Source organism: Triticum urartu, chromosome 5A, assembly GCF_056163025.1.
Source record: "Triticum urartu cultivar PI428250 chromosome 5A, HENAU_Tu73, whole genome shotgun sequence".
Taxonomy (NCBI): Eukaryota; Viridiplantae; Streptophyta; class Magnoliopsida; order Poales; family Poaceae; genus Triticum; species Triticum urartu.
This window is the reverse complement of record NC_141877.1, coordinates 456,127,501-456,199,589: the sequence shown is the minus strand read 5'-3', so window position 1 is coordinate 456,199,589 and position 72,089 is coordinate 456,127,501.

The following is a 72,089-nucleotide window of genomic DNA, read 5'->3' as shown; positions in this document are numbered from 1 at the left end:
GCCGGAGCCCCGCCGGAGCCCCGAGCCGAGGTAGCCGCCGCTCCGGTTTTCTGAGAAAAGTCGGTTCGGTTTTTTTAGAAAACCCGAGTTTTCGTTTTTTAAATAGAATGGTTTTTCTCCGGTTTATTTATTTAGCGAGCGTTCGCTCGTCCGTTCGTTTTAACGAACACATTCATCGTTTAGTTCCAGAAAACAAACATTCGTTCGTTATTCTGTTCGTCGTTTTTCTATTTCTCGGATTAAATCCGCGATTTTCTGATCGCGATTTTTGATCCGATGTTCGTTTTATTTTAACTTTTCGCTTGTTTGTTGGAATCAGGCGATTCAAGCGCCTGGATTTTCGTCTCGAAACACTCTTTCCGTTTAACCAACTCAAACAAGTTTTTGCCTCAGTAAAAATTGCCCTAGATTCAGATTAGTAAACGAAGCTTTTTTCTTTTGCCGTTTGTCTTTCGTTGCTTCGTTCGATTTGGTTCTTTTTGCCAACCGGAGTTCTTAAGTTGAACCATCTGGTTAGATCTTTTATTCGAGTTTTACCTATTCATTAGTCGAGTACTTATTGTATGCTTGTTTATTTGCAATAGAGTACCCGGAGTGCGCCGCTTGCTACTTCGAATCGCTAGGTTTCACGCATCATCAGCAAGGCAAGTAACACTTTGATCATACCATGCTATTACCCAGTTTTATTGCATTAGATCAATCCTCACACATTGAATTGATTTAGGATCTAATTAAATTGTGGGTTCGGGAAGTAAATGAGGTAGTACCTTTTACCTGTTATTATCAAACCTTTGGGAGTTACTTCTACGTTTGTTTGTTATGCCATGCTATGCCAGTAGACGTGGATTGGGTGAGTGAAATCCATGACAGATGTGAGATTGATAATTTAATGGTTTATCTAAGGTGGCAACTTAAATACACATCTAGGTGGATTGAGGCACCTGGGTATTCCAGCGATTGCCTGTTTTTCTTTGGACCGCCACCCAGGCTCAAAGGGATCATGAGATTATTCATGCTAGAAACTTCTGTGTGCAGCCACAAGCTACTATGGGCTCTAGCATAGTTGACTAAGTCGTGCGAACTCTTACAGTGGTAGACTAGCAGATGTAGGGGATGTAGGTGGTACGGTCTACCCGATCGTAAGGTGCTAGCGCTTCTGAAAGACTATGTCTCGGTCATCCGTTTCTCAAACACCCTGTAGTGCGAGAAATCCAACGGAGGAGATCGAGTCTTGTGGGGAAAAGTGCGCAAACCTCTGCAGAGTGTATAAACTAATCATGATTAGTCGTGTCCCTGGTTATGGACGTCTTGAGTATCTAGTACCTGGATTATCATGTGAATCTCATCATGTTACTCTAATTAATTTTGTTGGATTTTTAATGATGATGCTTAATTGGGATTGAGAATGTTGTCAACCATTCTCAATGTTTAACAACTACCATGATAGTTAAATAAAATTTATTCCTTTGTAGTAGGGAAAAATTGGCTTTACGCAAAACTGTAACCATAGAGCTTTCCACCAGCCAAATATGCATGTAGTATAGTTTTATTCTTCTATCATTCTCTATGTGTTACATTGCCAGCATATTCCATGTGCTGACCCGTTTCGGGCTGCAACGTTCATGTTGCAGACTTTCCAGACGATGAGTAAGGTGCCTTTTAGGTCGTGGTTCTATACTCAGTGATGCCGTTGGAGTTGATGGACTCACTTATCTTCCAAGCCTTCCGCTGTTATCGTTATTAGATGGCCTTAAGCCATTGTTATTGTAATAAGTTCTCTTTTGAGACACTCGATGTAATAAGTGTGTGATTGCTAGTCTGTTATAAATCCTTCAAGTACTGTGTGGTGTCTGCATTACTGATCCAGGGATGACACCTGAGCACAGAGATTGGACCGTTTGAGGTCTGGTCGATACAAGATGGTATCAGAGCACACGCTGACTGTAGGACACGACAACTAAGCTAAAGCCCTAGATCACTACTCACTCTTCTCATTCTGACCTCTCGTATTTCTACTCTTTTAGGATGGCGGATGCAAGGAACAAGTTCACACAACCGGATGAAGATACACCCTTTGGACGTCACTTGAAGGAAGTCACTAGATATCTGAACATAGGAGTACCAAGCTTCACCGGAACCTACAACGCCACTCTACCGGAAGAGGAGCGATGGATGATTCAAGTTCAAGTTCCAGGAAGGACGTTCATGCCAGTCACTGAGCCCATAGAGTTTTCATTTTATGCACCAACATGGAGTCTAGGAAAGAGCATGGCAGCTCACATCGCCATGGGACGCATTGGAGAAGTTTACCGCAATGATCTCAAGGATACTATCTACCAGATTTGTGGGCGCCGAGATGAGCACTGGGAGATGATCAGCACCAAGAAGGATAGATCACTTGCATCTTTTGTCTAGGAGTTAAACCAGCACATCCGACGTCAGGAGAACCAGATGTGCGCCGACATGATAGATCTGAAAAAGGCGAGGACAAGAATAAAGGAACTGGAGGAAGAACTCAAGGCCACACGTGAAGATTATTAAGAGGAAATCGAAGTACTGGTGGAGAAGAATGACGACTTGATCAAGAAGATCGGAATATTTATGGGAGGCCCTACACCAGTAGAAGAAGACGAAGAACCCAAAGAGATTCGCCCGAAAGACTACATCATCATCGACAACACCGACTCGGATCCAGATGATAGCGATGATGACTATGTTGATGAAGCTTGAGCAGATATCATGGAGTCGGCAACCGAAGAATATTTCTAGAAGACCATCCCAACAGTAGTAGTAGTCCACCATGTAAATATAGTAGTCCGAGCACTTTTGCGATAGTTAAATCAATTGTATGCCCTTGTTTGATTGAATGAAGTGAATTGTTTGCTTTTGCCTCATGTGCATATGGGTAGTGTTTTCTCTCTAGACCCCTCTCTATTATTAAATCTCATCTTTTCTAAACCCTCAGATGCCTCCGAGACGTGACCCCGGATTTACCTTCCCACCGAAGCTCACTTAGTTGATCCAGCAGCAGAACAAATTGATGCAGTTGCTAGTCCAGAATCAGAATCAGGGGAACAACAACAACAACCCACCACCACCACCACCTGTTGATCACTTAGCCCGTTTTCTTAGGCTGAATCGACCGGTGTTTCTAGTAGCATCGAGCCGATATTAGCAGATGATTGGCTCCGCAAGACAACAAGGGAGTTGACCACGGCAGGATGCACAGATGCGGAAAAGGTGAAGTTTGCCGCACATTAGCTTGAAGGACCCGCAACATCATGGTGGGAGAATTTCACAACCACTTTCCCTGTCGACACTGTCACATGGGACCAATTCCAGCAGGCTTTCCGTACTGCCCATGTTTCAGCAGGAGCTATGGCCATGAAGAAGCGTGAGTTTCGCAACTTGCACCAAGGAGGACAGACAGTTGGCCGGTATGTGGAGGACTTTAGTAAGCTAGCATGTTATGCCCCAGATGATGTTGCTACAGATGCAGCTAAGCAGGAGAAGTGTCTGGAAGGACTGAAGGATGACTTGAGCATGCAGTTGATGGTAGCAACCTTCAACAACTACCAGGAGTTGGTAGATCGTGCTCTCATGATTGAAGGGAAGCAGTAGCAAATTGAGAACCGTAAGAGGAAGTATGGACAAGGGAAGTACAATTCAGGAGCTCAGCAGAAGCCATGTTTTACCCCTAGACCAGGAGGACATTTTCAGCATACCCATGGAGGAGGTAGCTCACACAATCATAATGCACCAAGAATGGTAATGGGAATGGAGGAAGCAACGGCCAGAACCGTACAAACCCATCAACCCCATCCAAGAGAGACCTGAGCCAAGTCACTTGCTTTAAGTGCCAGAAGACCGGACATTATGCCAATGAATGTCCTGAAGCCCAGAATGGAAATGGCAATGGAAGCTCTGGGAAGAAGCCGAACCCTTTCAATAGGGGACAGGTGAACCACGTAAATGTGGAGGAGGTTGAAGCCCAGCCCGGTGCAGTAATAGGTAAGTTTTTGGTTAAGTCATTTACTACACTCATTCTTTTTGATACTGGTGCATCGCATTCATACATATCAAGGGGATTTGTGGATAATTATAAACTGCCAACCCAAGACCTTAGATCACCCATGTTAGTAACCTCGCCTGGAGCAGAGTATATGGCTAGTCTATGGTGTGATCGGTTACCATTAAGGATTGGTAACTACGTATTTCCCTCAGACCTAATAGTATTGGAATCTCAAGGCTTGGATGTGATATTAGGCATGGATTGGTTATCGAACTATGAAGGGAACATTGAATGTGCCAGTAAGTCAATTTTTCTTACAACCACAGAAGGGAGAAGGATCAAGTATGTATCCCGGCATGTGCCGAGAAGGACTCAAGTAAATTGCCTAACAGGAGTTGTGCAGGAGGAAGTACCAGTAGTGAAGGATTTCCCTGATGTATTTCCAAAAGAGTTGCCAGGCATGCCACCGGATAGAGACATTGAGTTTTTGATTGAGCTTTTGCCAGGCACAGGGCCAATATCTAAGAGACCATATAGAATGCCCGCAAAGGATTTGGAAGAAATTAAGAAGCAGATAAAAGAGTTATTGGATAAGGGTTATATTCGCCCAGGTTCTTCACCTTGGGGATCGCCAGTACTTCTAGTGGAGAAGAAGGATGGATCATTAAGAATGGTTGTTGATTATCAAGGATTAAATGAAGTAACCATCAAGAACAAGTACCCACTACCGATGATCAATGATCTGTTTGATCGATTGCAAGGAGCTAAGGTATTTTCCAAGATCGATCTGTGATCGGGATACCATCAGTTGAAGATTCGAGAACAGGATATACCTAAAACAACTTTTACCACCAGGTATGGGATATACGAGTATACCGTTATGTCATTTGGCCTGACTAACGCACCTGCATATTTTATGAACATGATGAACAAAGTGTTTATGGAGTTTTTGGATAAGTTCGTCGTAGTGTTCATTGATGATATCCTGGTTTACACGAAGAATGAAGAGGAGCATAAGGAGCATTTGCGTTTGGTACTTGGTAAGCTCAGAGAACATCAGTTATATGCCAAGTTTAGCAAATGTGAGTTTTGGTTGAAGGAAGTTGGATTCCTCGGACACGTTATATCTGGAGAAGATATAGTAGTAGATCCCACCAAGGTTGACACTGTGACAAATTGGGAAGCGCCAACAACGGTTGGAGAGATCCGGAGTTTTCTTGGACTCTCAGGATACTACCGGAGATTCATTGAAAATTTCTTGAAGATTGCGAAACCTAGGACGGAGTTGTTGAAGAAGGATACCAAGTTCATATGGACCGAGGAATGTGAGGCTAGTTTCCAGGAGTTGAAGAAACGCTTGGTTACATCACCAGTGTTGATTTTGCCAGATCAGACCAGGATTATGAGGTGTATTGTGACGCTTCACGTCAAGGACTTGGAGCAGTGCTTATGCAGGAAGGAAGAGTTGTTTCATATGCCTCACGATAGCTTAAGCCTCATGAGTTGAATTATGCTACGCATGATTTGGAGTTAGCAGCCATAGTGCATGCAATGAAAACTTGGAGACATTTTCTCATTTGAAACCATTGTGAGGTGTACATGGATCACAAGAGCTTGAAGTATATTTTCACACAGAAGGAGTTGAATCTCGGGCAAAGGAGATGGTTGGAACTCATCAAGGATTATGATATGAGATTGCATTATCACCCTGGTAAGGCTAACGTAGTAGCTGACGCGTTGAGCCGTAAAAGTCATGTCAACACCTTAATGACGGGAGATTTACCAAGGGAGTTAGCCGAAAATCTTCGTGAACTATGTTTGGAGATAGTTTCGAGAGGCTATGTAGCAACATTGGAGATTCAGTCTACGTTGATGGATAAGATCAGAGAAGCCCAGAAGAATGACAAGGAGATTGCTTCTATTAAGGATAAAATGAGCAAAAGAAATGCTAAAGGATTTCGTGAGGATGAGCACGATACCTTATGGTTTGAAGACCGTGTTTATGTGCCTAATGATTCGGATATCAGGAAATTGATTCTGCAAGAGGCCCATGATTCACCATATTCGATTCACCCAGGAAATACCAAGATGTATTTGGATTTGAAGGATATTTTCTGGTGGACCGGAATGAAGAAGGATATTGCGGAGTATGTAGCCGTTTGTGATGTATGTCAGAGAGTAAAGGCAGAGCATTAGAAGCCAGCAGGATTGCTACAACCATTGCCGATACCTGAATGGAAGTGGGATACGCTAGGCATGGATTTTATCACAGGATTGCCCAAAACTCATTCAGGCTATGACTCGATATGGGTTATAGTCGATCATTTGACAAAGGTAGCTCATTTCATTCCACTGAAGACTACCTATACTAGTGCCAAGTTGGCAAAGATATACATGACCAGAATTATATGTCTGCATGGAGTTCCAAGGAGCATTGTATTAGATAGAGGAACCCAATTTACCTCAAAGTTCTAGAATCAGTTGCACGAAACTTTGGGTACCAGGCTAGAGTTCAGTACAGCTTTCCATCCGCAGACAGATGGACAGACCGAGAGAGTCAATCAGATTTTGGAGGATATGCTCAGAGCTTGTGCGCTAGATTACGGATCTAGTTGGGATGAGAATTTGCCATACGCAGAATTCTCTTATAACAATAGTTATCAATCCAGTTTGAAAATGGCCCCTTTCGAAGCCTTGCACGGAAGGAGGTGCAGGACCCCGTTATCATGGGATGAAGTTGGAGACCGTCAGTTGTTTGGACCAGATCTAATTAAGGAGTCTGCACAGAAAGTAAAATTGATTCGCGATAGGCTCAAGGTAGCCCAGTCCAGACAGAAGAGCTACGCAGATTCAAAACGCAAGGAGACAGTTTACGAAGTCGGAGACCGAGTTTATCTTCGAGTATCTCCACTTCGAGGAGTTAAGCGCTTTGGAGTTAAGGGAAAGTTAGCGCCAGTTTTGTAGGACCATACAAAGTTGTGGAGCGTATGGGAGAAGTAGCCTACAAGTTGGAATTGCCCGAAGGATTGTCAGGAGTTCACGACGTGTTCCATGTTTCCCAGTTGAAGAAGTGCCACGCAGAGATGGCTGATATACCGCTAAGAGATACAGTGTCGCTGGAAGCGATTCAGTTGGACAGTGATTTGACCTATGAAGAGAAACCAGTCAAGATTCTTGAGTATGCCAGCCGAGTCACCCGCAGCAAGGTTATCATGTTTTGCAAAGTTCAGTGGAGCCACCACACGGAGGATGAAGCCACCTGGGAACGAGAGGAAGATATGTTGAAGGACCACCCTCACCTATTTTCTAGCCAACCCGAATCTCGAGGGCGAGATTCATCTTAAGGGGGGTAGGTTTGTAACATCCCAAATTTTCAAATTTGGAATGTTATACAATAGATCATTATTGCATATCATATTTATTGCATTTTGGTTGATCCTAGAAATTTCACGCAACTCAAGGACCCTCGGAGAGAGTTGGGGATTTCGTTATTTTCATATTTGAGTTGTCTCAAATTTTGAAAATTGGATCATTTGATTTTATTTATTTTATCTTCAATTATTTCTATTATAAAAATTATGAGAGAGGGAATAAAATGACTTTCCCAAAATAAAGAAATATTGGGGATTTAACAAAAAATCAATTAAGATTTTATTTTGGTCTTATTGCTATTTTATTTGAATTTAGGAAAAAATGCACGTTTTCAAAAATTGCATTTAGGGCCAAAAAATGTTCATCCTGTTCTAAATATTTTATTTAGACGGGGAAAATTTGTTTTGGCATTTTTAGAATTTTATTTATTTTTCTAGAATTTTTTTTAGTCGCAGTGAAATTGTTTAAAAAAAAGAGACCCCGCGCCCGACTGGGCCAAGGGCCTAGCCAGCCGCCGCCGCCTCCCGCCCGGGTCGGGACAGGAGTCCCGACCGCCGCCGTTGCCGAGTCCGGGGAGGACCCGCCTCCCGAGGCCGCCCCCTTCCCCAAGTCGCCGCCTTCCCCCCCTTTATAAACCCCGCCGGACCCCCCTGGAGCTGCCCCACACCGCCGCCGCCTCCCCACGCCATCCGCGCCGCCGCAGCCACCTGCCGCCGCCGCCGCACGCCGCAGCCGCCGCCCCGCGCCGCTTGCCGCCCCTGCCGCCGCCCGCAGCCACCGCCCCGCCGCCCCGCACCACCCTCCGCCGCCGGAGCCCCGCCGGAGCCTTGCCGGAGCCCCGAGCCGAGGTAGGCGCCGCCCCGGTTTTTTGAGAGAAGCCGTTTCGGTTTTTTTAGAAAACCTGAGTTTTCATTTTTTTAATAGATCGGTTTTTCTCCGGTTTATTTATTTAGCGAGCGTTCGCTCGTCCGTTCGTTTTAACAAACGCGTTCATCATTTAGTACCAGAAAACGAACGTTCGTTCGTTATTCTGTTTGTCGTTTTTCTTTTTCTCAGATTAAATCCGCAATTTTCTGATCGCGATTTCTGATCCGATGTTCGTTTTATTTTAACTTTTCGCTCGTTTGTCGGAATCAGGCGATTCAAGCGCCTGGAGTTTCGTCTCGAAACCCTCTTTCCGTTTAACCAACTCAAACAAGTTTTTGCCTCAGTAAAAATTGCCCTAGATTCATATTAGTAAATGAAGCTTTTTTCTTTTGCCGTTTGTCTTTCGTTGCTTCGTTCGATTTGGTTCTTTTTGCCAACCAGAGTTCTTAAGTTGAACCATCTAGTTAGATCTTTTATTCGAGTTTTACCTGTGCATTAGTCGAGTAATTATTGTATGCTTGTTTGTTTGCGATAGAGTACCCGGAGTGCGCCGCTTGCTACTTCGAATCGCTAGGTTTCACGGATCATCAGCAAGGCAAGTAACACTTTGATCATACCATCCTATTACCCAGTTGTATTGCATTAGATCAATCCTCACACATTGAATTGATTTAGGATCTAATTAAATTGTGGGTTTGGGAAGTAGATGAGGTAGTACCTATTACCTGTTATTATCAAACCTTTGGGAGTTACTTCTACGTTTGCTTGTTATGCCATGCTATCCCAATAGACGTGGATTGGGTGAGTGAAATCCATGACAGATGTGAGATTGATAATTTAATGGTGTATCTAAGGTGGCAACTTAAATACACATCTAGGTGGATTGAGGCACCTGGGTATTCCAGCGATTGCCTGTTTTTCTTTGGACCGCCACCCAGGCTCAAAGGGATCATGAGATTATTCATGCTAGAAACTTCTGTGTGCAGCCACAAGCTACTATGGGCTCTAGCATAGTTGACTAAGTCGTGCGAACTCTTACAGTGGTAGACTAGCAGATGTAGGGGATGTAGGTGGTACGGTCTACCCGATCGTAAGGTGCTAGCGCTTCTGAAAGACTATGTCTCGGTCATCCGTTTCTCAAACACCCTGTAGTGCGAGAAATCCAATGGAGGATATCGAGTCTTGTGGGGAAAAGTGCGCAAACCTCTGCAGAGTGTATAAACTAATCATGATTAGCCGTGTCCCCAGTTATGGACGTCTTGAGTATCTAGTACCTGGATTATCATGTGAATCTCATCATGTTACTCTAATTAATTTTGTTGGGTTTTTAATGATGATGCTTAATTGGGATTGAGAATGATGTCAACCATTCTCAATGTTTAACAACTACCATGATAGTTAAATAAAATTTATTCCTTTGCAGTAGGGAAAAATTGGCTTTACGCAAAACTGTAACCATAGAGCTTTCCACCAGCCAAATATGCATGTAGTATAGTTTTATTCTTCTATCATTCTCTATGTGTTACATTGCCAGCATATTCCATGTGCTGACCCGTTTCGGGCTGCAACGTTCATGTTGCAGACTTTTCAGACGACGAGTAAGGTGCCTTTTAGGTCGTGGTTCTATACTCAGTAATGTCGTTGGAGTTGATGGACTCACTTATCTTCCAAGCCTTCCGTTGTTATCATTATTAGATGGCCTTAAGCCATATTTATTGTACTAAGTTCTCTTTTGAGACACTTGATGTAATAAGTGTGTGATTGCTAGTCTGTTATAAATCCTTCAAGTACTGTGTGGTGTCAGCATTACTGATCCAGGGATGACACCTAAGCACAGAGATTGGACCGTTTGAGGTCTGGTCACTACAGTTCAACTTGACCACTGTACTGAGGATGATTAGGTGATGCAATTCTATGGTTAACATCATACTCAGCAAGCATTTTACGGAAAGCACCATGAATAAAGTGTGAACCACCGTCAGTCATTAAATATCTAGGGACTCCAAACCTTGGGAAAATAACTTCCTTAAGCATTTTAATGGAGGTATTGTGATCAACACTACTAGTTGGAATAGCTTCTACCCACTTAGGCCTCCTTTGGTTTAGAGGAATTTCGTAGGAATTCTAGAGGATAGGATTCTTATAGGATTTTTCCTTTAGAGCCACTTGGTTCATAGGAATGGATTCCTATTCCTACATAGGATTGGTTCCTATCCTCCACATTTCATAGGAAAATAAAAAAGAGCCTAGACTCAATGGAAAAATTCCTTTGGTGTCAACCAAATGAAATCTTGTTTCCTATTCCTACTCATAGGATTTGAGATACATGTCATCTCATTTCCTATAAGATTCCTATTCCTATGATAATCCTATCCTATGAACCAAAAGAGGCCTTAGTAACATAATCAACAACAACCAAAATATGTGTACACCCATTAGAGGAAGGAAAAGATCCCATGTAATCAAATCCCCAAACATCAAATGGTTCAACAACAACTGAATAATTCATAGGCATTTCTTGAGGCTTGCCGATATTGCCTATTCTTTGGCATTCATCACAAGATAAGACGAACTTACGGGCGTCCTTGAAGAGAGTAGGCCAATAAAATCCAGATTGCAATACCTTTTGAGCAGTTCTATCTTCAGCATGATGTCCTCCATATGCTTCGGAGTGACATTTCTGTAGGATTTGTCTCTGTTCATGCTCAGGTACACAACGTCTAATAATACCATCTACTCCTTCTTTATAGATATGTGGGTCATCCCAAAAGTAATGTCTTAAATCATAGAAGAATTTTTCTTTTGTTGGTATGTAAAGCTAGGTGGTAAATATTTAGCAACAATGTAATTAGCATAGTCAGCATACCAAGGGGTGTTATGAGAAACATTTATTGCAGCTAACTGCTCATCGGGAAAACTATCATCAATAGGTAGTGGGACATCAAGCACATTTTCAAGCCTAGACAAATTATCAGCTACGGGGTTGAGGGAGTCCTGGATTAGGGGGTGTCCGGATGGCCGGACTATACCTTCAGCCGGACTCCTGGACTATGAAGATACAAGATTGAAGACTTCGTCCCGTGTCCGGAAGGGACTTTCCTTGGCGTGGAAGGCAAGCTTGGCGATACGGATATGCAGATCTCCTACCATTGTAACCGACTTTGTGTATCCCTAACCCTCTCCGGTGTCTATATAAACCGGAGGGTTTTAGTCCGTAGGACAACATACACAACAACAATCATACCATAGGCTAGCTCCTAGGGTTTAGCCTATCCGATCTCGTGCTAGATCTACTCTTGTACTACCCATATCATCAATATTAATCAAGCAGGACGTAGGGTTTTACCTCCATCGAGAGGGCCCAAACCTGGGTAAAACTTCGTGTCCCTTGCCTCCTGTTACCATCCGGCCTAGACGCACAGTTCGGGACCCCCTACCCGAGATCCGCCGGTTTTGACACCGACAATGGTGCTTTCATTGAGAGTTCCTCTGTGTCGTCGCCATCAGGCTTGATGGCTCCTACGATCATCAATGGCGATGCAGTCCAGGGTGAGACCTTCCTCCCCGGACAGATCTTCGTCTTCGGCGGCTTCGCACTACGGGCCAATTCACTTGGCCATCTGGAGCAGATCGAAAGCTACGCCCCTGGCCGTCAGGTCAGATTTGGAAGTTTAAACTACACGGCTGACATCCACGGGGACTTGATCTTCGACGGATTCGAGCCACTGCCGAGTGCGTCGCACTGTCCCGACGAGCATGATCTAGCTCTGCCGCCAAACAATGCCCTGGAGGCCGCACCTGCATCGGCTTCGACCCTTAATTCAGAGCCAACTGTGTCGATCGAGGATGGGTGGTTGGACACTGCCTCGGGGGCTGCGATCCCAACGGCGATCGAGCCGAACACCAGCCCCACACTCTACGAGACTCGTGACTCCAAGGAGCCGGACTCCTCTCCGGACTCCGAACCCTCCGCGCCCCTGCCAATCGAATCCGATTGGGCGCCAATCATGGAGTTTACTGTCGTGGACATCTTTCAGCACTCGCCTTTTGGCGATATTCTGAAGACACTGAAGTCTCTCTCTTTATCAGGAGAGCCCTGGCCAGACTACGGTCAGCAAGGTTGGGGTACGGATGATGAAGAAATTCAAAGCCCACCCACCACCCACTTTGTAGCCATTGTCGATGATTTAACCGACATGCTTGACTTCGACTCCGAAGACATCGACGGTATGGACGCCGATGCAGGAGACGATGAAGAACCAGTGCCTATCAGGCCCTGGAAAGCCACCTCGTCATATGACATATACATGGTGGACACCCCAAAAGAAGGAGATGGCGATGGAACAGCGGAGGATGACCCCTCCAAGAAACAGCCTAAGCGCCGGCGTCAGCGGCGCCGCTCAAAATCCTGCCAAAACAAATACGGTGATTCCAGCACGGGAGATAATAAACTCCAGAAAGTGCCGAAGAAAACCCCCTCCAGCAAGATTTAGCACAGGACGATGGAGAAACCAGCCCTCATGAGAGAGCGGCAGACAGAGAGGTCGAGGACGATAACTACATGCCTCCCTCCGAAGACGAGGCAAGCCTCAACGACGACGAATTCGTCGTGCCAGAGGATCCCATCGAGCAAGAGCGTTTTCAACGCAGGCTTATGGCCACGGCAAGAAGCCTCAAGAAAAAACAGCAACAGCTTAGAGCTGATCAAGATTTGCTAGTCGACAGATGGATTGAAGTCCTTGCGGCCGAAGAGCATAAACTCGAACGCCCCTCCAAGAGCTACCCAAAGCGCAGGTTGCTACCCCGATTAGAGGAGGAAGCACTTGATGCGGCCGACCGGCCACCTTGTGGCCGCGACATAGAGGCCTCTCGGCCCTCCACTCAAGCCGCACCCCGTACCAAGGCACGGGAATATGCGCCGGACTTACGAGATATGTTGGAGGACAAGGCAAGGCAAACAAGATCGATCTATGGATCGCGTGGGTGCCCCACGGCTCAAGACAGTATCCATCACCCCGGCCACAAATTCGGCAGGGCCGAACATAGTAGACAAAGCTCATTGGAGCTACGTCGTGATATAGCCCAGTACAGAGGCGCCGCACACCCACTATGCTTCACAGATGAAATAATGGATCATCAAATCCCCGAGGGTTTCAAACCCGTAAATATCGAATCATATGATGGCACAACAGATCCTGCGGTATGGATCGAGGATTATCTCTTTCATATCCACATGGCCCGCGGCGATGATTTCCATGCCATAAAATACCTCCCACTCAAGCTTAAAGGACCAGCTCGGCATTGGCTTAACAGCTTGCCAACAGGATCAATTAGTTGTTGGGAGGACCTGGAAGCCGCATTCCTCGACAATTTCCAGGGCACTTATGTGTGACCCCCAGACGCCGATGACCTAAGTCACGTAATTCAGCAGCCAGAGAAATCGGCCAGGCAATTCTGGACACGGTTCCTAACAAAGAAAAATCAAATAGTCGACTGTCCGGACGCTGAGGCCCTAGCAGCCTTCAAGCACAATATCCGTGACGAGTGGCTTGCCCGGCACCTTGGACAGGAAAAGCCGAAGTCTATGGCAGCACTCACGACACTAATGACCCACTTTTGCACGGGAGAAGACAGCTGGCTTGCTCGTAGCAACAATATGACCAAGAACCCTGGTAATTCGGATACCAGGGACGGTAGTGGCAGGTCACGTCGCATTAAGCAGAAGCGCCGCATTAACGGCGACAATGCTGAGGATACGGCAGATAATGCCAGATTCAGAGGCTCTAAATCCGGTCAACGGAAAAAGGCATTCAAAGGGAATCCTAGGGGGTCGTCTAGTTTGGACCGAATACTCAACCGCTTGTGCCAGATACATGGCACCCCCCAAAAGCTGGCCAATCACACCAACGGGGATTGTTGGGTGTTCAAGCAGGCAGGCAAGTTAAACACCAAAATTGAAGACAAGGGGCTGCATAGCGATGACGACGAGGAGCCCCGGCCGCCGAACAACAGTGGACAGAAGGGTTTTCCCCCACAAGTGCGGACGGTGAACATGATATACGCAACCCACGTCCCCAAAAGGGAGCGGAAGCGCGCGCTAAGGGATGTATGCGCGGTAGAGCCAGTCGCCCCAAAGTTCAACCCATGGTCCTCCTGCCCGATCACCTTTTATCGAAGGGACCATCCCACTAGCATCTGTCATGGCGGATTCGCCGCATTGGTTCTAGACCCAATTATTGACGGATTTCATCTGACTAGAGTCCTTATGGACGGCGGCAGTAGCCTGAACCTGCTTTACCAGGATAAAGTGCGGAAAATGGGCATAGATCCCTCATGGATTAAGCCCACCAAAATGACCTTTAAAGGCGTAATACCAGGTGTAGAGGCCAACTATACAGGCTCAGTCACACTTGAAGTGGTCTTCGGATCTCCGGATAATTTCCGAAGCGAGGAGTTAATCTTCGACGTAGTCCCATTCCGCAGTGGCTATCACGCACTGCTCGGGCGAACCGCATTCGCCAAGTTCAATGCGGTACCGCACTACGCATACCTTAAACTCAAGATGCCAGGCCCTTGAGGAGTAATTACGGTCAGTGAAAACACCGAACGCTCCCTCCGAACGGAGGAGCACACGGCGGCCCTTGCAGCGGAAGTACAAAGCAGCCTCTCCAGGCAGTTCTCCAGTTCGGCCACTAAACGACTGGACACCGTCAAGCGCGCCCGGAGTAACCTACAACAAGACCTCCTGGCACAATCCGACCAGGCGTAGCAATGCGGCCCCAACCCTAGCCCTCGCAAAAATACGACACCAGTACTTCGCGTACATAACTACGCTCTAGAAATACCATGGGAAGGGGCACCATCACGGCACGCCCGAAACACGGCTTAAACCGCACCAGGGGCTGCCGATTTTTTAATTTTCTCTTACTTTCAGGACTCCACACTTCGGAAGGCCTGTTCAGAAGTTCAATTGCCGCACAAACGATGTAAGAACCAGGTAAGCAGACAAGCTGCGCCGCATTACGGAACTCCCAGGTGGTCTCTATCACGAGAAGTATACCTGTTTCGCATACTATTCCGCAGCTTGCCCCTGGAATGGACATGTTACATAGTCCAACCTTTTGCTTATCGCATTATTTGTATCGTTCTACTTTGATCGCAGCCCTCTTTAATAAACAGTGCATAGCTTTTGTCTATTTTTGCATTACTCTTTATATATATATATATATATATATATATGTGTGTGTGTGTGTTCCTTAACGACATATTGCACCCGTACACTTTGGTACGGCCTAAATACGCCAGGGGCTTTAGTACCCCTCAATATGGTGTGAGAAGTTCGAACACTTTAACAAGTGCGGCACCCCGAACTTATAGCATTATATGCATCGGCTCCGAATCATGTCTTGGGTCAATAGTTGGGTTTACCCAGCTCCTATGTTTTGGTGCCTTACGTTCCGCTATATTGGCTAAGGTAGCACTAGGAGAACCACTGCGATTGTGCCCCAGTTGAGCTGGGTCGAGCACCTCAGTGGAGAAAGCTAAAACTGACTGTCATGATGAAGCGAGAGCTGGTCACTGTTCGAGAGGTTTTTTCGAGTCCCTAACGACTTATGTCGCTTAGAGTGAGGAGCCGGCTCTGTCCGGCCAAGGCGTGGATAGCGCCCCGAACTCGATCTTCCGAATATCAGGGGCTTCGCCAAAATTTAAAATTATAGAATTCTATGGCTAAGTGAGAGTGTTCACGCATTATAGTCTGATTGCCTTGTTCGTTGGGCTGAGCGCCTCCCTCGAAGGACCCAAACATGGGAAAAAGAGCGCTCAGGTTTATCCCCGAACACCCCAGCACTAGCGGCACGGGGGCAGAAGCCGACGACTTGCCATCTCTCAGAATTGATAAACAGCCGCATAGAAGGTAATATTTTAAATTCCAACAGTATTGCTTAGCGCATATGAACAAGTTTTTAGCGCACAGGACAAAACGAGCAAGTTTCACTCAAAAATTACATCCCTAGAACATTCATCCGCCACAAGGCAGGCACCCTTCAGAACATCCTTATAATAATTCTCGGGCTTGCGATGCTCTTTCCCCGGTGGTGGCCCGTCCTTCACAAGCTTCTCAGCATCCAGCTTGCCCCGGTGCACTCTAGCAGGGGCAAGGGCCCTACGGGCACCTTCAATGCAGACTGAGCGCTTGATGACTTCAAGCCTTGGACAGGCCTCCACCAGCTGCCGCACCAGCCCGAAATAGCCCCCAGGCAGAGCCTCTCCAGGCCACAGCCGAACTATGAGGCCCTTCATGGCCTGTTCGGCCGCCTTGTGGAGCTCGACCAGTTGCTTCAGCTGGTCGCTCAGGGGCACGGGGTGTCCGGCCTCAGCATACTGAGACCAGAACACCTTCTCTGTCGAGCTTCCCTCCTCGGCTCGATAGAATGCGGCGGCATCGGACACACTCCGGGGAAGATCTGCGAACACTCCTGGAGAGCTCCGGATTCGGGTAAGTAACAAGTAACTCACGTTTATGTGTTTGCTTTGCATAAAGAATGCCTTACCCGCCGCTATGTTCTTCACCTCATCCAACTCCTGGAGGGTCTTCTGGGATTCGACCTTGGCAGACTTGGCATTTTCAATAGCCGCCGCGAGCTCGGACGCTCGCGTCTTTGAGTCAAGCTCCAAACTCTCATGTTTTTTCATGAGAACCCGGAGCTCTTGCTGCACCTTGCCAACCTGGGCCTTGTACCTCTCCCGCTCGGTGCGCTCCGTGGCCGCCCTCTTCTCGGCCTCGACCAGCGCTTGCTTAAGGGTCGCCACCTCAGACGTGGCCCCTACAATAGCCATGATAATCCTGTCATTTTTTGCAATTGCACCTTTTTATATATATTTAAACAAGGTATTTCTTACCTTCATTGTCCTCGAGCTGCTTCTTGGCACACCCGAGCTCTTGCTCGGACCGCTCAAGGTTCTGCTTTAGCGTGTCCACTTCCGCAGTCAGTGCGGCGGATGCAAGCAGAGAAGCCTGCATACGCATATTGACTCATTTTTGTTAGACTCCTGCGAATTTATTTGATCCTCTATTCGGCTTTTCTTCCCGAACACCAAACAGAGCATCAGGGGCTACTGTCTATGCGGTAATATTATTTACACATTCTTTACTTACCTCAAAGCCTGTTAAAAGGCTAGTACAAGCTTCAGTCAGTCCGCTCTTGGCGGACCGAACCTTCTGGACCACCGCACTCATAATGGTGCGGTGCTCTCGTCGATGGAGGCGCCTTGGAGCGCCTCCAACAGATTGTCCGGTGCCTCCGGTTGGACAGGGGTCACCGGCACGGTGGGCTTGCTCCTCTTGGAAGGAGGTCCCCTGCCGGACTCTGGAACCTTTGAAGGTTCCGGAGTGGTGTCCGGCCTATAGCTGGACTTGGAGCCCTGGGGGGTTTCATCCCCTTTACTCCTGGAGTCCGGGAGGTCGCCTTGCGGCGCCTCCAGGACCACCTCCTCCCGGCTTGGAACCTGTTGGGACAACACTTCGGTGTCGTCCGTAGGGTGGGGGGAGGAAGCCGTCGGAAGCGAGTTCACATCCAACGAGTCCAGTGAGCCACTCGACGACGCGTCGAGCCGGTCTTTGGGTGGGCTGCATAAACATATTCGACATAAGGGAAAGCTGTGCAATAAACGAATACTATGAATTACTCTGGTATCCGGATACTTACGATTTTGCCAGGGGCTTGGCCCTGGGCGGCCACTCCTCTCCTCCGTCGTCGGCATCGGTGGAGTAGTCCAGAGGAGGGGTTTTCCCCTTCTTGGACCCTCCGGCCTCCCCAGAGAGGGCGGTCTTCCTTTTCTTCTCTCCTCCCATTGGAGGGGGAGAGGTCTCTTCTTCTTCCTCCACGTCTTCACGGGAGGAATGCGCCTTGGAACCGTCAGATGATGGATCCGACACCTCCTGGCGCCGGGCACTCTTTTGAGTCCCCGTGGCCTTTTTCGCGGCCTTCTTCTCCGGCACCACATAGGGTGCCGGAACCAGCAGCTTCGCCAAGCGAGCGTCTGTTGGGCCTTCGGGCAAAGGAGCCGGACAGTTGATCTGTCCGGGCATCACCTGCCAATCCTGTCAAAGGTAAGGGAGCTTAGATCCCGCATGGAGTCAAACTATGAAAAACTGATACCCTGTAAAAGGAAAAAACAGCTTACCGCATGAGCGTGACACTGCATACTGAATCCACGATCCTCGGTAGCGGATGCGGGGGTCTCGTCGCCCTTGAAAAGCACCTTCCAGGCATCTTCGTATGTCGTGTCGAAGAGCCTGCTCAGAGTTTGGTGCCGCGCCGGGTCAAACTCCCACAGGTTGAAAGCCCGTTGTTGACACGGGAGGATCAGGCGGATGAGCATAACCTAGACTACGTTGACAAGTTTGAGCTTCTTGTCCACCAGGGTTTGGACGCATGTTTGGAGTCCGGTCAGCTCTCCTTTTTTACCCCACGACAGGCCCGTCTCCTTCCAGGAGGTGAGCCGCGTAGGGGGTCCGGATCGAAACTCGGGGGGTGCGACCCATTCGGGGTCGCGCGGCTCGGTGATGTAAAACCACCCCGATTGCCCCCCCTTCAGGGTCTCCATAAAGGAGCCCTCGAGCCATAAGACGTTGGCCATCTTGCCCACCATGGCGCCTCCGCACTCCGCCTGGTTGCCACGCACCACCTTCGTCTTGACATTGAAAGTCTTGAGCCATAGGCCGAAATGGGGGCGGATGCGGAGGAAAGCCTCGCACACGACGATAAACGCCGAGATGTTGAGGACAAAGTTCGGGGCCAGATCGTGGAAATTCAGGCCATAGTAGAACATGAGCCCCCGGACAAATGGGTGAAGAGGGAAGCCCAGTCCGCGGAGGAAATGGGGGAGGAACACCACCCTCTCATGGGGCCTGGGGGTGGGGATGAGCTGCCCCTTTTCGGGAAGCCGGTACGCAATGTCGTTAGACAAGTATCCGGCCTTCCTCAGTTTTTTGATGTGTCCCTCCGTGACGGAGGAGACCATCCACTTGCCTCCCGCTCCGGACATGGCTGGAGAAGGTTGAGGTGGGGAGTGCGGACTTGGGCGCTGGAGCTCGAGTGCGCGAGAATGGATAAGCAAGGGAGGAAGAAGGCGTAGGTGAAAAGGTGGATCCTTATCCCCTTATATGGGTAGACGCAACTACGTGTCCCCACCATCCTGGTAAAACTCGCTTATCACCAAGCGCCGTAATCAATGGCGCGGTTGGGTTACCCACGCCCGTATTGATGAGAATCCCGGAATAAGGGGACATGATCTCTGATTTAACAAGACGTGCCAAGGAAACTGCCTCGCATGACGCGCTGGGGTGGGATAATGAAATGACTCGGATAAAGGCTTGGTCATGGTGTGTCACGCTATGGAATACGTCAGCAGATTAGATTGGTGTAAATATTATTCTCTCTATGGAAATATGTGGAAACTTATTTTGCAGAGCCGGACACTATCTTTGTGTTCAAAATCTTCTATGAAGTACTTGGAGGAGGAACCCGCCTTGCAATGCCGAAGACAATCTGCGCGCCGGACTCGTCGTCATTGAAGCCTAGTTCAGGGGCTACTGAGGGAGTCCTGGATTAGGGGGTGTCCGGATGGCCGGACTATACCTTCAGTCGGACTCCTGGACTATGAAGATACAAGATTGAAGACTTCGTCCCGTGTCTGGAAGGGACTTTCCTTGGCGTGGAAGGCAAGCTTGGCAATACAGATATGCAGATCTCCTAGCATTGTAACCGACTTTGTGTAACCCTAACCCTCTCCGGTGTCTATATAAACCGGAGGGTTTTAGTCCGTAGGACAACATACACAACAACAATCATACCATAGGCTAGCTTCTAGGGTTTAGCCTCTCCGATCTCGTGCTAGATCTACTCTTGTACTACCCATATCATCAATATTAATCAAGCAGGACGTAGGGTTTTACCTCCATCGAGAGGGCCCGAACCTGGGTAAAACTTCGTGTCCCTTGCCTCATGTTACCATCCGGCCTAGACGCACAGTTCGGGACCCCCTACCCGAGATCCGCCGGTTTTGACACCGACAGGGGTTCTCAGCTCCTTTTCTATCAAAAATATTTAAATCAAATTCTTGTAGCAAGAGAACCCATCGAATAAGTCTAGGTTTAGCATCTTTCTTTTCCATAAGATATTTAATAGCAGCATGGTCGGTGTGAACAATTACTTTTGAATCAACAATGTAAGATCTAAATTTATCACAAGCAAACACCATTGCAAGAAATTCTTTTTCAGTAGTAGCATAATTTCGTTGAGCATTGTCTACAGTTTTACTAGCATAATGAATAACATTTAGTTTCTTATCAACTCATTGTCCTAGAACATCACCAACAACATAATCACTAGCATCACACATAATTTCAAAAGGCAAGTTCCAATCAGGTGGTTGAACAATAGGTGCAGAAATTAAGGCTTTCTTGAGTGTTTCGAAGGCTTCTAAACAGTCATCATAAAAAACAAAAGGAACATCCTTTTGCAAAAGGTTTGTAAGAGGCCTAGAAATTTTAGAAAAGACTTTGATAAATCTCCTATAGAAACCAGCATGACCTAGGAAACTACGAATACCTTTGATGTCTTTAGGACATGGCATTTTATCAATTGCATCAACCTTAGCTTTGTCCACTTCAATATCTCTTTCAGAAATTTTATGACCCAAGACAATACATTCATTAACCATAAAGTGGCACTTCTCCCAATTCAAGACAAGATTTGTTTGTTCACATCTCTGCAAAACTCGATCAAGATTGCTTAAACAACCATCAAAAGACTTCCCAAAAACAGAGTAGTCATCCATGAAAACCTCAACAATCTTTTCATAAAAGTCAGAGAATATAGCGGTCATACATCTTTGAAAGGTAGCAGGTGCATTGCATAAACCAAAAGGCATATGTCTATAAGCATGATTTCCAAAGGGACAAGTGAAGGTGGTCTTTTCTTGATCAGGTTGAGAAACACGTATTTGTGAAAAGCCAGAATATCCATCAAGAAAGCAAAATTGTGTGTGCTTAGATAATCTCTCTAGCATTTGATCAATAAAAGGCAGAGGTTAATGATCTTTTCTAGTTGCTTTGTTTAATTTTCTAAAATCAGTTACCATTCTATAACCTGTAACAATTCTTTGTGGAATAAGTTCATTCTTATCATTAGGAACAACAGTAATACCTCCTTTCTTAGGGTCACAATGAACATGACTTAGCCATCTACTATCAGCTATAGGATAGATTATACCTGCTTCCGGAATTTTTAATATTTCCGTTCTTACCACTTCTTTCATCTTCGGATTTAACCGACGTTGGTGATCAACAACGGGTTTAGCATCAAGTTCCAGATTAATTTTTTGCTAACTTAGAGTGGGACTAATGCCCTTTAAATCATCAAGATTATATCCAATATCAGCTCGGTGCTTCCTTAGAACTTTCAATAATCTTTCTTCTTCATGTTCTGAAAGGTTAGCACTAATAATAACAGGATATATCTTCTTTTCATCCAGATAAGAATATTTCAAAGTGTCTGGTAATTGTTTTAGTTCAAACACAGGATCACTTTTAGGTGGAGGAGGAGCTCATAGAGTTTCAATAGGCAAATTGTGTTTAAGCAGAGGACGTTGTTCAAAGAAAATCTTATCTATTTCATTTCTTTCATGCATATGTAGATCATTTTCATGGTCTGGCAAATATTGTTCTAGTGGATCAGTAGGAGGCACAACAAAAGAAGCAAGACCAATTATTTCATCCTTACTAGGAAATTCTTTTTCATGAAGCTTTCTATGAAACTTGGAAAAATTAAACTTATGAGACTCATCACCAAAACTAACACCGACAGTTTGTTTCTCATAATCTATCTTAGCATTAATGGTGTTGAAGAAAGGTCTACCAAAGATAATGGGACACAAGTCATCTAGTGGGGAACCAAGAACAAGAAAGTCGGTAGGGTATTTTATTTTCCCACACAATACTTCAACATCTCTAACAATCCCAATTGGTGATATAGTGTCTCTATTAGCATGTTTAATAGTAGCATCTATGTCTTCTATCTCTGTGGGTGCTATGTCATTCATAATTTCTTGATATAAGGAATAAGGAATAGCACTCATGCTAGCGCCCATGTCACATAAACCATGATAACAATGATCTCCTATTTTAACTGAGACAACAGGCATGCCAACAACAAGTCCATGTTTATCCTTTTTATCAGGTTTGACAATTCTAGCAGCTTCTTCATAGAAGTAAATAACATGCCCGTCTATATTTTCTTCGAAGAGATCCTTAACCATAGCAACACTAGGTTCTACTTTGATTTTTTCATCAGGTTTGGGTGTTCTAATATAACTTTTGTTGACCACAGTTGAAACTTTAGCATGTTTCTTTATCCTAACAGGGAAAGGTGGTTTCTCAATATAAGAAGTAGGAACAACTTGATCAACATTATAAAGTATAGTTTCTTCCTTAGCTAGTTCTGGTTCATTAATTTATTTTTTAATAGGTGGGTGATATTTAAACCACTTCTCTTTAGGGAGATCGACATGAGTAGCAAATGATTCACAAAAGGAGGCTACTATCCCATAGTCAAATCCATATTTAGTGCTAAACTTTTGAAAAGCATCGGTATTCATAAAAGATTTAACACAATCATACTTAAGCTTAATACCCGACTCTTTACCTAGGTCAAGTTCCCAATCTTCAGAGTTGTGTTTAATTCTTTCCAAAATATCCCACCGGAATTCAATAGTCTTCTTCATAAAAGAACCAGTACAAGAAGTGTCTAGCATGGATTGATCATCACGAGAAAGCCGAGCATAAAAATTCTGAATAATAATTTCTCTTGAGAGCTCATGATTGGGGCATGAATATAACATTGAATTAAGCCTCCCCCAAGCTAGAGCGATACTTTCTCCTAAACGAGTCCAAAAATTATATATGTAATTCCGATCACGATGAACTAGATACATATGATAAATTTTTTGGTGGAACTCCAATTTCAATCGATTCCAATTTCAAGATCCAATATCATCGCATAGCCTATACCATGCCAATGCTTTTCCCTTCAAAGATAAAGGGAAAACCTTCTTCTTAACTTCATCTCCAGGTAAACCTGCAAGCTTAAACAATCCACAAATTTGTTCCACATATATCAAGTGCATATCAGGATGTTCGGTTCCATCTCCTGCATAAGGATTAGCTAGCAGTTGTTCTATCATACCCAAAGGAATTTCATATTAAATATTTTTAGTAGGTGCAGTAGGTTGAGGGGTAGCTAATTGTGATTCTGTTCTAGGTCAAGATACCCCGAACAAACCCCTCAAAGGATTGTTTCCATAGTAACAAGTGACAATAAATTTCGGCACACTATATAAATGTTTCCTTCCCAATTTCCACTTACTAAAGGCGCTTCACTCCCCAGAAACTGCGCCAGAAAATAGCCTTGATGACCCACAAGTGTAGGGGATCAATTGTAGCTCTTTGCGATAAGTAAGAGTGTCAAACCCAACGAGGAGCAGAAGGAAATGACAAGCGGTTTTCAGCAAGGTAATGTCTGCAGGTGCTGAAACTGTAAGTAATAGAGTAGTTTGATAGGAAGATATTTTGTAATGAGCAAGTAATGATAATAGTACCAAAAAGTGCAGCAAGGTAGCCCAATCCTTTTGAGGCAAAGGACAGGCCAAAACGGTCTCTTATATTAAGCAAAGCATTCTTGAGGGTACACGGGAATTTCATCTAATCACTTTCATCATTTGATTCGATTCGTGCTCGCTACTTTGATAATTTGGTATGTGGGTGGACCGGAGCTTAGGTGTTGTCTTACTTGAAAAAACCTCCTACTTATGATTAACCTCCTCGCAAGCATCCGCAACTATGAGAAAAGTATTAAGGATAAATCCTAACCATAGCATTAAACTTTTGGATCCAATCGGTCCCTTATGGAATAGCGCATAAATTAGGGTTTAAGATTCTGTCACTCTCGCAACCCATCATCTAATAACTACTCCACAATGCATTCTCTTAGGCCCAAATATGGTGAAGTGTCATGTAGTCGGCGTTCACATGACACCACTAAGGGAATCACAACATACATACTATCAAAATATCGAACACATATCAAGTTCACATGATTACTTGCAACATGATTTCTCCCATGACCTCAAGAACAAAAGTAACTACTCACAAGTGATAAACATTCTCAAGATCATAGGGGTATTAAATAGCTGATGTCTACTACACAACCTTCTTCTTGTAGACGTTGTTGGGCCTCCAAGTGCAGAGGTTTGTAGGACAGTAGCAAATTTCCCTCAAGTGGATGACCTAAGGTTTATCAATCAGTGGGAGGCGTAGGATGAAGATGGTCTCTCTCAAACAACCCTGCAACCAAATAACAAAGAGTCTGTTGTGTCCCCAACACACCCAATACAATGGTAAATTGTATAGGTGCAGTAGTTCGGCGAAGAGATGGTGATACAAGTGCAATATGGATGGTAGATATAAGTTTTTGTAATCTGAAAATATAAAAACAGCAAGGTAACAAGTGGTAAAAGTGAGCGTAAACGGTATTGCAATGCTAGGAAACAAGGCCTAGGGTTCATACTTTCACTAGTGCAAGTTCTCTCGACAATAATAACATAATTGGATCATATACCTATCCCTCAACATGCAACAAAGAGTCACTCCAAAGTCACTAATAGCGGAGAACAAACGAAGAGATTATTGTAGGGTACGAAACCACCTCAAAGTTATTCTTTTTGATCGGTCTATTCAAGAGTTCATACTAGAATAACACCTTAAGACACAAATCAACCAAAACCCTAATGTCACCTAGATACTCCAATGTCACCTCAAGTATCCATGGGTATGATTATACGATATGCATCACACAATCTCAGATTCATCTATTCAACCAACACAAAGAACTTCAAAGAGTGCCCCAAAGTTTCTACCGGAGAGTCAAGACAAAAACGTGTGCAAACCCCTATGCATAAGTTCACGAGGTTACAGAACTCGCAAGTTGATCACCAAACATACATCAAGTGGATCACGTGATATCCCATTGTCACCACAGATAAGCACACGCAAGAAATACATCAAGTGTTCTCAAATCCTTAAAGACTCAATCCGATAAGATAACTTCAAAGGGAAAACTCAATCCATCACAAGAGAGTAGAGGGGGAGAAACATCACAAGATCCAACTATAATAGCAAAGCTCGCGATACATCAAGATCGTGTCAAATAAAGAACACGAGAGAGAGAGATATCAAACACATAGCTACTGGTACATACCCTCAGCCCCGAGGGAGAACTACTCCCTCCTCGTCATGGTGAGCACCGGGATGATGAAGATGGCCACCGGAGAGGGATTCCCCCCTCCGGCAGGGTGCCGGAACGGGTCTAGATTGGTTTTCGGTGGCTACGGAGGCTTTTGGTGGTGGAACTCCCGATCTAGGTTATTTTCTTGAGGTTTCTATATTTATAGGATTTTTTGGCGTAGGTCTCACGTCAAGAAGGTGCCCGAGTCGTCCATGAGGCAGGCCCACGCGCCCGGGGGGTGGGCGTGCCCCCACCCTCGTGGATGGCCCAGGACTCTTCTGGCCCAACTCTTTTACTCCGGGGTCTTCTTTTGTTCCATAAAAAATCATCAAAAATTGGCATGTCAATTGGACTCCCATTGGTATTCCTTTTGTGCAAAACTCAAAAACAAGGAAAAAACAGAAACTGGCACTGGGCTCTAGGTTAATAGGTTAGTCCCAAAAATCATATAAAATGTCATATAAAACATCCAAAGTTGATAATATAATAGCATGGAACAATCAAAAATTATAGATACGTTGGAGACGTATCAAGCATCCCCAAGGTTAATTCCTGCTCGTCCTTGAGTAGGTAAATGATAAAAAATAGAATGTTTGATGCGGAGTGCTACCTAACATATTTATCAATGTAATCTTCTTTATTGTGGCAAGAATATTCAAATCCATAAGATTCAAGACAAAAGTTTAATGTTGACATAAAAATAATAATACTTCAAGCATACTAACCTAGCAATTATGTCTTATCAAAATAACATAGCCAAAGAAAGCTTATCCCTTCAAAATCATATAGTTAGGACATGCTTCATTTTCGTCACACAAAATGCTCCCATCATGCACAACCCCGATGACAAGTCGAGCAATTGGTTCATACTTTTTAACGCGCTTCAGGCTTTTCAACCCTTACGCAAATACATGAGGGTGAGCCATGGACATAGCGCTATGGATGGAATAGAATATAATGATTGGGTTTGTGTGGAGAAGACAAAAAGGAGAAAGTCTCACATCGACACGGCTAATCAATGGGCTATGGAGATTCCCATCAATTGATGTCAATGCGAGGATTAGGGATTGCCATGCAACGGATGCACTAGAGCTATAAATGTATGAAAGCTCAACAAAAGAAACTAAGTGGGTGTGCATCCAACTTGCTTGCTCACGAAGACCTAGGGCATTTTGAGGAAGCCATCATTGGAATATACAAGCCAAGTTCTATAATGAAAAATTCCCACTAGTATATGAAAGTGACAACATAAGAGACTCTCTATCATAAAAATCATAGTGCTACTTTGAAGCACAAGTGTGGAAAAAAGAGAATAGTAGCATTGTCCCTTTTTATTTCTTTTTTGGGAATTTTTTATTTGCCCTTTCTTTTTCTTGTTTGGGGACAATGCTCTATTAATGATGATCATCACACTTCTATTTATTTACAACTCGATACTAGAACAAAGTATGACTCTATATGAATGCCTCCGGCGGTGTACCAGGATGGGCAATGAATCAAGAGTGACATGTATGATAAATTATGCATGGTGGCTTTGCCACATATACGATGTCAACTACATGATCATGCAAGGCAATATGACAATGATGAAGCGTGTCATAATAAATGAAACGGTGGAAAGTTGCATGGCAATATATCTCGGAATGGCTATGGAAATGCCATAATAGGTAGGTATGGTGGCTATTTTGAGGAAGATATCAGGAGGCTTATGTGTGATAGAGCATATCATATCATGGGGTTTGGATGCACCGGCGAAGTTTGCACCAAACCTACCTATTAAGGGACTTATGTGTTTATGAGTGTACACAGGTCTATAAGTCTATGAGGTGTTTGATATTTACAGAGAAAGTCGACCCCTAAAAATGAAGTTCTTCGACTAAAGACTTTGGATTTCTGAAGACTTTTCGAAGACTTTGAAAGTGAAGAAATTTGTGTGACCTTGAAGACTTGGTACTCATTCGAGGAACATGAAGCGTGAAGACTCTTGTTTTCGTAGTTTCATTTTCTCTTTCTTGAGTCATAGGAAACACCATACTGTTAAAGGGGGTCGAGGAAATACTAAGGAAAAATTTCCATGTGATGCTCAACTCAAAATCCTACACCTACCAATCCCTTCGAGTGAAGCCATTGGAAATCTCATACAGTTCAGTCATATTCTTGAGTGACAGAGACAAAGTTCTTCTGGTCTCTGAGAAATTTGTTCTGACTGAGGAGTTAGGAATTCACCAGTGCAAATTGCCTACATAGTGAGGAACATGATAGCCCTGAGAAATTTGATACTCAAATTTCCGACCGTTGCTGTGCCTTGTGCCAGCTGTCCCAAAATATCTACCCACCTAACGGTCAGATCATTGAAGGGCATTTATGTCTTATCATGTCGGGCTGCTCCCTAGGCTATAAATAGCCGCCCCGTACAACCACTATCTAGTTGGCTGCTCCGAAAGAAACTAACACTTGTCATTTGAGAGCATCCCATCCTCCGAGGACTTTGAGTGAAAATCATCAAGTGAGGAAAACCCAAACACCTACAAACCCAAAGTGTTTAAGCATCACTGAAGAGATTGATCCTGCGTGGATCCGATGCTTGTTACCTTTGAAGACTGTGCACTTCCAGACGGTTAGGCGTCATGGTCTAGAGCATCCAAGAGGAAATTGTGGATTGTCAAGTGACCGAGTCTGTGAAGGTTTGGAAAGTCACTTGAAGACTTACCACGAGTGATTGGGCGAGGTCTGTGTGACCTTAGCTCAAGGGGAATACAGTGAGGACTGAGTGTTCTGAACTGTGTTCAGAACTGGGTGTCAGGGACTGTGTGTCCTCAGGTTTAAATATCTAGCCGCCCTAACCAGACGTACAACTGTCACAGCAGTTGGAACTGGTCTACCGAATCATTGTCTTCACCAAGCTACCAAGTTCCATTTCCTCAACCCTTCCATTTCCTCATTTCTATGTTGTGTGCTTGTTCATATCTGTTGGAAGACTTTGAATGAAGACTTTCTTAATTTCCTCAGTTCAATTTCTTCAGTTTGTTTGTCTTCATCCTGTGTTATCCTGTGTTTACGCTTTCTGTACTCTGTGCTTGTCTTCATTTCATCATGATGACCATGCTTGCGTTCTGTTATGTTTACTTCTGAGTACTTATTCCGCTGCAAGTAGATTTTCTCTAAGGAATTTCCTCACCCTGAAATTCCTCAGTGAAGAATTCATAAAAATCGCCTATTCACCCCCCTCTAGTCGATATAACGCACTTTCAATTGGTATCAGAGCAAGGTACTCCCTTGTTCTGTGTGATTTTGGTTTAACCGCCTGGAGTTTTAGTTATGTCGACCGCAGGTATGATCAAGGTTTCTGCTGGGTGTCCTACCTTCGATGGGATGGACTACCCCTACTAGAAGATTAAGATGCGCATGCATCTAGAGGCAATTGATAACGATCTCTGCTACGTTGTGGAGAATGGTGTTCCCTCTGTCACTCCCACCATCAACGCTGCTGATGTGAAGAGATTCAAGCAACTCAACTCTCTAGCGAAGAATATCATATGTGGCCATCTGAGCAAAGGGTAGTATGGCAGAGTGAGTGCTTTGGAGACAACCAAGCTTATCTGGGACAGGCTGTCCAAGGTCAATGAGGGAGTCTCAACATAGCGTGACTCTTGAGTTGACGTTCTTTGAAATCTCTTCAACCGCTTCAAAATACTCGACAATGAAAATATTCAGCAAACTTTCGACTGCCTCACTAACATCTCAAATGAGCTTCAAGCACTTGGTGCCGCCAATATCACCGACCATGAGGTGGTGAAGAAATTACTGAGATCACTTGATTCCTCATTTGATACCTTGGCATTGATGATACAAGAACGTGGAGACTATAAGTCACTTGATCCCGCTGATATCCTCGAGAGACTAAACACTCATGAGTTTCAGCTTGTTGAGAAGAGAGATATCTATGGATCAAGTTATGGTAGATCACGGGCTCTGAAGGCCAAGGCAGTATCCGAATCTGATGGTGAAGATTCTGACAGCAGCCTTGGTGACCCTGAAGAACTGAGCCAGGAGCTACCAATGCTCGTGAGGAAGTTCCAAAAGTTCTCAAGACGTGGTCGTTTTCGTAAATCCTCAAGAGGTAGCGACTTGAGATCACATTCCTCATCCCATGATTACAAGAAGAGACTCTGCCATAAATGCAAAAAACCTAGACACAACATTCAAGATTGTCCTCAGTGGGAAAAGGAATCGAAGAAGAAGAAGAAGAAGTACAAGGATTACAGTTCTGATGATTCAAAGAAGAAGAAGAAATCTTCAAAGTCCTCATCATCAAGACCCTCAAAGTCCTCATCTCACAAGAAGAGCAGATCCAAGAATGCTCGAGCATTCATTGACAAGGAAATGGACTCTCAGGAAAATGAGGAAGAGGAGGAATCTGAGGAGTCAGACTCTGGTGTGGCAAGCCTAGCCCTCGCAACTGCGTTTGTCAGCAAGTCTATCTTCAACCCTGAAGAAATGGACCTCCCCAACACTACTGATGATGATAATGCGGACTATGCTCCCACCTATTGCTTCGTGGCAAAAGGATCAAAGGTACTCAAATATCCCTCCTATGAATCTAGTGAGGATGAATCTGATGAAAACCTCAAACCCAACTACTCTAAACTTGCTAAGATTGCTGTGAAACTGCAAAAGGCTCTTGAAAAGGTTCAAAATATGCTAGATAAAAGTGATGATATGTTGGCAGAGGAAATGGATCGCACTAAAATCTTGACTGTTTAGAGACTTCAGTCCAAGTTTGACAATCTTCAAGATCATCATAACACTCTCCTATCTAATCATGAGAAGCTTTCTTATGAATTTCTTCAAAGAAAGCAAGATCTTGAGCAGTTAAGAGTGAGTTATGAAGATCTTCAGAAGGAGCGTGATTCATTACTTGCTCAACAGATCAGCGCTACTCAGGATGAATTTGTTCCTCCATGTTTGAAGTGCATTGAACGTGAAACTGCTAGTTCTTCACCTGAATGCTCATATACTTCCATTGCTGCAAATTCTTCAACTGCCTCTGCTGTCACTAATTCCTCATCTGAGGACATTGCTAGTATTACTGATGATGCAGGGCTGAAGGAATTGTATATGACAGGCATGTGCGAAAGCCTCAAAGGGCATCAAGCTCTTTGTGACGTGCTTAAAAAGCAGATCCTCAACGGGAACCCTAGGAAAGAGGGTATAGCCTTTGAGAGGAAAATCAATGCTGATGGGACCTCATGGGTTGCTGCAAAGGGACCTTCAGTGGATCCATCTACTTTATCTGGCTTTACGTGTGAATCTTCATATTCTTCTAATGAGTCTTTTGACTCCAATTATAAATTGTTCAAAAATCAGAATGGTGAAGTATTTGCTAGATATGTTGGCACTAATTGCAGGAACGGTCCTCCTATGAAGAAAGTCTGGGTTCCCAAAAGATGCCTTGAAAATCTTCATGTGAATGTCATCATGATTCCAACTGGGAAGAATAGGAATCCCATATCAAATTCTTCATATGGACCAAATTCTTCATATGGATCCAAGTCCTCATACGGACAAAACTCCTCACGTGGATCAAATTCCTCAAAAGGATCAAAGTCCTCATATGAGCATCATCGTCCTAACCCGTCTGTTTCATAGGGAAGATCTAAGGATTATGGATATGTGCATTATTCTTCAAATCATTATGTTCATAAGTACTCAAAGAATTTCTCTGCTTACTCTTATGCTTACCCTAACCACTATTATGTGAAACGAAGTGGATTGGCATATATGCCACCTTTCTCTTATGGAGCTCGCAGAATGATGAACTCTTTGCCACCCGTTCAGATATGGGTGATGAAGAAAAAGAACTAACCTCTTATACAGGGTCAGGTCTGCAGACGAACTTAATCGTCTGAAGAATTTGCTGGAGACCTGAATATGCTTGAAAGGATGCAAGCTATTCATGAAGAAATGAATTTTCATTTCTCACGTCCTCATACTGTTTTATCTGTTCTATTGTCTGATGAAATTGATACCATATTCTTAACTGATGAAGTATATGAGTTCGTAAGTTGCACTAATTCATTTGCAGGATGATCAACCCAAAGCCACTGAGTGGGTCCTCGATAGTGGATTTACAAATCACATGACTGGTGACAGGAGCTTATTGATGGACACTACTTTATCTCCATCACATCTAAAGCACATCACCTATGCTGACAAATGCAAAAGCAAGGTATTGGGTCTAGGTAAGGTTGCAATCTCAAAGGATCGACACATGGACAAAGTCATGCTTGTTGAGTCCTTAGGGTTCAACCTCATGTCTGTCTCAATGCTTTGTGATCTTGATATGGTGGTTGTCTTTGGCAAGTATCGTTGTGTTGTGATCATGGAAGCTGACAATTCCAAAGTCTTTGAAGGCTTTAGGAGAGGATAATTGTATGATGTCTACTTGCAAAAGCTTCAGAATGCTGGCTATGGCATCGACGACTTGGTCATGCTGGCATGAGGAATCTGCACACGCTCGCAAAGAAGAAGCATGTCATTGGCATTGAAAATGTCAAATTCCTCAAGGATCACTTATGCAGAGCCTGTGAAGCTGGAAAGATGACCAAGGCCAAGCATCCAGCGAAGTCTATCATGACTACTACTCGACCATTTGAATTGCTTCACATGGATCTCTTTGGCCCTACTCAATATGCCACATTTACCAATGTTACATCTTTATATGGCTTTGTCATTGTTGATGATTACTCTCGATATATATGGCTTTGTCATCTGTAGCGACCCGACCTCAAACGGCCAAGCCTCTGTGTATCCGTGCCATCTCTGGATCGGTATGCTGGCACACACAGTACATCAATGTATACATCAAAGTGCAATCACATGTATAAATAACGTAAAACTAATATATACCTCATAAGTCTTAGCGGAAACAAACATAAGGGTGTGGAGTCCATCAACGCCAACGGCAAGTTGAGTGTAGACCGTAACCCTACAACATAACACTTACTCGTCGTAGAAAATTCCTGCAACATAAGACGTTGCAGCCCTGTAGGTCAGTACATTGAATGTACTGGCAAGTCACATCATAAGAATAATGAACCTATTGTACATGCAATTTGGCTGGTGGAAAGCTCTAAGTTTAGTTTTGTTGCATAAAGCTAGTTTTTCCCTAAAGTAAAAGATATTATTCTACCACTACTGTATAGCATAGAATGAGTTGGTAAACCCAACTCAATCCATTCCCAAAGTTTCAATTACAACCCAACTGTTTAATTAAGAGTGATGAGATCTCCCAGCATTTCCACTACTAGATGCTCAAGTTGTCCGTAACCGGGGACATGGCTAATCGATTAGGTTTTAACACTCTGCAGAGGTTTGCGCACTTTTCCCCACAAGACTCGATCGCCTCCCTTGAAGTTCTCGCACTGCCCGGCGTTTGAGAATAGGATGACCGAGACATAGTCTTTCGAAAGTGTTCCCCCTTAACCCACGGATAGGCCGGTACACCTACTCATTCTACATCTGCTAGCCCATCCCGGAAGGGGTCACACTAACTACTCAACTAAGCCAGAGCCCATATTGGCTTGTGGCTGCACATGTAAGCTTCTAGACATGAGAATACGAGTGATCTCTTTGAGCCTGGGCGGACGGACCACTAGTGGTGCACCACCATGGATTTTCCATGCATGCTCCCACTGTACTTCACCACCATTCAAACAAAACCTCCGCCCAGGTAGTTCATTAAGTTATCTTGGTTCTACTTAGTACTTTGTCACTCATCTCTCACAATGAACACTTCCCAATCCACGTCTACATTGGCAAGGCAAAATTAAACTTACGCGGTGGTGACAAAGGTATATGGTTCAAACCTACCTCAATGAATTACTAGGTAATGGCATAGCCATCTGGCATCAATAAATCCTACCATGCAATCCTACCACAAAAGGACTAAGTGCATAATATAAAACATAGGTAATTGGAAGAATGGTCAAATGTGAACTTGCCTTGGTAATAGTTGATGAAGATTATATCACTCTCAGAAATTTACTTAATAGAACTATTCATCACTCTCCGATGAAAATCTATAAATTCGAACATTGCATTCACATAAGCAATCATTTCAGAGAACCAAATAACATGCAACATGAAAAGACTCGGAAAATCCAAAAGAACACACAACACACTTAACTATCAAAAGTAAATACTAAGTGCAAAACAACATAGGGCATGGGTGCCAAAAATTGTGACGTGGACCACAGTGCCTAATAGGCATACAAGTAAAACTACTATGGACAGATCCTAATGTGTGAAAATATTGTGAGATAGGTCCAAGTGATAAGGTTTGGCAACGGTGACACGGTGCAAAAAGAATAACGTCAATCGGAGCTACGGTTTAGGAGATATGGCCAATTGAAGTTTGAATTAAAATCTGAGTAAAGTTCAAATTTGAATTTGGCCAAAAGTTTTCAAAGTTGGTTTTCTGGATAAAGCTATTCGAGATGAACATTTTGCCGCTGGTTTCATCGAATTTGGACTTACGGTTAAAAAGTTGTGGCTATTCTAAGTTTAGGGGCTAAACTGCTAATTCCGGGGACTGAACGGTGAAGAAAGTTATCACAAACAAGTCCTGGCCACGTGGCAGATTCCTACTGGCCAAAAGGTGTCCGCTGCAGAAGCTTATACGGCGAACGATCGTAACGTGGGCAAAACAGCGGCGACGGCTAGAAAAATAAATAAACCGGAGATCGGTTTGACTAAACCGAACGGTTTACTAAAGCCCGCGGTTAACCGATATAATTCAAATATAAAAAAACCTAAACTAAGCGAACGGGGCAGTGGCTCACGATGGCGACGATGACGAACAGGGACGGCGGCGCTGGCGTCGGCCGGTGATGGGGCGGCGACTCCGGCGGTCCTCAGCGGCGGGGAAGAGGACGGACGAGACGGGCGCGAGGTGGGCGGTCCGGTGGTGGTGACGACGCGCGTCGGGGTGGCCAGGATGGGTGGAGCGAAGGGCGGCGGCTCCGTGCTCCGGCGAGGACGCAGGTCATCGGGGCGGCGTCTCTGGTGACCTAGGGACAAGAGGAGGATGTCAACAAGATGCGCTTTGACTCGGGCAGCAAAAAGAAGTAGTCGGTGGAGGCCGGGGTGGCTCACGGGCGATGAAATCCTCCGGTGAACTAGCATGGCTCCGGCGAGATCCAAGTGGCTACGGCGAGCGATGCGAGGGGCGAGGGGCGACGTGGAGTGGCAGAATGGACAGAGGAGGACGAGGGGCTTTTATAGGCGCTGGGAGGGGCTGCGGAGTTGCGAGGATAAGCTCATCCGCGAGGGCTTCGCCCGGCGGTTTCGGCGTGCGGGCGCGGCTTCCTGATCCCGTGCAGGGCGAGCGGCAGGTTAGGGACGATGGGGCTGGGCCCCATGCGTCAGCGGTAGCAGCGGGTAGCGAGCGCAGGAGGAGCAGCGGCTCGTGCGTGCGGCGCTGGCCCTCCTGGCGCTGGCGTGGCAGGCCACTGGCCCCTAGCGCTGCGGCTGGCCCATGGCCTCGCTGGCCTGTGGCTGGGCCGGCTGGCCAGCTCGTGCGTGCGTTTTTTTTAAAATAAAAGTTTTTCTTTTTTTACAATCTGAAAAGCAAACAAACCGAGTAATAATAAAAAAACTATATAGGCATATTATATACCAAAATGCTCAGAAAAATACCAAGAATAAGATGAACTATTTTCCAAGTTCAAATAAATTCCAAAAAAATTCATAAAAGTTAAACCGTGCTACTGTTGCATTTGAAATCAATAAAATCATTTTTTAAAATATCAAAATGATTTCAAATTTATTTTCTCCTAATTTTCCATTGAAGGGAATCATTTTACCCTTATTTCCATTTACTTATTTTTAGGAGAAAAATATTTTGAAAAGCAACTCAACTAACTCCCAATTGGATTTGAATTTGGAATTTCAAACAACTTCAAATGGAAAATGAGTTTCAAATAACTTCAAAGTGACTTCCAATTTATTTCTTTGAAACTTCCAACTCTCTTTCTTCAAATATGAACAAGTCATTTAATCTTCCCTCATGAACTCATTGAGTTGCTTAAAGTTTCTAAATTTAAAATATTTCAAATGGAAATTCAAATCATTTTCGAACCTCTTTTCATTTATTTAAATGGAAGAAGTCATCACTCTAGGGTTTTGTAATGAATTTGAACTCAGGGAGATCAAAATGCAAGATGAAAGTTTTGGGGAAGTCATTTTATTCCCTCTCATTCAACTTTCAAAAGTTTCAATTTCCACTAAGTTTCACACAATCAATCACAAAAATCAAACAAACAATCACAATTATTTATTTAATATAACATTCCAAAATTTAGAATTTTGGGATGTTACAAACTACCACCCTTAAAATGAATCTCGTCCTCGAGATTCGGAGAGGCTAGAAAGAAGGTTAGGTTGGGGGTCTTCTTGAAAATCCATTGATCATCACAAGGTCTGGGGTGCTACCAGCCTTAGAATCATGGTTACGGTTCCGACAAAACTCATGTACTCCGTCCTTTGCGTTGACGGTGCCGGTCTTCTCATATTCTCCGAGATAACTCCTTCACTTTTGCTCTTCCGGTAAGGGCATGGCCTTTTCCTCAAAATCTTGAGTCCTTGCATCAAATAAGGTCCTTCCGAGTCTGGGTCTTCTTAGCTGTCAGGCTGTCGCCAATGCTAAACAACTATCGAAAATCTCATGGTGGTCAACAATTACTGGTTCCTCCTGCAGGAAACGGGTCTGGGTTGAATCTCACCGCATATCATACGATTGGCAATGGGTGCCTGTACAAGGTTTCCATCGTCCTGCCATTCTAAGGCTTTTGGCTTGTCGTGTCGACACTCTTCTAGGGTTTTAAGGCTCTCTGATTTTCTATCAACATATGATAGCTCATGATAGAAGTCTCCGGTATGGGGGCCAATCCATCCCGTACTTGAATCATTACCACATACGTAGATAGTGAATCACGTATTCTAACACTTGGGCATCCTCACAAGCATTGCAGAACTTCTCTTCTCCACGAACTGGGTTCGGGTAAATCCATTTGTTCTGCAAGCCAAACAAAATCTCTATCGCTTCTTCAGAACTCTCGGATTTACGTAACCTCCTATTGAACGTCTGCTGATGACATCATAGCTTCCTTCAGAATTCTTTTCTTCAACAAGATTGTGCTTGTTTCCTTATCAAATCCTGGGTCCTGTGGGTTATGAGCCCACTTAAAACTTGTATATCCTTAACTCATCCTTGGAGTTACTATTGCTCCATATTCCAACATTACATCTCCTTTAAATCCAATAGTACTTCATTACTTCATACTCTTGGGGTAACCATCATAACTAAAACCAAACTCCAACTCATTCTTCCAAACTCCACTCTATAGAATACATTTTCTTTTCCATTGTTCAAGTGTTCACACAGACAAGTATCGCAAAAAAATGCACTGGTTCATCCATAATTCTCTTCATATCAAATCCTTTATTACATCCTTAACCACTACTCCAAACTAAAATTTCAAAAGTACTTTATTACAAAAGCTGCCATCCACATAGTTTGGTATGGTCAAGCATTACTTCCATCTTTATTCATTTGCCCTTCTTGAAGATACTTCAGTCCCACTAGAATTGTGCGATGTGATCCTTCAAATCATCGATGTTTTGCTTCATTATGGTGGCCATGAGCTTCATCTCCATCATCTCTGCATGGACCTCCCTCAAGTATTCCTGAGTGTGACGGAGTCTTGCTTCTAGTATTTCTCAATCTGACGTATGGCTTCCATAGCAGCTTCACGAACAGAGTCAAAGAATGTTGCTCGTGGTACTCGAGAAATGAAAAAGTATTTACCCATAGTCTTTGGGCAAACTCCCTTCACACGGTGGAGGTGTACCTCCACATACCAAAGTTCAACTCCCTTCTCCATGAAAGGATAACCCTTGTAAATTGCATCTCCTTCAAGATGAATATGCTTCATCATGTCCTTCAGGATTTTTGGGTAATCCTCACTGGTCAGGGTCATGATCGTTTTCGGGCCCTTGAGAAAAGTCTCGTAAAGGGTTGTCATATTCAACAAACAACTTATGACACCTCATATGAGATTCCAACCACATCAACTTTTATTGCTTCACGAACCATTACAATTCCCATTTCACAACTCAACTCAACATCCCCAACAAAAAGAAAAGTTCATCCCATATTTATTACATGCTTTATTCCAATATCAAGATCTCAACTACTCTGCTCAAGCTCTCCTCGGGTCTGAACATTCTCTGGCAAAATGTCCTACTCCTTTGCAGCATAAACAAATGACTTCAGACAAATCCAGGGGCTTCCTGGTGGTTATCTTGGCTCCTTGGGTTCTTGGCTTCCTTGCTGGGCATTTGCTAGCGTAATGACCTAAATCCTTGCAACTGTAACAAGTGATTTGACTCAGGTCCTTTTCTGCAGAAATTGGGTTGTTCTGGGGATACATGCTCTTTCTCTTCCTGGACTTCTTCATTCCGATCAATTCTTCTATCTCATGTGGATCAAACTCCACTTCTTCTGTCGGGAAGTCCCCTAGATACTCTTGGCTTTGCTTCGTGTAATACAGTGAAAAATGTCCTTCTTCTCCACATGAATAGCAAGCGTTGGAGTACAATCTGTTTAGGCTTGCTCCATCAGGGTCTTCAACCTCTTCCTTGATCACATGTTCTTTCAAACTTTCCCTGAGGGCTTCTTTCATTGCTCCCTTCTGCTGCTTGGTAATTTCTTGTACCTTGGGGTAAATATGACACTGGGCAGGGTAGTGCGTAGTTCCTTCACACAAGAAACAAATAACCTGCCTAGTTGGACATTCTTCACCTTGGTGATTTCCTTCATAATGAGGGCATCCAACCTTGTGTTCTTCATGGGTATGTCCTATCTCACCACAAATCTTGCATGCACAAGGTTTCTTCATTTTATTGCCATAGGGCTTCTGAATAAGACGAGACCTCAGTAGAGTCATCTTGAATTCCTCCCAAGTTTTTTCTCAGTTACATCCTTGTATGGCTTGATGCATTTTCCACCAGGTTGCAGCACTTTTTGTAAAGTACTGAAGAGCGTATTGAACCTCATACTTCCTCGTAACCAAATTGCTCCTGAAATGATTCTCCATGCTTTGAATCCATAGCTCTGCCTCCAATTGAGTGATCGCTTCAGAGAATGCAAGTCCATCTTCATTCATCATCTATTGGGTCCAAGGGTTTCGGGATGAGATAAGAGGGATACACACAATACACACAATATAGTTTTGAAAATAAGTTTTATTTGTGCCTGTCAGGAAAAACATCAAACAATGACAGCTCACAAACATCGCATCTAACGTAAGTATACAATAGGGGTTTGGTCCTCTAAAGTTCAAATAAATCTTGGAATTCTTCCATGTCTTCAAATTCTTCAATTCTTCGGAGGCTTCGACTATTGTAGCTTCAACTCTCCTAGTGTATGGTGAAGTCTGATATCTTGTCGTTCTCGGAGTGGCTTCAGTTCATCCTCCGTGTGGTCCAAAGGGAACGGGGGTTGTCTAACTATTTGAGGTAAAAGGAAAGATTTGATAAGGCTCAGAAAAGAAGAGAGGTAAAGGATTTTTTTTGAAAATAAAGTTCAAGAGAAATCCTTTCCTAAGGGCTTTCCAGTTTCTAGGGTCACGGCCTACAGTCAACATGTGCTCTGATACCATCTCTGTAGCGACCTGACCTCAAATGGCCAAGCCTATGTGTATCCGTGCCATCCCTGGATCGGTATGCTGGCACACACAGTACATCAATGTATACATCAAAGTGCAATCACATGTATAAATAACGTAAAACTGATATATACCTCATAAGTCTCAGCGGAAACAAACATAAGGGTGTGGAGTCCATCAACGCCAACGGCAAGTTGAGTGTAGACCGTAACCCTACAATGTAACTCTTACTCATCGTAGAAAATTCGTGCAACATAAGACGTTGCAGCCCTGTAGGTCAGTACATTGAATGTACTGGCAAGTCACATCATAAGAATAATGAACCTATTGTACATGCAATTTGGCTGGTGGAAAGCTCTAAGTTTAGTTTTGTTGCATAAAGCTAGTTTTTCCCTAGAATAAAAGATATTATTCTACCACTACTGTATAGCATAGAATGAGTTGGTAAACCCAACTCAATCCATTCCTAAAGTTTCATTTACAACCCAACTGTTTAATTAAGAGTGATGAGATCTCCCAGCATTTCCACTACTAGATGCTCAAGTTGTCCGTAACCGGGGACACGGCTAATCGATTAGGTTTTAACACTCTGTAGAGGTTTGCGCACTTTTCCCCAAAAGACTCGATCGCCTCCCTTGAAGTTCTCACACTGCCCGGCGTTTGAGAATAGGATGACCGAGACATAGTCTTTCGAAAGTATTCCCCCTTAACCCACGGATAGGCCGGTACACCTACTCATTCTACATCTGCTAGCCCATCCCGGAAGGGGTCACACTAACTACTCAACTAAGCCAGAGCCCATATTGGCTTGTGGCTGCACATGTAAGCTTCTAGACATGAGAATACGAGTGATCTCTTTGAGCCTGGGCGGACGGACCACTAGTGGTGCACCACCATGGATTTTCCATGCATGCTCCCACTGTACTTCGCCACCATTCAAACAAAACCTCCGCCCAGGTAGTTCATTAAGTTATCTTGGTTCTACTTAGTACTTTGTCACTCATCTCTCACAATGAACACTTCCCAATCCACGTCTACATTGGCAAGGCAAAATTAAACTTACGCGGTGGTGACAAAGGTATATGGTTCAAACCTACCTCAATGAACTACTAGGTAACGGCATAGCCATCTGGCATCAATAAATCCTATCATGCAATCCTACCACAAAAGGACTAAGTGCATAATATAAAACATAGGTAATTGGAAGAATGGTCAAATGTGAACTTGCCTTGGTAATAGTTGATGAAGATTATATCACTCTCAGAAATTTACTTAATAGAACTATTCATCACTCTCCGATGAAAATCTATAAAGTCGAACATTGCATTCACATAAGCAATCATTTCAGAGAACCAAATAACATGCAACATGAAAAGACTCGGAAAATCCAAAAGAACACACAACACACTTAACTATCAAAAGTAAATACTAAGTGCAAAACAACATAGGGCATGGGTGCCAAAAATTGTGACGTGGACCACAGTGCCTACTAGGCATACAAGTAAAACTACTATGGACAGATCCTAATGTGTGAAAATATTGTGAGATAGGTCCAAGTGATAGGGTTTGGCAACGGTGACACGGTGCAAAAAGAATAACGTCAATCGGAGCTACGGTTTAGGAGATATGGCCAATTGAAGTTTGAATTAAAACCTGAGTAAAGTTCAAATTTGAATTTGGCCAAAAGTTTTCAAAGTTGGTTTTCTGGATAAAGCTATTCGAGACGAACATTTTGCCGCTGGTTTCATCGAATTTGGACTTACGGTTAAAAAGTTGTGGCTATTCTAAGTTTAGGGGCTAAACTGCTAATTCCGGGGACTGAACGGTGAAGAAAGTTATCACAAACAAGTCCTGGCCACGTGGCAGATTCCTACTGGCCAAAAGGTGTCCGCTGCAGAAGCTTATACGGCGAACGATCGTAACGTGGGCAAAACAGCGGCGACGGCTAGAAAAATAAATAAACCGGAGATCGGTTTGACTAAACCGAACGGTTTACTAAAGCCCGCGGTTAACCGATATAATTCAAATATAAAAAAACCTAAACTAAGCGAACGGGGCAGTGGCTCACGATGGCGACGATGACGAACAGGGACGGCGGCGCTGGCGTCGGCCGGTGATGGGACGGCGACTCCGGCGGTCCTCAGCGGCGGGGAAGAGGACGGACGAGACGGGCGCGAGGTGGGCGGTCCGGTGGTGGTGACGGCGCGCGTCGGGGTGGCCAGGATGGGTGGAGCGAAGGGCGGCGGCTCCGTGCTCCGGCGAGGACGCAGGTCATCGGGGCGGCGTCTCTGGTGACCTAGGGACAAGAGGAGGATGTCAACAAGATGCGCTTCGACTCGGGCAGCAAAAAGAAGTAGTCGGTGGAGGCCGGGGTGGCTCACGGGCGATGAAATCCTCCGGTGAACTAGCATGGCTCCGGCGAGATCCAAGTGGCTACGGCGAGCGATGCGAGGGGCGAGGGGCGACGTGGAGTGGCAGAATGGACAGAGGAGGACGAGGGGCTTTTATAGGCGCTGGGAGGGGCTGCGGAGTCGCGAGGATAAGCTCATCCGCGAGGGCTTCGCCCGGCAGTTTCGGCGTGCGGGCGCGGCTTCCTGATCCCGTGCAGGGCGAGCGGCAGGTTAGGGACGATGGGGCTGGGCCCCATGCGTCAGCGGCAGCAGCGGGTAGCGAGCGCAGGAGGAGCAGCGGCTCGTGCGTGCGGCGCTGGCCCTCCTGGCGCTGGCGTGGCAGGCCACTGGCCCCTAGCGCTGCGGCTGGCCCATGGCCTCGCTGGCCTGTGGCTGGGCCGGCTGGCCAGCTCGTGCGTGCGTTTTTTTTAAAATAAAAGTTTTTCTTTTTTTACAATCTGAAAAGCAAACAAACCGAGTAATAATAAAAAAACTATATAGGCATATTATATACCAAAATGCTCAGAAAAATACCAAGAATAAGATGAACTATTTTCCAAGTTCAAATAAATTCCAAAAAAATTCATAAAAGTTAAACCGTGCTACTGTTGCATTTGAAATCAATAAAATCATTTTTTAAAATATCAAAATGATTTCAAATTTATTTTCTCCTAATTTTCCATTGAAGGGAATCATTTTACCCTTATTTCCATTTACTTATTTTTAGGAGAAAAATATTTTGAAAAGCAACTCAACTAACTCCCAATTGGATTTGAATTTGGAATTTCAAACAACTTCAAATGGAAAATGAGTTTCAAATAACTTCAAAGTGACTTCCAATTTATTTCTTTGAAACTTCCAACTCTCTTTCTTCAAATATGAACAAGTCATTTAATCTTCCCTCATGAACTCATTGAGTTGCTTAAAGTTTCTAAATTTAAAATATTTCAAATGGAAATTCAAATCATTTTCGAACCTCTTTTCATTTGTTTAAATGGAAGAAGTCATCACTCTAGGGTTTTGTAATGAATTTGAACTCAGGGAGATCAAAATGCAAGATGAAAGTTTTGGGGAAGTCATTTTATTCCCTCTCATTCAACTTTCAAAAGTTTCAATTTCCACTAAGTTTCACACAATCAATCACAAAAATCAAACAAACAATCACAATTATTTATTTAATATAACATTCCAAAATTTAGAATTTTGGGATGTTACAAACTACCACCCTTAAAATGAATCTCGTCCTCGAGATTCGGAGAGGCTAGAAAGAAGGTTAGGTTGGGGGTCTTCTTGAAAATCCATTGATCATCACAAGGTCTGGGGTGCTACCAGCCTTAGAATCATGGTTACGGTTCCGACAAAACTCATGTACTCCGTCCTTTGCGTTGACGGTGCCGGTCTTCTCATATTCTCCGAGATAACTCCTTCACTTTTGCTCTTCCGGTAAGGGCATGGCCTTTTCCTCAAAATCTTGAGTCCTTGCATCAAATAAGGTCCTTCCGAGTCTGGGTCTTCTTAGCTGTCAGGCTGTCGCCAATGCTAAACAACTATCGAAAATCTCATGGTGGTCAACAATTACTGGTTCCTCCTGCAGGAAACGGGTCTGGGTTGAATCTCACCGCATATCATACGATTGGCAATGGGTGCCTGTACAAGGTTTCCATCGTCCTGCCATTCTAAGGCTTTTGGCTTGTCGTGTCGACACTCTTCTAGGGTTTTAAGGCTCTCTGATTTTCTATCAACATATGATAGCTCATGATAGAAGTCTCCGGTATGGGGGCCAATCCATCCCGTACTTGAATCATTACCACATACGTAGATAGTGAATCACGTATTCTAACACTTGGGCATCCTCACAAGCATTGCAGAACTTCTCTTCTCCACGAACTGGGTTCGGGTAAATCCATTTGTTCTGCAAGCCAAACAAAATCTCTATCGCTTCTTCAGAACTCTTGGATTTACGTAACCTCCTATTGAACGTCTGCTGATGACATCATAGCTTCCTTCAGAATTCTTTTCTTCAACAAGATTGTGCTTGTTTCCTTATCAAATCCTGGGTCCTGTGGGTTATGAGCCCACTTAAAACTTGTATATCCTTAACTCATCCTTGGAGTTACTATTGCTCCATATTCCAACATTACATCTCCTTTAAATCCAATAGTACTTCATTACTTCATACTCTTGGGGTAACCATCATAACTAAAACCAAACTCCAACTCATTCTTCCAAACTCCACTCTATAGAATACATTTTCTTTTCCATTGTTCAAGTGTTCACACAGACAAGTATCGCAAAAAAATGCACTGGTTCATCCATAATTCTCTTCATATCAAATCCTTTATTACATCCTTAACCACTACTCCAAACTAAAATTTCAAAAGTACTTTATTACAAAAGCTGCCATCCACATAGTTTGGTATGGTCAAGCATTACTTCCATCTTTATTCATTTGCCCTTCTTGAAGATACTTCAGTCCCACTAGAATTGTGCGATGTGATCCTTCAAATCATCGATGTTTTGCTTCATTATGGTGGCCATGAGCTTCATCTCCATCATCTCTGCATGGACCTCCCTCAAGTATTCCTGAGTGTGACGGAGTCTTGCTTCTAGTATTTCTCAATCTGACGTATGGCTTCCATAGTAGCTTCACGAACAGAGTCAAAGAATGTTGCTCGTGGTACTCGAGAAATGAAAAAGTATTTACCCATAGTCTTTGGGCAAACTCCCTTCACACGGTGGAGGTGTACCTCCACATACCAAAGTTCAACTCCCTTCTCCATGAAAGGATAACCCTTGTAAATTGCATCTCCTTCAAGATGAATATGCTTCATCATGTCCTTCAGGATTTTTGGGTAATCCTCACTGGTCAGGGTCATGATCGTTTTCGGGCCCTTGAGAAAAGTCTCGTAAAGGGTTGTCATATTCAACAAACAACTTATGACACCTCATATGAGATTCCAACCACATCAACTTTTATTGCTTCACGAACCATTACAATTCCCATTTCACAACTCAACTCAACATCCCCAACAAAAAGAAAAGTTCATCCCATATTTATTACATGCTTTATTCCAATATCAAGATCTCAACTACTCTGCTCTGCTCAAGGGCAATGCTCGTGAGGAAGTTCCAAAAGTTCTCAAGACGTGGTCGTTTTCATAAATCCTCAAGAGGTGGCGACTTGAGATCACATTCCTCATCCCATGATTACAAGAAGAGACTCTGCCATAAATGCAAAAAACCTGGACACTACATTCAAGATTGTCCTCAGTGGGAAAAGGAATTGAAGAAGAAGAAGAAGTACAAGGATTACAGTTCTGATGATTCAAAGAAGAAGAAGAAATCTTCAAAGTCCTCATCATCAAGACCCTCAAAGTCCTCATCTCACAAGAAGAGCAGATCCAAGAATGCTCGAGCATTCATTGACAAGGAAATGGACTCTGAGGAAAATGAGGAAGAGGAGGAATCTGAGGAGTCAGACTCTAGTGTGGCAAGCCTAGCCCTCGCAACTGCGTTTGTCAGCAAGTCTATCTTCAACCCTGAAGAAATGGAACTCCCCAACACTACTGATGATGATAATGCGGACTACGCTCCCACCTATTGCTTCATGGCAAAAGGATCAAAGGTACTCAAATATCCCTCCTATGAATCTAGTGAGGATGAATCTGATGAAAACCTCAAACCCAACTACTCTAAACTTGCTAAGATTGCTGTGAAACTACAAAAGGCTCTTGAAAAGGTTCAAAATATGCTAGATAAAAGCGATGATATGTTGGGAGAGGAAATGGATCGCACTAAAATCTTGACTGAAAATCTTCAGAGACTTTAGTCCAAGTTTGACAATCTTCAAGATCATCATAACACTCTCCTATCTGATCATGAGATGCTTTCTTATGAATTTCTTCAAAGAAAGCAAGATCTTGAGGAGTTAAGAGTGAGTTATGAAGATCTTCAGAAGGACCGTGATTCATTACTTGCTCAACAGATCAGCGCTACTCAGGATGAATTTGTTCCTCCATGTTTGAAGTGCATTGAACGTGAAACTGCTAGTTCTTCACCTGAATGCTCATATACTTCCATTTCTGCAAATTCTTCAACTGCCTCTGCTGTCACTAATTCCTCATCTGAGGACATAGCTAGTATTACTGATGATGCAGGGCTGAAGGAATTGTATATGGCAGGCATGTGCGAAAGCCTCAAAGGGCATCAAGCTCTTTGTGACGTGCTTAAAAAGCAGATCCTCAACGGGAACCCTAGGAAAGAGGGTATAGCCTTTGAGAGGAAAATCAATGCTGATGGGACCTACTGGAAACCTGAGCAGTATCCCAAAACCTCATGGGTTGCTGCAAGGGGACCTTCAGTGGATCCATCTACTTTATCTGGCTTTACGTGTGAATCTTCATATTCTTCTGACGAGTCTTTTGACTCCAATTATAAACTGTTCAAAAATCAGAACGGTGAAGTATTTGCTAGATATGTTGGCACTAACTATAGCAACGGTCCTCCTATGAAGAAAATCTGGGTTCCCAAAAGATGCCTTGAAAATCTTCAGGTGAATGTCATCATGACGCCACCTGTGAAGAATAGGAACCCCATATAAAATTCTTCATATGGACCAAATTCTTCATATGGATCCAAGTCCTCATACGAACCAAACTCCTCACGTGGATCAAATTCCTCAAAAGGATCAAAGTCCTCATATGAGCATCATCGTGCTAACCCGTCTGTTTCGCAGGGAAGATCTAAGGATTATGGATATGTGCATTATTCTTCAAATCATTATGTTCATAAGTCCTCGAAGAATTTCTCTGCTTACTCTTATGCTTACCCTAACCACTATTATGTGAAACGAAGTGGATTGGCATCTATGCCACCTTTCTCTTATGGAGCTCGTAGAATGATGAACTCTTTGCCACCCCTTGAGATGTGGGTGGTGAAGATAAAGAACTAACCTCTTATGCAGGGTCAAGTCTCCAGACGAACTTAATCATCTGAAGAATTTGCTGGAGACCTGTATATGCTTGAAAGGACGCAAGCTATTCATGAAGAAATGAATTTTCATTTCTCACATTCTCATATTGTTTTATCTGTTATATTGTCTGGTGAAATTGATACCATATTCTTCACTGATGAAGTATATGAGTTCATAAGTTGCACTAATTCATCTGCAGGATGATCAACCCAAAGCCACTGAGTGGGTCCTCGATAGTGGATGTACAAATCACATGACTGGTGACAGGAGCTTGTTGATGGACACCGCTTTATCTCCATCACATCTGAAGCGCATCACCTACGCTGACAAAGGCAAAAGCAAGGTATTGGGTCTAGGTAAGGTTGCAATCTCAAAGGATCGACACATGGACAAAGTCATGCTTGTTGAGTCCTTAGGGTTCAACCTCATGTCTGTCTCAATGCTTTGTGATCTTGATATGGTGGTTGTCTTTGGCAAGTATCATTGTTTTGTGATCATGGAAGCTGACAATTCCAAAGTCTTCGAAGGCTTTAGGAGAGGAGATTTGTATATTGTTGATTTCTCTACAGGACCACAACCAGCTACATGTCTACTTGCAAAAGATTTAGAAGGCTGGCTATGGCATCGACGACTTGGTCATGCTGGCATGAGGAATCTGCACACGCTCGCGAAGAAGAAGCATGTCATTGGCATTGAAAATGTAAAATTCCTTAAGGATCACTTACGCGGAGCCTGTGAAGCTGGAAAGATGACCAAGGCCAAGCATCTAGCGAAGACTATCATGACTACTACTCGACCATTTGAATTGCTTCACATGGATCTCTTTGGCCCTACTCACTATGCCACATTTACCAATGTTGCATCTTTATATGGCTTTGTCATTGTTGATGATTACTCTCGATATACATGGGTCCATATTATCACTTACAAAAATGAAGTGCAGGAAGTCTTCAAACGATTTTCCTCAAGGGCTTCAACCAACTTTGGTGTGAAGATCAAGCACATCAGGAGTGATAATGGAACTGAGTTCAAGAACACTGGTCTTGATGACTATCTTGATGAACTTGGTATTACTCATGAGTTATCTGCTCCTTATACTCCTCAGCAAAATGGCATCATGGAGCGCAAGAACAGGACTCTTGTTGAGATGGCCCATACTATGCTTGATTAGTACAAGACGCCTCCTCGCTTCTGGCCTAAGGCAATTGGTACTGCGTGCCACATCATCAACAGAGTATATCTTCACAAATTCTTCAAGAAGACTGCCTATGAACTCCTCACTGACAAGAAACCCAATGTGAGTTATTTCAAAGTCTTCGGTGCTAAATGTTGGATTAGTGATCCTCATCACAGTTCTAAATTTGCATCGAAAGCACATGAAGGTTTTATGCTCGGTTATGGTAAGGACTCGCACACCTACAGAGTCTTCAACACATGTCATCACAAGGTTGTTGAAAATGTAGATGTGCGGTTCGATGAGACTAATGGCTCGCAAAGAGAGCACCTACCTCCTGTGACAGATGAAATACCTCCTAAGGAATCTATTAAGTTCAAGGCTACAGAGGATGTCATTCCTACTAAAGAATCTGCTGAAGAAGTTATTCCAGAACATGAAGAACGTCATGCTGATGCACCTGAGGAAAATGATGCTGAAGAAAATGTTGATCAAATTCCTCAACATCAACCCGCTCATCCTCGCGTCGCAAATGAAGTGCAAATTGAGAAAATCATCAGCGACATCAACATTCCAGGTCCTCTCAGACGCTCAAGAGCTTCACATTTATCTAAATTTTGTGGGCACTTTGCTTTCGTCTCTATCACAGAGCCCACTAAGGTAGATGAAGCATTTTTGGAGCCTTAGTGGATTCAAGCTATGCAAGAGGAATTACATCAATTCGAGCTCAACAACGTTTGGGAACTAGTCAAATTTCCAGATCCTCACAAGCACAATATCATTGGCACAAAGTGGATCTACCGCAACAAGCAAGATGAAAATGGCCTTGTGGTGAGGAATAAGGCATGGCTTGTAGCTCAAGGCTACACACAGGTTGAAGGAATTGACTTCGATGAAACTTTTGCACCTGTTGCTAGACTTGATGCTATTCGCATATTACTTGCTTATGCTAACCATCATGATATCACTTTATATCAAATGGATGTGAAAAGTGCATTCCTCAATGGTAAGCTTGAGGAAGAAGTATATGTTGCTCAACCCCCAGGTTTTGAAGATCCAAAGCATCCTGACAAAGTCTTCAGACTCAATAAGGCCCTCTATGGCCTCAAGCAGGCCCCACGGGCGTGGTATGATACTTTGAAGGAATTCCTCGTGAAGAAAGGCTTCAAACCCGGTTCACTCGACCCTACTCTTTTCACTAAATCTTATGATGGTGAACTATTTGTGTGCCAAATATATGTTGATGATATTATCTTTGGCTGTACTGACCAACGTTATAGTGATGAATTTGCCTATATGATGAGTGAAGAATATCAAATGTCCATGATGGGAGAATTGAAATTCTTCTTAGGTCTTCAAATTCGTCAACAACGCAATGGCATATTCATATCTCAGGAGAAATACCTCAAGGATGTACTGAGGAAATTCGGCATGCAAGATTGCAAAGGCGTCAAAATTCCTATGCCCACAAATGGCCATCTGTGCACTGATGAAAATGGTATTGACTTCGATCATAAGGTATACCGCTCCATTATTGGTTCTTTATTGTACTTATGTGCGTCTAGGCCAGATATAATGCTTAGTGTTTGCATGTGTGCCCGATTTCAAGCTACACCTAAGGAATCACACCATAAGGCTATGAAACATATTCTTAGATATCTAGCTCACACACCAACACTTGGATTATGGCACCCCAAGGGCTCGGCTTTTGATCTCATTAGATATTCTGACTCTGACTATGCTGGTGATCGTGTGGACCGCAAGTCAACATCTGGTACATGTCATTTCCTCGGACGATCTTTGGTCTGTTGGTCCTCAAAGAAACAGAACAGCGTATCACTGTCTACTGTTGAAGCTGAGTACATTGCTGCTGGTTCTTGCTGTGCTCAATTGCTGTGGATGAAGCAAACTCTCAAGGACTACGGCGTCAACGTGAAGAATGTGCCTCTCTTCTGTGACAATGAGAGTGCCATCAATATTGCTCACAACCGAGTTCATCACTCGAAGACAAAGCACATTCAGATTCATCATCATTTTCGTCGTGGTCATGTGTTGAAGGGCGACATTTCTATTGAGCATGTGAAGACTAAAGAACAGCTAGCCGATATATTCACAAAGCTCTTGGATGAGAAGAGATTTAGCAAGTTGCGGTGTGAGCTAAATATCTTAGAATCTTCGAATGTTCTTTGAAAAGGACACTCATCCTAACACTTATGCAAAATTGATTACTTAGATGTGCAACACATGAAGAAATGTTTTTCTTCAATCAATGAAGAATAACTCTCTAAGTGTGAAGAAATTAACAAAGAATTTGATTCTCAGAACCCTACGACAATTGTACGCGGTGTCTGAAATCATCATTCTTATACGGTGGGTCACGCCACCACCAAAAGTTGAAAATCTTCAATTTGAGTTTTATTTGTTTGTTTTGAATTTCCTCAGTTGTTTTTCAACTTTGCATTGTCTTCACAGTTTCCGACGTTTTTCTTCCTTGGCTATGTATATATATATATATATATATATATATATATATATATGAGTTTATGTCCTCTACAGCATTCACTTATGGCTAATTCTTCAAGTTGCTTTTTCTGCTAAGTGAATGTGATCGGCCCCTACCCCCTCTATGCTAAACTCAAACCATTCTATTCACAATTTCTTCATGTGCGTTCTATTTGAAACTCGTTCAAAATATTCACTGTGTCCGTGTCAGCTGAAGAATTTGCGAACGGAACTTTTAACTTATCTTATCCAAATTTTTTGGCTTTGCCGCTCAAACCGTTCCACATCCCACGACAACACTTATCCATTCACCCACGATCTCCACTTCTCAGTACGTGGGTGACACATGTCAAGCGAATGAGAAGGGTCAGGGGCACGTTCGTCCAAATTCTTTGGGCGAACAGTTTTTTACCGTGGCTATAAATACCCCCCTCCCTTCCTCACTTCTCTTTTACTCCGCTCAACCTCACTCCGGCTCGAGCTTCTCAAACCCTAGCGCCGCCGCTACTTCATCGTCACCGGTGAGGAAGAGCTTCACTGCCTTGACCTTGTTGCCGTCGTACTCGCGCCGGCCGCGGATTTCTTCACTCCGCCGCCGCCGTAGTTGTCTTCCTCTGTCGAGTTAGGGCGTGGAAGATCTGCACTGACGAACTTCACATCTCCACTTCCTAGTTCGTCATGGTCTTCGTCCAGGGTATTTAAAAGTTACTTTTACTGCCCTCTTTGATTCAAATGATTTCTACAAAATCCTCAAAGGTGTTTTTCTTCAAATCTTCACACACTAAAAACACCTCACATGTCACCTGCTCTTGCTTTATTTCTCTAAGCTATATTTTTCTTCAAGATTCCTCAATTGTGTGGATTTAGTATTTGTACAACTCTAGAATCTAAGACAAAGAATGCTTAGTGAAATTCTTCAAGACTCATCTGGTCAAATTCCTCAAACTTGTTCTTTTTACAAAACCTTCTGAGAACGCATATGACCTCTCCAATTTCCTCGCAACTATACTCTGTTCACAGGTACTCATATCCGCTGCTGAATCACTAGGTTCTCATCAACTTAACTCATTTGCAGTGTTCCTTGAAGAAAAGTTGCATACATCTTCAGAGAATTCCATTGTTCAAATTCCTCAACTGAAGAAAATGGCTGATGGTAGAAGCCACAGAAAGGAGGAAAGAGGCCTGAGGTCAATACTGCTTTTGAGATCCCTGATGACATATACAAGGACTATTGCACTCCTGATGAGGCCACTCATGGAAAGGAAACCAAGAATGAGCGCAAAGTGCGCATTCAACGAATAGAGAGGAGATGGGCAAGAGAGTGGGGGACTACAGGTATGTTACTCCCAAGTACATGAAGAAATTCGCTCTCAATCCTCCATGCCCAAGACCTCTGTTGGCACCTGGCCAAGAAGCAGATCCCACCAGCTTCAAGCGCTAGGCCAAGTTGGCCAGACAAGCAAGAGAAGCAGTGAGGAAATTCAATGAAGATTCTTCTGCTGCTGCTGCCATTGCTGAGGCATCTGCAAGCAAGCCAAAGAAGGCCATGCGAAAGAAGCCTATGCACAAGCCAAGTGCTTCTTCCTCAATGCCCTCACGGCCAAGTTCCTCAGCTATGCCCTCACGACCAGATTCCTCAAAGCCCTCACGGCCAATTCCTCATGCTGCTCCTGCTCCTCCAAAATCCTTAGCTCCTCCGCTCAAGTCCTCAGCTGCTCTGACAAAATCCTCAGCACCTGCGCATCTCGCCACATGCCAAATGACGACGGACATCTCTATTGCCTCAGGAGCATATACTAGTTGCTCAGCACCACTGCATTCTTCAACTGGTCCCACTTTGTTGAAGACCAAGGCAACTGTTGGATGAGGCTCTCGACCAAGTCCTCAAAAGAAGCAGGTCGCTTTTCAAGTGCCATCAGATGAAGACGAAGCTGATGATGATGAACTTGCAGAAATCATCAGAGACAGACAGGTCAAGGCCGCTAGAGCCAAGGGCACAAGTGTGCCTCTCCCTTTGGATTCAAAGTTGATCCTTGAGGACATTGATTTATGGCACAAGGACCCAAATACTCCTAGCCTAATTTCAAGCTGACTCCTGGCCAAGGTCATATGTTGACTCACTTCATACAAGAAGAAAAATGGAAGTTTGAGAAGGCCAGGCAGATCAAGAAAGCGTAGTACAAAAAGGAGCGCTTCCTGAAGAAGAATGTTGTCTCTATGACAACTGAAGAACTTATCACAATTCAATCAGAGATCATGAAACTCAATGATGAATTTGACGCATACCGCGCTGACTGGCTTGGAGCCAAAGTCAGGTTTATGAAATTGACTAAAAAGTTCACTTCCACTATTGCAGCCCCAACGCAACAGGAAATTCCTCAGGCTGAAGCATCTGCTCAACCTACTGAAGAAAATGCCAGCACCGCTGATGACATTTAGGCTGCTGAAGAAAATGTGAATTCCAGGGCTGATGACTGCATTCCAGCCGCTGATGAAATTGCCAGGGCATCCACTAGTGGTGTTCCTAAAGAAGATGAAGAGGTCAGGGCAACTGCATCAGTTGTGCCTGAAGAAACTCAACCAAATTCGTCTGCTCCTCCTGCGCCTACCCCAACTCCGATTCTTCCATCTGCTTCAGATGTGAAGAAGACTAAGGCTGCAGAGCATGCAGCAGTGAAGGAAAGGAAGGCATCAGCTTCATCAGATTCTTCAGCTCCAAAGAAGATGAAGTCTTTGACCAGCTCGTTTGCAAACCCCATTGATGTTTTTTCTATCTCAACCATGCCATCAAAGGACCTTGTTCCTTATGATGAAGAATATGTGATTCCAAGTGAATCCGATGATGACATTCCTTCTGTTGCTTCGTCAGAGCAGATGGATGAAGAAACTGAAGTGGATACAATCCCTTCAACACCAGTTGTCTCCTCACCTATGCCTCAGTTTACTGCTAAAGAGGCTGGCGTTGAAGAAATGGAAGATGAAGATGGGGATATTGGTTTTACCACACCCGTGCTAAATGATGACTTTTGGGAAAGTCAGCACCCCAACTCTCCACTCTTCACACCAATGCAACAAATTCGTCAGTCCCCAGTAACTACAGTACAAATGGGATCTGATGAACCACATGCAACCCCATCTGTTCATGAAGAAATTCCAGCCACTAGTGCTGAAGAAAATGTAAATGAAGAATTGAAGTCCCAGGCTGCCACTGAAGAAGAACCTGAAATTCCTCAGCCTGTGGAGCCTGAGATTGCGATTCCTGAGGTAATAATGCAATTGACTGACACTCCTCAGCCCAAACCAAAGGATCCATTCTCAAAGAAGCGGAAATTCAAGGCTGATGATTTCTTCGGCGAACACGTGTTCTTCACTGACTACAATCCCTACTATTCTGCTCGTCTTAGAAGGAAGCGCTTCTGGACTGCCATCCAGGCAAATTTCTATTCTTCACTACTTTTCAACAAGGACAAAATCTTCTACCATGAGAATATTCCTCATGTGGACATGGAATGATTGCCTTGTTTCTCTCCTGTGCTCGGTGTGCTTCATGATGCAGGCCTCCTCAACTTTTGCACTGACATTGTTGATTGGAATGAGGAGCTCATTCTTCAGTTCTATGCGACACTGCACATCACTGGTGATCCTGAAGATATCAACACCTGGGTCTTGGACTGGATGACCGATAATACTCATTATAAGGCACCAACCTCTGAATTGCTTCACGCCCTACCCATCAGTCCACCCAGTGAAGGAGCTCGCTGCCTGTACCAAGAACCTGAACTCACTGCTCATTACATGCAAGTGTTAATGAAGGCTCTGAAGCCCGGTCAAGCCCCAAGGAACAAATTCCTCATAAAGGACTTACTCTATGTGCCTAGAACAGTCTATCGCATTCTGACGAGGACAATGAGTCCTATCAATGGCCACGACTCATCTGATTGAGGAAATAGTTGGCACCATGAAGAATCTGCTATTCAACATCATTCATAGCATTCCTATCAACTATCATGATTTCTCCATGAGGACTCTGGCAAATGTTGCACTTTCTCCATTTGAGCTGAAGCCTTATGCACCTTGGATTATGAGATTCCTCAGGACAAGGTCTTCACTCAACTACAAGGCTGATTTTCAGAATAACCTCAGCTACTTGCCCCCGATTGAAGTCCTCAAGTAGACTTTTACTTCAACTGATGAAAAGGGCAAGACACCTCTTGTCATTGATGAAGGCATAGGTTCATTGGATGGTCAGTTTCGCAAAGCTGCATCTTATTCCACCAATGATGACTCTGCCACTCATGATTCTGCTGCCCATGCCTCCAAGCCAAATCCTCAAGCCACTGCTCCTCGTGTAATGACTGACCGTGAGCTTCTGCTTAGTCTTCACCAGAAGGTGGATCGAAACCATAAATGGGTTAAGCGTCAGTTTGGTTCATTTCATCACAACATGACCACTACACACAATGGAGTGAAGAAAAACCATTACTACCTCCATGAGATCTTCGGTCGCACCTGGGCTATTCTATCCCATGTCTATAGTGAAGAAGATCTGAAGAACATGGGTCTCAAGGAAGATTTTGACTGGTCTGCACCTCCACCGAAGAAATACAAGAAGTTCAAGGTTCCTTCCTTGGTGACCAGCTCATATTCTTCATCGCGCGACACCGATGAGCATGAAGACTTGGACGACACTACAGTAGGCCCTACAATGACAAACGACCCCAACAATGCTGGCGCTCCTCCATCAACCTGATATTCTTTAGGGGCGTTAGTCCTCATTTTCAACCCTTTTGGTCATTCGATGACAAAGGGGGAGAAATTTGAGTTAGTATTCAAGTGGGTCTATCTTATATGGGCGTTTTTTTTCTTAAGATACAACTCTCGTTCTTCTGATGACTTTGCTGGATCAAGTTGTAATCTTAAACTCTATGGTGGCCTGATACTTTTGCTGATTTCTTCTGGATGCTTATTCCTCATTAATGTTAATGCACGCATGCTGAATTACATCAGTCACCATATTTCATCATGCATTTCAAATTCTTCATATTATATGTCAATGTGTGTATGAATTACAAGATATAGGGGGAGAGCTCCATGATTCAACTCTTCAAGTGTGCATTGATTCAAAAGCAAATTCCTCGGTATGCACATCTTCAGGGGGAGTTCTTCTATATCTTGCAATCAAATTCCTCAATATCAGTATTTACACTTCATATGTTTATCCCCGTTGAAAACTTAACCTATATTGTCATCAATCACCAAAAGGGGGGATATTGTAAGTGCATCTAGTGCCCCTTAGTGATTTTGGTGTATTGAAGACTTATAGGTTAAGGGACTAATGTGTTTATGAGTGTACAGAGGTCTATAAGTCTATGAGGAGTTTGATATTTACAGAGAAATTCGACCCCTAAAAATGAAGTTCTTCGACTGAAGACTTTGGATTTCTGAAGACTTTCTGAAGACTTTGAAAGTGAAGAAATTGGTGTGACCTTGAAGACTTGGTACTCATTCGAGGAACATGAAGCGTGAAGACTCTTGTTTTCGTAGTTTCATTTTCTCTTTCTTGAGTCATAGGAAACACCGTACTGCTAAAGGGGTCGAGGAAATACTAAGGAAAAATTTCCATGTGATGCTCAACTCAAAATCCTACACCTACCAATCCCTTCGAGTGAAGCCATTGGAAATCTCATATAGTTCAGTCATATTCTTCAGTGATAGAGATGAAGTTCTTCTAGTCTCTGAGGAATTTGTTCTGACTGAGGAGTTAGGAATTCGCCAGTGCGGATTGCCTACATAGTGAGGAACATGATAGCTCTGAGAAATTTGATACTCAAATTTCCGACCATTGCTGTGCCTTGTGCCAGCTGTCCCAAAATATCTACCCACCTAATGGTCAGATCATTGAAGGGCATTTATGTCTTATCATGTCGGGCTGCTCCCTAGGCTATAAATAGCCGCCCCCTACAACCACTAGCTGGTTGGCTGCTCCGAGAGAAACTGACACTTTTCATTTGAGAGCATCCCATCCTCCGAGGACTTTGAGTGAAAATCATCAAGTGAGGAAAACCCAAACCCAAACACCTACAAACCGAAAGTGATTGAGCATCACTGAAGAGATTGATCCTGCGTGGATCCGACGCTTGTTAGCTTTGAAGACTGTGCATCTTCCAGATGGTTAGGCGTCATGGTCTAGAGCATCCAAGAGGAAATTGTGGATTGCCGAGTGACCGACTCTGTGAAGGTTTGGAAATCACCTGAAGACTTACCATGAGTGATTGGGCGAGGTCTGTGTGACCTTAGCTCAAGGGGAATATGGTGAGGACTGAGTGTTCTGAACTGCGTGTTCAGAACTGGGTGTTCGGGACTGTGTGTCCTCAGGTTTAAATACCTAGCCGCCCTAACCAGACGTACAACTGTCACAGCAGTTGGAACGGGTCTACCAAATCATTATCTTCACCAAGCTACCTGGTTCCATTTCCTCAACCCTTCCATTTCCTCATTTTTGTGTTGTGTGCTTGTTCATATCTGTTGGAAGACTTTGATTGAAGACTTTCTTAATTTCCTCAGTTCAATTTCTTTAGTCTGTTTGTCTTCATCCTGTGTTATCTTGTGTTTACGCTTTTCGTACTCCGTGCTTGTCTTCATTTCATCATGATGACCATGCTTGCATTCTGCTATGTTTGCTTCTGAGTACTTATTCTGCTGCAAGTAGATCTTCGCTGAGGAATTTCCTCACCCTGAAATTCCTCAGTGAAGAATTAATAAAAATCACCTATTCACCCCCATAGTCGATATAACACACTTTCAGGTAGGTATGGTGGCTGTTTTGAGGAAGATATAAGGAGGCTTATGTGTGATAGAGCATATCATATCACGGGGTTTGGATGCACCGGCAAAGTTTACACCAACTCTCAAAGTGAGAAAGGGCAATGTACGGTACCGAAGAGGCTAGCAATGATGGAAGGGTGAGAGTGTGTATAATCCATGGACTTACATTAGCCATAAAGAACTGATATACTTATTGCAAAAGTTTATTAGCCCTCGAAGCAAAGTACTACTACGCATGCCTCTAGGGGGATAGATTGGTAGAAAAATACCATCGCTCGTCCCCGACCGCCACTCATAAGGAAAGCAATCAAAGAACACCCCATGCTTCAAATTTGTCACACAACGTTTACCATACGTGCATGCTATGGGACTTTCCAACCTCAACACAAGTATTTCTCAATTTCACAATTACTCAACTATCACAACTCTAATATTACCACATTTATATCTCAAAACAATTATCAAGTATCAAACTTCTCATAGTATTCAATTCACTTTATATGAAAGTTTTTATTATATCCCTCTTGGATGCCCATCATATTAGGACAAAATTCATAACCAAAGCAAATTACCATGCTAGTTAGGACTCTAAAAATAATATAAGTGAAGCATGAGGGTTCATCTATTTCTTCAAAATAAAACTACCATCGTGCTCTAAAAAGATATAAGTGAAGCACTAGAGCAAATGACAAACTACTCCAAAAGATATAAGTGAAGATCAATGAGTAGTCGAATAATTATGCAACTATGTGAAGACTCTCTAACATTTAATAGTTTCAGATCTTGGCATTTTATTCAAACAGAAATCAAAACAAACTAAAATAAAATGACGCTCCAAGCAAAACACATATCATGTGGTGAATGAAAATATAGCTCCAAGTAAAGTTATCGATGAACGAAGACGAAAGAGGGGATGCCTTCCCGGGCATCCCCAAGCTTAGGCTCTTGGTTGTCCTTGAATATTACCTTGGGGTGCCTTTGGCATCCCCAATCTTAGGCTCTTTCCACTCCTTATTCCATAGTCCATCGAATCTTTACCCAAAACTTGAAAACTTCACAACACAAAACTTAACAGAAAACTCGTAAGCCCCGTTAGTATAAGAAAATAAATCACCACTTAGGTACTGTTGTGAACTCATTATAAATTAATATTGGTGTAATATCTACTGTATTCCAACTCATCTATGGTTCATACCCTCCGATACTACTCATATATTCATCAAAATAAGCAAACAACGCATAGAAAACAGAATCTATCAAAAACAGAATAGTCTGTAGTAATCTGGATCAAACATATACTTCTGGAACCCCAAAAATTCTAAAATAAATTGTTGGACGTGAGGAATTTATCTATTAATCATCTTCAAAAAGAATCAACTAAGTAGTACTGTCCAGTAAAACATAGCAGCAAATCTCGCGGGCGCTAAAGTTTCTGTTTTTTACAGCAAGATCGCAAACACTTTCCCCAAGTCTTCCCAAAGGTTCTACTTGGCACAAACACTAATTAAGACATAAAACTCAATCATAACAGAGTCTAGATAAACTATTTATTACTAAAAAGGAACAAAAATAAAATCGGGTTTCCTCCCAACAAGCGCTATCGTTTAACGCCCCTAGCTAGGCATGATGATTTCAATGATGCTCACATAAAGGATAATAATTGAAACATAAAGATAGAATCATGAAGAATATGAGTAGCACATTTAAGTCTAACCCACTTCCTATGCATAGGAATTTTGTGAGCAAACAACTTGTGGGAACAAGAATCAACATAGGAAGGTAAAACAAGCATAACTTCAAAACTTTAAGCACATAGAGAGGAAACTTGATATTATTGCAACTCCTACAAGCATATATTCCTCCCTCATAATAAATTTCAGTAGCATCATGAATAAATTCAACAATATAACCATCACATAAGGCATTCTTTTCATGATCTACAAGCATAGAAAATTTACTACTCTCCACATAGGCAAAATTCTTCTCATTCGGAATAGTGGGAGTATCATAAGAAACTCGAATACTACAAATTGTTTCCACATTAAAAGAGTAATATTCAGGAAAATGGTAATCATAATCATGAAATTTTTTGTAAATATAATCATCACTACTTTTTATAGCATAAGTCTCATCACAATAATCATCATAAGTAGCAACTTTGTTCTCATCATAATCGATTGAAACCTCTTCCAAGATAGTGGAATCATTACTAAATAAAGTCATGACCTCTCCAAATCCACATTTATAATTGTAAAAATAAGATTAAACACCCTCCAAAATAGTGGGATCATTACTTCCTAAAGTTGACACTCTTTCAAACCCACTTTCATCAATATAAGCATCATAAATAGGAGGCATGCTATCATCATAGTAAATTTGCTCATCAAAACTTGGGAGGTTAAATATATCATCTTCATGAAATATAGCATCCCCAAGCTTGGGACAAACATTAATTGCAGCAAATAAATTCTCAAACATGTCATTCTAATCAAACATAGCATCCCCAAGCTTGGGCCTTTTCATATCATAAGCATAATCACTCTCATCATTAATAGTATGGATAGCACCAATAGTATAACAATTATCATCATCACAATGAGTAATAGGAGCAACATCACTTGGGAGAGATACCTTTTTACCTTTGCTTCTCCGTCTTTTCTTTCTCTTCTTCACATCATGTGTGGGTTCAATCCTCCTTTTGGAGCTCCTTATTAATGAGATTGGTTGAATAGAAGGCTCCTCCACGTTACATGATTCATCATAAGAAATAATAGGAGGATATTGGGAAGTCTCTTCCCTTTCATTAGTATTCTCTTCATCTTCTATTTGTTTTCTTGTCTTTATGTAATTGGCAATATAAGGATTTTCAATGCAATTCACCACACAATACATATAAATTCCCTCTAGATCAAAATCAAGAACTTTATCAAGGGCAAATTCTGGAATATCCTTAGTTATACGTTTCATTTCTTCATAACCCAGAAGCAAACTAAGTTCATTATGATGCGCAAGGGAAATCAAGTCATCACAATTTTTGGACACGATTCGATCATGAAACATTTTGCATTGGATATTTAAATGACCGCGTTCATTGCAAAGTTCACAAGGATGGCAAAGAAATTTTAAATCTTCAGCACAAGCATCTAGCCTTTCTTGCAACCATTTAGTTTCTAAAAACTTAAGCCTCTTGCAAAATCTATCTTCCCTATTTGGTGTGTACTTGCAAACTCTATGCACCGCACAAAAATTAACATTCTTATATGAGATATTTTCATCATGACTAGTGCAATCATCATTAGTACTATGGATATTCAAAGAGTTCATACTAACAACATTGCAATCATGCTCATGATTCAAAGATTTGGTGCCAAACATTTTAATGCATTCTTCTTCTAGCATTTTGGCACATTTATCGGAATACTTATTTTCATGAAAGATATTAAAAAGATGAAGCATATGAGGTACCATCAATTCCATTTTTTTGTTTTCTTTTGTAGAATAAACTAGTGATAAAACAAGAAACAAAAAGATTCGATTGCAAGATCTAAAGATATACCTTCAAGCTCTAACCTCCCCGACAACGGCGCCAGAAAAGAGCCTGAACTACACAACCTTCTTCTTGTAGACGTTGTTGGGCCTCCAAGTGCAGAGGTTTGTAGGACAGTAGCAAATTTCCCTCCAGTGGATGACCTAAGGTTTATCAATCCGTGGGAGGCGTAGGATGAAGATGGTCTCTCTCAAACAACCCTGTAACCAAATAACAAAGAGTCTCTTGTGTCCCCAACACACCCAATGCAATGGTAAATTGTATAGGTGCACTAGTTCGGCGAAGAGATGGTGATACAAGTGCAATATGGATGGTAGATGTAAGTTTTTGTAATCTGAAAATATAAAAACAGAAAGGTAACAAGTGGTAAAAGTGAGCGTAAACGGTATTGCAATGCTAGGAAACAAGGCCTAGGGTTCATACTTTCACTAGTGCAAGTTCTCTCGACAATAATAACATAATTGGATCATATAACTATTCCTCAACATGCAACAAAGAGTCACTACAAAGTCCCTAATAGCGGAGAACAAATGAAGAGATTATTGTAGGGTACAAAACCTCCTCAAAGTTATTATTTCTAATCGATCTATTCAAGACTTCATACTAGAATAACACCTTAAGACACAAATCAAACAAAACCCTAATGTCACCTAGATACTCCAATGTCACCTCAAGTATCCGTGGGTATGATTATACGATATGCATCACACAATCTCAGATTCATCTATTCAACCAACACAAAGAACTTCGAAGAGTGCCCCAAAGATTCTACCGGAGAGTCAAGACGAAAATGTGTGCCAACCCCTATGCATAAGTTCACGAGGTCACGGAACTCGCAAGTTGATCACCAAAACATACATCAAGTGGATCATGTGATATCCCATTGTCACCACAGATAAGCACATGCAAGATATACATCAAGTGTTCTCAAATCCTTAAAGACTCAATCCGATAAGATAACTTCAAAGGGAAAACTCAATCCATCACAAGAGAGTAGAGGGGGAGAAACATCATAAGATCCAACTATAATAGAAAAGCTCGCGATACATCAAGATCGTGTCGAATCAAGAACACGAGAGAGAGAGAGATCAAACACATAGCTACCAGTACATACCTTCAGCCCCGAGGGAGAACTACTCCCTCCTCATCATGGAGAGCACTGGGATGATGAAGATGTCCACCGGAGAGGGATTCCCCCCTCCGGCAGGGTACCGGAACGGGTCTAGATTGGTTTTTGGTGGCTACGGAGGCTTCTGGCGGCGGAACTCCCGATCTAGGCTATTTTCTGGAGGTTTCTGTATTTATAGGAATTTCTGCGTAGGTCTCACGTCAAGAAGGTGCCCGAGTCGTCCACGAGGCATGCCCACGCGCCCGGGGGAGTGGGCGCACCCCCCACCCTCGTGGTGTTGGGGAACGTAGTAATTTCAAAAAAATTCCTAGGCACATGCAAGATCATGGTGATGCATAGCAACGAGAGAGGAGAGTGTTGTCTACGTACCCTTGTAGACCGAAAGCGGAAGCATTAGCACAACGCGGTTGATGTAGTCATACGTCTTCATGATCCAACCGATCCAAGTACCAAACGCACGGCACCTCCGAGTTCAGCACACGTTCAACTCGATGACGTCACACGAACTCCGATCCAGTAGAGCTTCACGGGAGAGTTCCGTCAGCACGATGGCGTGATGACGGTGATGATGTTGCTACCGACGCAGGGCTTCACCTAAGCACTGCTACGATATGATCGAGGTGGAATATGGTGGAGGGGGGCACCGCACACGGCTGGGAGAGATCAACAGATCAACTTATGTGTCTAGAGGTGCCCCCCTGCCCCCGTATATAAAGGAGCAAGGGGGGAGGCCGGCCGGCCCTTTATGGGCACGCCAGGAGGAGGAGTCCTCCTCCTAGTAGGAGTAGGACTCCCCTTTCCTACTCCTACTAGGAGGAGGAAAGGAAGGAGGAGAAGGAAAGGAAGGAGAGGGAGGAAAAGGAGGAAAGGGGGGCCGGCCCCCTAGTCCAATTCGGTTTGGGCTAGGGGGCCGCGCGCCCTGCCTCCTCTCTTCCACCACTTGGCCCATGAGGCCCATTACTTCTTCCTCGTATTCCCGTAACTCCCTGGTAGCCTCGAAAATACCCGAATCACTCGAAACCTTTCCGATGTCCGAATATAGTCGTCCAATATATCGATCTTTACGTCTCGACCATTTCGAGACTCCTCGTCATGTCCCCGATCTCATCTGGGACTCCAAACTACCTTCTGTACATCAAATCACATAAACTCATAATACAATCGTCACCGAAACTTTAAGCGTGCGGACCCTACGGGTTCGAGAACTATGTAGACATGACCGAGACACATTTCCAGCCAATAACCAATAGTAGAACCTGGATGCTCATATTGGCTCCCACATATTCTATGAAGATCTTTATCGGTCCAACCGCATAACAACATACGTTGTTCCCTTTGTCATCGGTATGTTACTTGCCCGAGATTCGATCGTCGGTATCTCAATACCTAGTTCAATCTCATTACCGGCAAGTCTCTTTACTCGTTCCATAATACATCATCCCGCAACTAACTCATTAGTTGCAATGCTTGCAAGGCTTTAAGTGATGTGCATTACCGAGAGGGCCCAGAGATACCTCTCTGACAATCGGAGTGACAAATCCTAATCTCGAAATACGCCAACCCAACAAGTACCTTTGGAGACACCTGTAGAGAACCTTTATAATCACCCAGTTACGTTGTGACATTTGGTAGCACACAAAGTATTCCTCCGATAAACGGGAGTTGCATAATCTCATAGTCATAGGAACATGTATAAGTCATGAAGAAAGCAATAGCAACAAACTAAACGATCAAGTGCTATGCTACCGGAATGGGTCAAGTCAATCACATCATTCTCTAATGATGTGACCCCGTTAATCAAATGACAACTCATGTCTATGGCTAGGAAACTTAACCATCATTAATTGATTCAACGAGCTAGTCAAGTAGAGGCATACTAGTGACACTCTGTTTGTCTATGTATTCACACATGTATTATGTTTCCGGTTAATACAATTCTAGCATGAATAATAAACATTTATCATGATATTAGGAAATAAATAATAACTTTATTATTGCCTCTAGGGCATATTTCCTTCAGTCTCCCACTTGCACTAGAGTCAATAATCTAGTTCAGATCGCCATGTGATTTAATACCAATAGTTCACATCACCATGTGATTAACACCCATAGTTCACATCGACATGTGACCAACACCCAAAGGGTTTACTAGATTCAATAATCTAGTTCACATCGCTATGTGATTAACGCCCAAAGAGTACTAAGGTGTGATCATGTTTTGCTTGTGAGAGAAGTTTAGTCAACGAGTCTGCCACATTCAGATCCGTAAGTATTTTGCAAATTTCTATGTCAACAATGCTCTGCACTAAGCTACTCTAGCTAATTGCTCCCACTTTCAGTATGTATCCAGATTGAGACTTTGAGTCATCTAGATCAGTGTCAAAACTTGCATCGACGTAACCCTTTACGGCGAACCTTTTGTCACTTCCATAATCAAGAAACATATCCTTATTCCACTAAGGATAATTTTGACCAATGTCCAGTGATCTACTCCTAGATCACTATTGTACTCCTTTGCCAAACTCAGGGCAGGGTATACAATAGGTATGGTACACAGCATGGCATACTTTATAGAACCTATGGCTGAGGCATAGGGAATGACTTTCATTCTCTCTCTTGAGTCTTACTCAACTTCACACCTTGTAACACAGGCAAGAACTCCTTCTTTGACTGTTCCATTTTGAACTACTTCAAAATCTTGTCAAGGTATGTACTCATTGAAAAACTTATCAAGCGTCTTGATCTATCTCTATAGATCTTGATGCTCAATATGTAAGCAGCTTCACCGAGGTCTTTCTTTGAAAAAAAACTCCTTTCAAACATTCCTTTATGCTTTGCAGAATAATTCTACATCATCTTCGATCAACAATATGTCATACATATACTTATCAGAAATGTTGTAGTGCTCCCACTCACTTTCTTGTAAATACAGGCTTCACCGCAAGTCTGTATAAAACTATATGCTTTGATCAACTTATCAAAGTGTATATTCCAACTCCGAGATGCTTGCACCAGTCCATAGATGGATCGCTGGAGCTTGCATATTTTGCTAGTACCTTTAGGATCGACAAAACCTTCTGGTTGCATCATACACAACTCTTCTTTATTAAATCCTATTAAGGAATGCAGTTTTGTTTATCCATTTGCCAGATTTCATAAAATGCGGTAATAGCTAACATGATTCAGACAGACTTAAGCATAGATACGAGTGAGAAATTCTCATCATGGTCAACACCTTGAACTTGTCGAAAACCTTTCTGCGACAATTCTAGCTTTGTAGATAGTAACACTACTATCAGCGTCCGTCTTCCTCTTGAAGATCCATTTAATCTCAATGGCTCGCCGATCATTGGGCAAGTCAATCAAAGTCCATACTTTGCTCTCATACATGGATCTCATCTCAGATTTCATGGCCTCAAGCCATTTTGTGGAATCTGGGCTCATCATCGCTTCCTGATAGTTCGTAGGTTCGTCATGGTCAAGTAACATGACCTCCAGAACAGGATTACCGTACCACTCTGGTGCGGATCTCACTATGGTTTACCTACGAGGTTCGGTAGTAACTTGATCTGAAGTTACATGATCATCATCATTAGCTTCCTCACTAATTGGTGTAGTAGTCACAGGAACAGATTTCTGTGATGAACTACTTTCCAATAAGGGAGCAGGTACAGTTACCTCATCAAGTTCTACTTTCTTCCCACTCAGTTCTTTCGAGAGAAACTCCTTCTCTAGAAAGGATCCATTCTCGGCAATGAATAACTTGCCGTTGGATCTGTGATAGAAGGTGTACCCAACATTTTCTTTTGGGTATCCTATGAAACTTTATTTTCTTGTCATGATGATTTTCCACTTCACTCTGAAGATTTTGAACTTTTCAATTGTTTCAAACTTATGTTTCATCAAGTAGATATACCCGTATTTGCTCAAATCATCTGTGAAGGTCAGAAAATAACGATACCCGCCGCGAGCCTCAACATTCATCGGACAGCATACATCAGTATGTATTATTTCCAATAAGTCAGTTGCTTGCTCCATTGTTCCGGAGAACGGAGTCTTAGTCATCTTGCCCATGAGGCACGGTTCGCAAGCATCAAGTGATTCATAATCAAGTGATTCCAAAAGCCCATCAGCATGGTTTTCTTCATGCGCTTTACACCAATATGACCTAAACGGCAGTGCCACAAATAAGTTGCACTATCATTATTAACTTTGCATCTTTTGGCTTCAATATTATGAGAATGTGTATCACCACAATCGAGATCCAACAAACCATTTTCATTGGGTGTATGACCATAGAAGGTTTTATTCATGTAAACAGAACAACAATTTATTCTCTTGCTTAAATGAATAACCGTATTGCAATAAACATGATCAAATCATATTCATGCTCAACGCAAACACCAAATAACACTTATTTAGGTTCAACACTAATCCTGAAAGTATAGGGAGTGTGTGATGATGATCATATCAATCTTGGAACCACTTCCAACACACATCGTCACTTCACCCTTAACTAGTCTCTGTTCATTCTGCAACTCCCGTTTCGAGTTACTACTCTTAGCAACTGAACCAGTATCAAATACCGAGGGGTTTCTATGAACACTAGTAAAATACACATCAATAATCTGTATATCAAATATACCTTTGTTCACTTTGCCATCCTTCTTATCCGCCAAATACTTGGGGCAGTTCCGCTTCCAGTGACCAGTCCCTTTGCAATAGAAGCACTTAGTCTCAGGCTTAGGACCAGACTTGGGCTTCTTCACTTGAGCAGCAACTTGCTTGCCATTCTTCTTGAAGTTCCCTTTCTTTCCCTTTGCCATTTTCTTGAAACTAGTGGTTTTGTTAATCATCAACACTTGATGCTCTTTCTTGATTTCTACCTTCATCGATTTCATCATCATGAAAAGCTCGGGAATTGTTTTCATCATCCCTTGCATACTATAGCTCATCACGAAGTTCTACTAACTTGGTGATGGTGACTAGAGAATTCTGTCAATCACTATTTCATCTGGAAGATTAACTCCAACTTGATTCAAGCGATTGTAGTACCCAGACAATCTGAGCACATGATCACTGCTTGAGCTATTCTTCTCCATATTTTAGCTATAGAACTGGTTGGAGACTTCATATCTCTCAACTCGGGTATTTACTTGAAATATTAACTTCAACTCCTGAAACATCTCATATGGTCCATGACGTTCAAAACGTCTTTGAAGTCCCAATTCTAAGCCGTTTAAGCATGGTGCACTAAACTATCAAGTAGTCATCATATTGAGCTAGCCAAACGTTCATAACATCTGCATCTGCTCCTGCAATAGGTTTGTCACCTAGCGCTACATCAAGGACATAATTCTTATGTGCAGAAATGAGGATAAACCTCAGATCACGGATCCAATCCGCATCATTGCTACTAACATCTTTGAACTTAGTTTTCTCTAGGAACATATCAAAAGTAAAACAGGGGAGCTAAACGCGGGCTATTGATCTACAACATAGATCTGCTAATACTACCAGGACTAAGTTCATGATAAATTTAAGTTCAATTAATCATATTACTTAAGAACTCCCACTTAGAAAGACATCCCTCTAATCTTCTAAGTGATCACGTGATCCAAATCAACTAAACCATAACCGATCATCACGTGAAATGGAGTAGTTTTCAATGGTGAACATCACTATGTTGATCATACCTACTATATGATTCACGCTCGACCTTTCAGTCTCAGTGTTCCGAGGCCATATCTGTTATATGCTAGGCTCATCAAGTTTAACCTGAGTATTCCGCATGTGCAACTATTTTGCACCCGTTGTATTTGAACATAGAGCCTATCACACCCGATCATCACGTGGTGTCTTAGCAAGAAGAACTTTCGCCACGGTGCATACTCAGAGAGAACACTTGTAACTTGATAATTAGTGGGAGATCATCTTATAAAGCTACTGTCGAACTAAGCAAAATAAGATGTATAAAAGATAAACATCACATGCAATCAAAATATGTGACATGATATAGCCATCATCATCTTGTGCCTTTGATCTCCATCTCCAAAGCATCGTCATGATTTCCATCGTCACCGGCATGACACCATGATCTCCATCATCTTGATCTATATCAATGTGTCGTCACATGGTCATCTCGCCAACTATTTCACTTGCAACTATTGCTATCGCATAGCGATAAAGTAAAGCAATTATTTGGCGTTTGCATCTTATGCAATAAAGAGACAACCATAAGGCTTCTGCCAGTTGCCGATAACTTCAACAAAACATGATCATCTTATACAACACTTATATCTCATCACGTCTTGACCATATCACATCACAACATGCCCTGCAAAAACAAGTTAGACGCCCTCTACTTTGTTGTTGCATATTTTACGTGGCTGCTACGGGCTTAGCAAGAACCGTTCTTACCTACGCATCAAAACCACAACGATAGTTTGTCAAGTTGGTGCTGTTTTAACCTTCGCAAGGACCGGGCGTAGCCACACTCGGTTCAACTAAAGTTGGAGAAACTGACACCCGCTAGTCACCTGTGTGCATAGCACGGCGGTAAAACCAGTCTCGCGTAAGCATACGCGTACGGTCCGGGCCGCTTCATCCAACAATACCGTCGAACCAAATTATGACATGCTGGTAAGCAGTATGACTTATATCGCCCACAACTCACTTGTGTTCTACTCGTGCATATAATATCAACGCATAAAACCAGGCTCTGATACCACTGTTGGGGAATGTAGTAATTTCAAAAAAATTCCTACGCACACGCAAGATCATGGTGATGCATAGCAACGAGAGGGGAGAGTGTTGTCTACGTACCCTTGTAGACTAAAGCGGAAGCATTAGCACAACGCGGTTGATGTAGTCGTATGTCTTCACTATCCGACCGATCCAAGTACCGAACGCACGGCACCTCCGAGTTCAGCACACGTTCAGCTCGATGACGTCCCATGAACTCCAATCCAGCAGAGTTTCATGGGAGAGTTCCGTCAGCACGATGGCGTGATGACGGTGATGATGTTGCTACCGATGCAGGGCTTCGCCTAAGCACCGCTATGATATGACCGGGGTGGAATATGGTGGAGGGGGGCACCGCACACGGCTGGGAGAGATCAACAGATCAACTTTTGTGTCTAGAGGTGCCCCCTTGCCCCCGTATATAAAGGAGTAAGGGGGAGGCCTGCCGGCCCTCTATGGGTGCGCCAGGAGGAGTCCTCCTCCTAGTAGGAGTAGGACTCCCCTTTCCTACTCCTACTAGGAGGAGGAAAGGAAGGGAGGAGGAGAAGGAAGGAGAGGGAGGAAAAGGAGGAAAGGGGGGCGGCCCCCTAGTCCAATTAGGTTTGGGCTAGGGAGGCTGTGCGCCCTGCCTCCTCTCTTCCACCACTTGGCCCATGAGGCCCATTACTTCTTCCTCGTATTCCCGTAACTCCCCGGTACCCCCGAAAATACCCGAATCACTCGGAACCTTTCCGATGTCCGAATATAGTCGTCCAATATATCGAGCTTTACGTCTCGACCATTTCGAGACTCCTCGTCATGTCCCCGATCTCATCCAGGTCTCCAAACTACCTTCGACACATCAAATCACATAAACTCATAATACAATCGTCACCGAAACTTTAAGCGTGCGGACCCTACGGGTTCGAGAACTATGTAGACATGACCGAGACACGTTTCCGGCCAATAACCAATAGCGGAACCTGGATGCTCATATTGGCTCCCACATATTCTACGAAGATCTTTATCGGTCAAACCGCATTACAACATACGTTGTTCCCTTTGTCATCGGTATGTTACTTGCCCGAGATTCAATCATCGGTATCTCAATACCTAGTTCAATCTCGTTACCGGCAAGTCTCTTTACTCGTTCCGTAATACATCATACTGCAACTAACTCATTAGTTGCAATGCTTGCAATTCTTTAAGTGATGTGCATTACCGAGCGGGCCCAGAGATACCTCTCCGACAATCGGAGTGACAAATCCTAATCTTGAAATACGCCAACCCAACAAATACCTTTGGAGACACCTGTAGAGCACCTTTATAATCACCCAGTTACGTTGTGACGTTTCGTAGCACACAAAGTGTTCCTCCGGTAAACGGGAGTTGCATAATCTCATAGTCATAGGAACATGTATAAGTCATGAAGAAAGCAATAGCAACAAACTAAATGATCAAGTGCAATGCTAACGGAATGGGTCAAGTCAATCACACCATTCTCTAATGATATGACCCCATTAATCAAATGACAACTCATGTCTATGGCTAGGAAACTTAACCATCTTTGATTCAACGAGCTAGTCAAGGACAGGCATACTAGTGACACTCTGTTTGTCTATGTATTCACACATGTATTATGTTTCCGGTTAATACAATTCTAGCATGAATAATAAACATTTATCATGATATTAGGAAATAAATAATAACTTTATTATTGCCTCTAGGGCATATTTTCTTCAGTCTCCCACTTGCACTAGAGTCAATAATCTAGTTCACATCGCCATGTGATTTAATACCAATAGTTCACATCACCATGTGATTTAATACAAATAGTTCACATCACCATGTGATTAACACCCAAAGAGTACTAACACCCAAGGGTTTACTAGATTCAATAATCTAGTTCACATTGCTATGTGATTAACGCCCAAAGAGTACTAAGGTGTGATCATGTTTTGCTTGTGAGAGAAGTTTAGTCAACGGGTCTGCCACATTCAGATCCGTAAGTATTTTGCAAATTTCTATGTCAACAATGCTCTGCACTAAGCTACTCTAGCTAATTACTCCCACTTTCAATATGTATCCAGATTGAGACTTTGAGTCATCTGGATCAGTGTCAAAACTTGCATCAACATAACCCTTTACGGTGAACCTTTTGTCACTTCCATAATCGACAAACACATCCTTATTCCACTAAGGATAATTTTGACCAATGTCCAGTGATCTACTCCTAGATCACTATTGTACTCCTTTGCCAAACTCAGGGCAGGGTATACAATAGGTCTGGTACATAGCATGGCATACTTTATAGAACCTATGGCTGAGGCATAGGGAATGACTTTCATTCTCTCTCTATCTTCTACCGTGGTCGGGTTTTGAGTCTTACTCAACTTCACACCTTGTAACATAGGCAAGAACTCCTTCTTTGACTGTTCCATTTTGAACTACTTCAAAATCTTGTCAAGGTATGTACTCACTGAAAAACTTATCAAGCGTCTTGATCTATCTCTATAGATCTTGATGCTCAATATGTAAGCAGCTTCACTGAGGTCTTTCTTTGAAAAAAAAACTCCTTTCAAACATTCCTTTATGCTTTGCAGAATAATTCTACATCATCTCCGATCAACAATATGTCATACATATACTTATCAGAAATGCCGTAGTGCTCCCACTCACTTTCTTGTAAATACTGGCTTCACGGCAAGTCTGTATAAAACTATATGCTTTGATCAACTCATCAAAGTGTATATTCCAACTCCGAGATGCTTGCACCAGTCCATAGGTGGATCGCTGGAGCTTGCATATTTTGTTAGTACCTTTAGGATCGACAAAACCTTCTGGTTGCATCATATACAACTCTTCTTTCATAAATCCTATTAAGGAATGCAGTTTTGTTTATCCATTTGCCAGATTTCATAAAATGCGTCCATAGCTAACATGATTCAGACAGACTTAAGCATAGATACGAGTGAGAAATTCTCATCGTGGTCAACACCTTGAACTTGTCGAAAACCTTTCTGCGACAATTCTAGCTTTGTAGATAGTAACACTACTATCAGCGTCCGTCTTCCTCTTGAAGATCCATTTAATCTCAATGGCTCGCCGATCATTGGGCAAGTCAATCAAAGTCCATACTTTGCTCTCATACATGGATCTCATCTCAGATTTCATGGCCTCAAGCCATTTTGCGGAATCTGGGCTCATCATCGCTTCCTGATAGTTCGTAGGTTCGTCATGGTCAAGTAACATGACCTCCAGAACAGGATTACCGTACCACTCTGGTGCGGATCTCACTATGGTTTACCTACGAGGTTCGGTAGTAACTTGATCTGAAGTTACATGATCATCATCATTAGCTTCCTCACTAATTGGTGTAGTAGTCACAGGAACAGATTTCTGTGATGAACTACTTTCCAATAAGGGAGCAGGTACAGTTACCTCATCAAGTTCTACTTTCTTCCCACTCAGTTCTTTCGAGAGAAACTCCTTCTCTAGAAA